The sequence below is a fragment of the Triticum aestivum genome, chromosome 7D (genome assembly GCF_018294505.1).
Source record: "Triticum aestivum cultivar Chinese Spring chromosome 7D, IWGSC CS RefSeq v2.1, whole genome shotgun sequence".
Lineage (NCBI taxonomy): Eukaryota > Viridiplantae > Streptophyta > Magnoliopsida > Poales > Poaceae > Triticum > Triticum aestivum.
The window spans coordinates 447,207,334-447,279,422 of NC_057814.1; positions in this window are offsets into that span (position 1 = coordinate 447,207,334).

Sequence of the window (72,089 nt, forward strand, 5' to 3'; positions counted from 1 at the left end):
AGGAAACTCCGGATCTGTGTTACAGTCGTGGGCGGTACACAATCGAGCACATCCTTTACTTTGCTCGGGTCCACGGCTATGCCTTCGGCGGATAGTACATGCCCGAGAAACCCAACTTGCTTGAGCCAAAATTCGCACTTACTGAACTTGGCGTATAGCTGATGGTTGCGGAGCCGTTGTAGCACTGCCCGGAGGTGATCCTTATGCTCTTCTTGACTCTTGGAGTAAATGAGGATGTCGTTGATAAAGACTACCACAAATTTGTCAAGGAAGTCCATGAACACCTTGTTCATCATATGCATGAAGAAGGCAGGGGCATTGGTGAGACCAAAGGACATCACAGTATATTCGTAAAGACCGTATCGTGTAGTGAATGCGGTCTTAGGAATACCTTCCCTTTTAATCTTGAGCTGACGATACCCGGTCCGTAAATCGATTTTTGAGAATACTTTAGCCCCACTGAGCTGATCGAACAGATCATCAATCCTTGGCAGTGGGTATTTATTTTTGATGGTGACCTCATTCAGCTGGCGATAATCTATGCACATACGGAGACTGCCATCCTTTTTACCCACGAAGATTGCAGGTGACCCCCACGGTGAAGAGCTGGGACGAATATAACCTTTCCGAAGTAATTCGTCAAGCTGTTTCTTTAGTTCCACTAATTCTGATGAGGGCATCCAGTAATACTTCTTGTATAATGGTGCGGTTCCGGGCACAAGATCTATGGCAAATTCCAGTTCCCGATCTGGTGGCATGCCTGGCAGTTCTTCTGGAAACACATCAGGGTACTTACTGACCACAGGAATAAATTCCAATTCGACCACAGCAGTGCACACTAGTTCTGGCTTGGGTATATGCTTGTGAGCATAGAATTTGGTGCCCATTCAGACTGGTTAAATTGACTTCTCGGGTTGCGCAGTTTATACAAACTTGATATTTGGTCAGCCAATTCATTCCCAATATAATATCCAACTGTTCAGACTCAATGATTATCAGAGATGTTGGAAAGTGGACCCCGTTGATATTGATCTCCAGATCACGGCAGACTAGATTGCTCTTGATTATAGATCCCGGGGTTTGTACCAGCATATTTTTGCCCAAAATTGTGCAAGGAAAATTGTTTTGGGCGGAAAAACTCCGAGAAATAAAAGAATGGGAAGCCCCAGAGTCAAATAAAATTACTGCAGGTATGTCATTAACAGAAAACATACCAATGACGACTTCTGGCTTCTCTTGGGATTCATCGGCAGAGATATGATTCATGTGCCCAGTGAAGTTTTGCTGGGTTGGCCCTGACTCCATAAAGTGGACTTGTGGCCTGCTCAGCGCATTCACCTTGTGGTTCTTGGGGCACTGTTTGGCATAATGTCTGGGCTGCCCGCAAGTGAAACAAGAATTATTGGGCTGCCGCTCCTCATGCATTAGATTGGCCCCAACATTCTTGACTTGAGTGGTGGTCTTGTTAACATTCTGCTGCCAATTTGGCCGGTATTCCACCTGAGTCTGCTGCCAGGTACGAGCCTTTTGCATAGGTTGCCCATCCTTCTTTGGCTCAAACTTGCGCTTGTTGTCGTTAACAGGCCTATTATCTGATATAAGCTTGTGTTCCCGTTCAGCAATGAATGCCTTGTCTACCAGAGTTTGGAAATCCGTGAAATCAAACATACTGAGAGCACACCGAAGTTGCGGATTTAAACCTCCAAGAAATCTGTCCATCTTCCTTTCTTCGGTGGCTACGTCATACAGAGAGTAACGGGCCAGATGATTCAATTTTTGCAGATACTCAGCCACAGATTGATTTCCTTGGACAAGCGCGAGAAATTCACGCTGCTTGGCCTTCATAACTCCAGTAGGGATGTGATATTTGCGGAACTTATCCTTCAATTTTTCCCAGGTGACTTCCTCATCAATCGGCCACATAGCTTTTGTATTTTCCCACCATATCGCAGCTGCGCCTTCAAGGTAATGGGTTGCAAATGGGACTTTATCATTTCCTTCAGTATGGGAGATCTCAAGCTTTTTCTTCATGGTGCGCAACCAATCGTCTGCATCCAATGGGTCAACAACCTGACTGAAATTGGGTGGATTGGTCCTCTGAAAATCTGACATCTTTGAGTGATGACCATTCTGATTTCCATTTTTTCCAACTATAGCTTGCACACTTCTCAATATTTCAATCAGATCATTGTTCCTTTTTCTTCAAACATACGCAGAACTTGCTCGGTGGAGGGAGGATCAGGCGGAGGAGGTGGTGGCTGAACGTACGGCTCGGGAGAATATCCTGCCTGTCGTGCGGAACGACGAACATGAGTTCCCTCACGAACGTTGCTACTGCCGCCTCCCCGCGTCATCCTATTGAGTATTTTTCCCAAGGCAACGAAATCGAGATGAGAGACATCCAAGAATAAAATTGGGGAAAAGCCAGCAACAATTCTCAAAAAAGACAAAAGAGCGAAGAGAATACGGCGACTAAAGTCCCATCATAATTATACATAGACTCATACATGAAAATTTAACAACCTGACTGGTTCCACTACTCTCATACATGAAGCATCATGACTCCTACAACTACATCCGTACACCATCTAGACGACTGCGAATACTCAAAGACATTACTGCTCTGCTAGTGCTACGGTGTCCTCCCCTGAAGCGGTCTCAGATCCCGAACTGACGTGGTTAACGGAAACCTCCGGGTTAAAGGTAACACGACGACGCTGCCTCAAGGGCTCTCCCTCAGGGGTAGGGGTAGGATGAAGCATCGGGGCTGCAGGAGTAGCAAGAAGTGAGACCCACTCGGCAGGAGTACTGAGAGGGTTCACGGCCGGAACGCCTGTGCTACTAGGGGGAGTAACCGGCGAAATAGGGGAGCTAGAGCTAACTGGGACATAAGGGGTAAATCCCAGTGAGGATGGAGTAGTGGTGGATCTAGTAGTGACCAAGGTAGCGGCTAAAGCAGTACGGGCACGAGTCAGCTCTCGAGCCAGCTCGTGGATCATCAGATAGCTAGCAGTGATATAGCGAGCAAGATGGCTAGCAACACTATGAGACTCCGGGTTAACGAGAGGAAAACGGACACGACCGTTGTCGTGTAGAGATGGGTAGTAATAGAATCCTGGGTGATGCTGCATTTGAACCTCGATATAACGAAGCTCGACAAGGACCTCAAATGCGGCAAACTGGACAGCCTGAGAAGCGGTGGAGGCGTAACTGCTCCGAGAAGTGCGAGTGTAAGAGCCGGAATCGGAACTGGTGCGCAGAGTAACCACTGCGTGATACTCATACACTGAGTCTGCTAGACGCTCCCGGTACACACGGTAGACTGGTTCGTCTCCGTGAGGGTACAGCCGACGCCACACGTTGCGGAGAAGGTGCGGTGACGTGTACGGCATCAACTGCAACTGGCACGGATATGGCACCGGAGCCATCTACACTCACAACCATTAACAGGTTAGCATAAAGATAATAATCAAATGACTACAATGCAACAACCAGCTATAACTGCTACCGACACTCACATTTACTCATGTCTAGTGTCCAGTTAACACGTCGTACTCTAGCGTGTCCTACAGTCAGCGCGGCTCTGATACCAACCGCTGTGGCACCCCGGCTCAGAGCGACCTGTTTACCCTGCATTGCCAGCCCAGAGATCATGTCTTCTGGCAACACACAACATATTGGTACAGAAAACAACCGCTTTATTGATGCTAGCGGAACAGAGTTCATATTACAACAGTGGTCGAGGCCAAGCGGCACACTCGGTGCGGCAGAACAATATGTACATTATTTAGTGAACATAAAGGGGCCTCGACTCGAACAACTACGTGGCAGCGGAATAACGTCGTAGCAGAAACTCCATATCACAGGGACACTAATGTGGACACGTTCTAGACTCGAACAACGCTCCTTTCCAACGAGACTTTCCTGAAATCTGGCATGACACGCCAGGTCAGTACATTGAATGTACTTGCAAGCTCACAACAAGCATAATCATAATGACAAACAATATCATGATATTTAACCAATTATTAATAAGGCAACATTATATGTCAACATGTTGTGATCAAGCCCGAACGTCCCTCAGGACAACTTACCAACTGTGATCATCTCTGGACCACAAACACACAACCATAGTGGTCTTTCTCAAGAACAACTCATGATCCTTACGGCGATCACAACCACGACCATCATTTGGTCCCAAATACCTCAATGGCCTTTCTGCCATCCATTGACAATGCAAAGTTCATAGCTTAGTGTGCAATTTTTATTAAACGTTGCCTCATGGTGGGACCTAGTACGAGGTGTCCGTGACCGTGGACTCGGCTATCGATAGATTATACACTCTGCAGAGGTAGCACACTGTACCCACACCACAGAACCCATGGCCTCGCATTCCCATTCGGGTGGACCAACGACATTCCGACAAAACCCCTCCATTGCCACAGCACTCTCCCGGCCACTCCGACCCAAATCCCCAACGGGCTGGTCCTGGGTGGCCCCGTGTCTACCAAAGACACCCCGACCACCGTCGTGGTCAAAACACTCCCACTCGGGGACTCGGTACCATAATCTCATCAACGAGCACACAAGATTATGTGTGCTTACCGGGCCAGGGCAAACACGACATAATCTTCCCTAGATGGAGGCACCGACCAGAGGCCGTGTCAATGGACCGAATCAAGGCCTTCCCACAAGGCAAATGTGGTTGCACTGGAAAGAAACTCGATTCAGCGACACCAGGACCCAGTCAATGGTATATTCAAGTTGAGTTATATGCAGGATTAACTTTAAACTAAAAATGACCGGTGTCATAGCATGCCATGAAATGCAAAACAACACATGCATCACATATTGATAAAAATGACCGACGTCATCCATATGCACACCAAGCATAAACGTCAACCACTCATATTACTCTACTTGCTCAAAATGACTCACAACTTAACCAAAATATTTTGCAACAAGTTTTATTAATTTCCTACGGAAGAAAGTAACTCCGATAAATTTTTCATATGCTTGACCAAAAGATATCACTATCAAAAACTCTTAATTTCTTTATCACTAAGTTGGGTTCAAACATTCTGTAAGACAAGTAATATGATTAAACAAGTATTTAACAGAATATTTTCTAACAAATTTTTATCAATTTAAGAATGCAAACACAACGCTTTAAATAATTACTAACATGCATAACAAAATTATTTCTAACATCACCTCAAATAAATTTTTAACCTGCTTTACCCACTTAAACTAGTTTCAACTATTATGTAAATCAAGCATAACAACTGACCAATACTTAACAGAATACAAATAATTCAATAATTATTTAAATGCATGGGTTAATCATTTCATTTAAGTGAGAAAATCACAAATATTGAAATGGCATCATAAAAATGTTGTTGTGGCTTGCCTTAGTGCAGATGAGGTTCACAAGCCTCCTGGTGATCCTCAAGACAAGCCTCACCTTCTGAAAATAATTTTAAACACAAAAACAAAATATCAAGAACACTTCTCAAATTCACCAGAAATTCTAAACAGCTCAGAAAAATCTCATCTTTGGTGAGCTGTTATATTTCCTTTCAAAGAACACAATGCAAAAAGAATCATCTCATTTGGACTTATGGTTAAAAAGTTAAAAAAATTTGAAGCTCTCTGGAATATAAATGAATTTGAATAAAAAGAAACAGCTGGGGGTGACGTCGAAGGCGTAAAGCCCAGGGGCGCCACCACTCGTACCGCTTCGCGCGTGTACTGAGTGGCTGACTAGCGAGCCCCGCTAGTCAGGTGGGGGAAGAGGGAGAGAGAAACAGAGAGGGCCGCGGCTTCGCCGGAGCTCTCGCTGGCGACGAGGGCTCCTTGTCCCAAACGAGAGGGAGGGATTGAGAGAGGGGACGATGGCGCACCTGCCCGTACCCGTAGCGTGGCTAGGGGTGGTCAGACAGCGTCGGAAACTAGCTCGCAAGCGGAGGCAGAACATGGAGGTCACTGGAGTTGAGGAAGACGGCGAGCAGAGGTCACTCCAGAGGCTCCAAGTGGGCGAGATGGCCTCACCGGAGAGAGGCGGATGCCTTGGAGGGGTCGCCCAGGCCTGGGAGGGGCTAGAGCTACCGCGGCGACCAGAGGGGATCGCCGGCGAGCTCGAGCTCGGGGACGGCGGCCCGAGGCCTGCCCGGCCGGGCTACGGCTTCCTACTCGATCGTGGGGTGTGTGTGAGTGCTGGATGGTGCTCGAGGAGGCTGGGGTGGCTCTATTTATAGGCGAGCGGCGAGGGTGCTTCGGGCTCCGCCAGTGGACACCTGTCCACGGTGACCGGTGACGAGCGGCGTCAGTGAGAGGGGGAGAAGGCGATGGAGGTCACGCGGCCACTGTGGGCGAGCGGAGACGAGCACAGGATCAAGGGGATGGCGACGAGCACAGTGCGTTCCGCACTGTTGGGCTGGCCGGACCTTGCCCGTGCTCGCTGCGGCGAGCTCTGGCGTCGGCGAGTGCCAGGGAGGAGTTAAGGACGTCGAGACGATGATGGTGGCGGGGTTTGGCATGGTTGGGCAGGCGGGGGAAGCGAGCACGCTCGAACAGAGCGCTCGGCGTCACCCAGAGCGCGTCGACACGCATGCCTGGCATCGTGGACACGCGTGGTCACCGCGCGAACTCTCTCCTCATGCCAGCCTTCGTCCAAAAATCATGTCTGGCATGTTGTTCGTGGTAGTTTTGAAGTTTACCACGGTTTGGTTTGGATCCAGGTGCAGTAGAGAAGATTTTACAAACCAGGTAAGTTTCTGGTCAGTAATTTTGTGATGTTACTGTGGTCAAATGGCTGGGAGTTTGGGGCTGTGCTTTGGAGGCTAGTTATAAGTTACTAAGGTAAAGATGCACAAGAAAGTTCAGGTCAAATGGAGTAAGTAAAATGGTAGTTGCTGTAGAAACCACCATTTCTGTTCAGAACAGAAAAGATTTTCTGTAGCAAAAATATTCCAAAAAGTGATGAAATATTTTTGCTCGGGGAGGTGCCCTAGGGTCCCTAGAATATTTGTGAATTATCTTAGAATTTTCTGAGCCATAAAAATTAGGGTTGCCTTGAAACAAACAGATCTGGCTTAGGGTTTTTGAGAGAAAATGAATATTTTTCAGTTAAGAAAAATATTCCAAAGGTTATTTTGTGGTGGATCAGAAGTGAAGTGATGGTTTGGGAGAGAAGTGAACACTTGGGGTGAAAGCCAAGGATGCCCAAGTGTTTAAGTCCAAATGAAAAGATTCAGAAACTCCAAGTTTCAAAAACTTTCAAATGAAATTCCAAGCAAATAAGAAAGGGCAAAAACTAGGCTATCACATAATATTAGCTAATGAACTGCCTAAGCCTAAGAACTGCCTATGGTTTCAGATCATTTTGGTTGTGGTGTGGGGTGCTGTTATGGCCCTGATCTGTAATGCTCTAAGATGATGTTATCTTTAATGCCCTGATGCTAAGTTAAGAACCTTATTATCTAAGCCTGTTGCAGTTTCTATCTGTCTTTTTATCCTACCTGCAATATGGTCGTGAGAAGTTTGTTGTAACATTTCACAGATTGCACAAACTTGGTAACACTGAACAAAGGTAGGTAGTTCACATAGGAGGCACCATAGGTAGCATTACATAGATAGCACAATACTTGCGAAAACTGAAGATTACTGACACTGACGAAACTGACATAGGTAGTTCAACTACTGACGAAACTTAATCTGAAACTTATAGTTTCATATTCACTTAGTTGTCTGTCCTGCTAAGCGTCCGGATCGTCGTACCTCTTACTTCAGTTGGGTGGGATTTGGCTGCACCTCCACCTCCTCTTCCTCTTCGTCTTCATCGATGATGATGATGGGAGGAGGACGGCGGCGAGCCTGCACAGCTGGCTGTGCGACGATCTGTAGGTCGTCGTCGTCTTCGTGCATCTCTGCTGTGTTTGCATTTGATGTAGCTTGTGCTGGAGCGACATAGCGGTGGTCTGCCCACCGCTGCCTCTGCCCAGCATCGCCGGAGTCGGCCTCCTTCATTGCCCATAGGAGAATGTCGATGGGCATGACCACCTTACCTGGGTTTCCATAGCGCTGCTCCATGCGCTGCTTCTCCTCGCTAGTCGCCTTCTTCCTCACTTCCTCTGCTGCATCTACCAACCCAATAGTGCTGGTGTACCTCATGGCGACCTTCATGTAGTCGAGGAAGAGTTCTTGGTCGCCGCGTGCTGAACCAAGAAGCATGGCAACCCATCCCTTGCCAGTTGGGAATGGGTTTAGCCATGGGTCTGGGGAAGGGGAAGAGGAAGAACCAGCCATGGTTGGAGCTAGGGAGAGGAGGGGTAGTTGTGGGTGCGGCAGAAGTGAGGTGGATAGGTGTTGGAGTAGTAGTTATGTGGAGGAGTTAAGTGGGGGGAGGTGTTGTGTGGCAGTGGAGTAGTAATAGTGAGGAGATTTTACTAGTCTTTATAGGTGGTAGATGTGCTGTATTTAATGTTCACAGTTTCAGTGTGTTGAAACTTGTGATAATTTGCTGCCATTTCTCATCGGGAAAGTGAAAGTTAGGTTGGAATGTAACCAAACGCAAAAAAGATTTCTCAAGTATTTACAGACATTCATGAACATAAACCTGATTCATAAACTTAAACCAAATTTAGAAACATTCAGCAATGCTTAGATAGCATGATCCTTAACCAGATTCAGACATAGACAGATACGAAACATTCAGTACCACGCATTAAAACGCATAAAACATAGATAGTTCGAGCTGATTTAAGCAAACATAGTACTAATACAGACGACGAAGATGACGATAATTTGCTGCTGCATCTCCATTGTTGCATGCTCTCTCACTCTGCAGACGACAAAGATGACGCCGCTCTGAACATTCAGAAGTAACATCAATAAGTGCACGCAAATGCAGTATAAAGGAAGAAATAATTTTAGAGACATACATAAACAAAAAACACATAGCATGCAGAGAACATGCAGAGAACTAATCCTCTCTTCCTTCGAACGCATCCAACATCCTAGTCCACCGAGTCCTTGTTACATGGAATCGATGGAAGCTTGCCCTGTCTCTTGCCCACCGGATGACAAGGTCATCCGTGACGTGCGTTCCTTCTGGGAACGCCTCATTGAACTGCTTGACATCGTTGGCGTTCCGTTCTGCCATAATCCTGGCAGCCAGCCTCCGCCGTCGCTCCAGCGCGTGCGCTCTGCGATTGGCCCTCGCAGCAGCCCTATCAACCTCCTCATGGTCATCCACTAGCTCTCCTAATGCTAGATCCATCTCTGGCTGAACTAGGGTCCATGTGCTTCCGCGGCGGCTAGGTTTAGGGTTAGGGGAAAGAGGTTGTACGATCGCTGCGTCTTTTGTAGACAGAATGACAGGCTTGGGAGGGGGGCAGAGAGATCCAATAACCGAGCCCAGTACCAAGCCCAAATTAATAATGCATAACAGGGCAGCAGGCCCATCTTAGACAAGTTCAGTTTCAGACAAGTTCAGTTTCAGACAAGTTCAGACCAGTGCAGAAACTAAGTGCAGAAACTAAGTTCAGAAACTAAGTTCAGAAACTAAGTTCAGAAAAGTTCAGAAACTAAGTTCAGACTTACCATTAGTTACCACTTGCATAGAAGTAGCCCTTCAATTTGGAGCTTGGATACCTCTTCCTTTTGGTCCCTGCCAAACCTTGTGCAGAAGTTGTGGCAGATCTTGGTGCACTGAAACCAGAATTTCTCCCTCTACCTGCAGGCCTACCCCTTCTGGATGTACCAACAGGGGCTGGAGCTGATGCAGAAGGTCCTCGAGCAGAATGTGATGCTCTATTTGCTGTTGCAGCAGGGACTGATATGGTAGGATTGGCTCTTCTTCCATTCGTAGCATGGCCTTGAGCTGGTGCAGCTGGTGTATCTGCATAAACTGCCCTGTTTTCCTGCATTCAAGAACCAGGCCACATTTAGTGAGGTAAATACCATGGAAAAAGGAAACTTGTAAGTCATGTAATTACCTGATGTTTGTTTTTCCTCATCTGAAGCTTAGGCCTCAGAGCCTTCTGGCAACTTGTATACTTGTGTCCTTCTAGCCCACAGTTACTATATGTTATAGTCCCCATCCTACTACTATCTCTTGGACCTGGAACTTCAAACTGCCCTTTCCTCCTTGCAGTTTGTTTTTTCCCTGCCTTTTCTTTAAAAATAGGAGGCTCAATGTCTGGTGTGTTTGATTGAGGCCAGCAATCTGGACCAGGGACAGGGTATATAATTTCTTTGTATGTCTCAAAATATAATGTCTTCTTGAAAAATTCACTAACATAGTCCTCAGGATGCAGTTTTTGCTTTATCATTGCAGATATGCCATGACTGCAAGGTACTTCTGACATGTTCCATCTTTTGAAATCACAGGTATATTTTTCCATGTCAACAGAATATTGTTTTTCTTTGCTGGTAACTTGCCATATTGTTTCACCTGCTCTATCAGCCTGGCAATACTTGGCATATTTCTTGTTCTCTTCTAAAATCTCTGCATAGTTGGGTGTGATTGTCCACCTACTAATCTGTAACTTCTCTCTGGTCTGCTGCCTCTTGATCATCTGCTTGGTCCTAATCCCTTCAAACATTGTCCTTATAGGCTTAGCCCTAACATCCAGTATCATCTTGTTGAACACTTCACTCAGGTTGTTCACCACTAGATCTATTTTGCATGTATGATCCATAGCAAACCTAGCCCAAGCAGAAGCATCAATCTTTTTTAGCCATTTCCAAGCATCCTCACACTGTGCTTTCAAATCTGCCATCCCTAATTCATGACCATGTTTTGTGTAAGAGTAGCTAGCCTGGTCCACACATTTCTTTAGTTCCTGCCCCCTAAATCCAGCTGCTTGGAAATTTGCATATATGTGCCTAAGACAGTACCTTTGAGGTAAATTAGGGAATACCTCATTTATTGCCTTAAGCAAGCCATGTGCATTAACCAATTAGTAATGCACATGATCAAACTTAAATAATTCCAATAGGTACTAAAACCACATTGATCAAACATATTTGTGCATAAGACACTAACCTTTTGCCTGTCAGATATGATGGTGTATGTTCCAAACTTGTTGCCACTACCAATGCAACATCTCAACTGAGTTAAAAACCAAGTCCAACTCTCTCCATCTTCCTTGTCAACCACACGAAAAGCTATGGGGTAGATGTTGTTGTTGCCATCCCTTCCTGTGGCTACAAGTATTTGTTGTCCAGTGGTTAACTTGATGAAGCATCCATCAAGACCTGGATTAAGTGACAAATTAGCTACAACATAGAACTACTAGGAAACCACTAATTAATAACAGTTAAATCTTCAAAAATTACCTATAAATGGTCTGCAACCATTAAGGAAACCTTCCTTTGAAGCTGCTAACAGTAGAAAAGATACTTGAATCTAGGAGTAGGTGCTGGGTTTTCTGGATCTTCAAATGTTGTCACTATACACCTGCTCCCAGGGTTTGTATCAAGAACAGCTTGAAGATAATCTCTTAACCTCAAATACTGCTGCTTGTGATCACCTTGCACCACATCAACAGCCTTCCTCCTTGCCCTATATGCCACACTCCTTGACACATCCACTGAAAACTTGGTCTTTGTCTTTTTAATTAATGCATCCACATGAGATCTAATGTCTTCTCTCAATGCTTCCTGTACTGATCTGGACAACCACTTTGTAGTAACCTTTGTGGACTATGCACATGCTCCACAAGTGTGCACAATATCACACTTCTTGATGCAGAAAGTTCTCTCATGAGCTATTTTAGAGGCAGTGATATAAAAAATCACATCCTTGTGCTCTCTTTGAGCACCAAACAATAATCCTATCTGGGGCATTTCTATGGTATTGAAAGTTCCTCAATGTCCTAATGTGAAAATCCATAAGTGCATCTCTGTACTCATAAACACTGGTGAAGCACAATCCCTTACAAAACTGTTCTTCTGGGTTTGGTAGTTTGGGATTGAACCATACCCTTTCCTTCAACTTCATATTCCTTCTCTTCCTACCACTTGGTAGTTTATAGGATCCTTCAGGCTCATCTTCTTCATCACTAATGCCATAATCACCAGGAAAACATTTTTCATCAGCTTCAGGCAACCAATCTGGTTTTTCCATTTTCTCGGCCTCATTGTGTGATCTAATTGTTGGACCAGGATTTCTCACTGGCTTTAGTTTCTGTGCCATTGGTCTATCTTCATCATCAGATGAAGAAACTACTTGCAGTTCCACACAGTTGCCATCTGAATCAGACAGAAATTCTGATACATCAGTGTCACCTTCAAAATGATTGAGGTCAGCTTCTCTCTGAAAAATACTTTTCTTAAGCTCTTCCTTTCTGTCCATGCTTGTATCCATCAACTTATTGCAACTTTGTTGGGTGTTAATGCAATGATCAACAAAATAATAATCTCTGTTTTCATCTGCATTACACAGCTCATTTGCTCTCACAATGCTTATGTTCACACTCTTTTCATTTAGAGAGTGGAGCAACATCTGCTGCACATCATCTTCAGAAGATATTTTCTCTAAGCCTTCTATCCCTTTATGAACATCACTAACATAGTACATATAATCATCAGAGCAGCAACCCTCACTCCTAATAAGAGATATCAGAGTCCCAAATGATATGTCTGACTGGTACATGTTTCTAACAACAGAATCTCTGCCTTCTAAATGGAACAAAATTCCCCATTTTGGGTCATCAATACTGGACACAAATGGAATGAATTATTATAAAGAATGCACACTGCTAAAGTTTCTAACAATTTGCAATTACTCTGTTATCATACATTAGGGGAAATTGACCTAAAATACATCCTGTCAATAAAACTGAAAAAGAAGAAGATATGTTGTACCTGCCACCTCCCGCACGAGGAAGCTTGCGCCGGCCACGAGGTGCACTTCCTGTCGTCGTCGGTGGTGGAGCTGCCGCCAACTCCTGGGATGGCTCGTCGGTGGTCGAGCCGCCGCCGCCGCCAACTCCAGATTCAGGCTGTTGCGCCGCAAAGCTAGAGCTGCCTAGCCACGTATCGACCTCCGAAAGGTCGACGCGGCCCCCAACTACGTCAGGAGGTTGGCTGCCGAACAAATCGCCGTCGGGGTTTGGATCCACCGCCGCCATTACCACCACCGCCTAGGGATACAGAGGAGAGAGCTAGGGGAGAGAGATGTGGTTCGGTCGGTCGGCCGGCCGGTCGGTCGTTTTGACCTGGCCCCTGGCTGGTTCCGACCGAGCCGGGCCACTAACGGCCGCAAGCGGGCGTCCGTTAGCCGTTAGGGCCGCCGTCGGCCTGCCATGTGGGCCATCCCTATCAGTTAAGCGGTTAAAACGACTAAATGGACGATCAACACGACTTGGTAGTTTTTTGCCACAAAATTTGAAATTTTTGGTAGTTATTAGTCACTTTTTTGAAAGTGGTAGTTCTGTGGGACGGATACCCCTAATGTGGTAGTTTTTTGTCAAATACTCGCCAAATCCAAAGGGCGCAAGTTCAGGCTTAAAGGTCTGATCGATCCTGCTAACTTGAAAGGAAAGCTGGGTGCTTGTAGGCTAGAAGCTCTTGTTCGAGATAGAAACAACAAGCACATACTTCTGGGTAACAATGCGGGAAATCTCAACAGGCATGGTTACATCGCCACCTCCTATCTGGGCAAGATCATGCACGTTTGTAAAACCGGGGTACTTGTGCTGGATCAAGGTCATAAGTGGTTTGCCGACAATAATCCTTGCAGCTTTATCAAAGCACATGAATTCTGCTTCAGCTGTTCCATCACTTCCAAAAGTGCACACACAGTATCTAAATTTGATGAGTCAGACGGACTTTGAAGGAACTTAGCAAATATATTGAAATACATAATGGAGGTTACATAAAACGGATGCCATTACCAATTATCATCATTGACTATCAGCAAGGATTCCAAATTGTCTATTTAAAACTAACATTCTCATGGTGAGTGGAAACAGGCATTATGACATAAATAATGGAGGTTACATACACCACTATGTTCGACCGAGGGCATGTTTCTGTAGGTTACATACGTCTGAACAATTTTAATGTTATGTTCTGCTGACCCTAATTCAATATTTGGTCTTGATGGTGCTATTAAACAAAGCCAGGCTCGTTTGCACCAGTATGTTTTGACTTTTGAGTGATACAAGCTTATTCAATGACACAAAGAGTGATATAAGCTCATTCAGTGACAAGCCTGTATTTAACTCCAGGTTGAGGAAACCAAATGCATATAACTATATAAGAATACTGGATGCCGACATGACCAAGTAAGATGTAAAACATGAATGCAGAAATAGAGAGAATGCATTTGCATGTCCTGTGGTGTAGTTGTTACCTACCAAGCCTCTACGGTTGGAAACTGCAACATAAGGCAAGATTTTGGTAACATCCACATGATCTGAAATGAATGTGAGCTCACCACCTAAATAAGGAATTCCTCCCCAGTGCTTAATGCCAGACTGTAAAGCCAGCTCCTTCTTGTACACCATGTCAATTTCTTCCATGCCTCGATATGTTTTCTGACATAACTGAAGAAAGAAATAAAGGATTACTATAAAATTAAAATAGATTACAAGGAGTACAATGCGTATAGCTAATCTGACATGAAATTAATTTCTAATTACACTTGTTAAGCGAGGAAATTAAATTTCATCGCGACCTAAATCAAAGATATGGTTGTAACTGCATACATCTAAACTAAATCACGACATGAGTTTTTGAACAAAGCACAAACAAAAAATATATTAGCGTATCATATCACAAAAGCTCAAATTTATTCTCTACAGCAAGTGACTATGTGAACATGTTGCCGTCCTGGTTAAAATGGAATTGCAAAATAAGGGAGGCAAGTACCTAATAAATAAGGGATTCCAACAAAAAGGGGAAATAAACAAAAGAATTACCAGATTGTTGATATATCATATAAGCATAGCACTTAGCGGCATGACAACTATACAGCAGTTACATTTGAATATAATGGGGTGAACATGATGTTCGGCTGCTGCAGTTTTTCAAAATGACACACATAAAAGCCAGCAAAACCGTAATGATATTCTAGAGGACAAAATGTAATGGGCAGAATGTCCATGCCGTGGTGGAAAGAAAAAGACATATCACTTACAACCAGGTGTACATTGATACGTCTCCAACGTATCTATAATTTTTGATTATTCCATGCTATTATATTATCTGTTTTGGATGTTTATGGGCTTTATTATACACTTTTGTATTATCTTTGGGACTAACCTATTAACCCAGAGCCCAGTTCCAGTTTCTGTTTTTTCCCTTGTTTCAGTGTTTCGTAGAAAAGGAATATCAAACGGAGTCCAAACGGAATGAAACCTTCGGGAGCGTGATTTTGGAACGAACGTGATCCAGGAGACTTGGAGTTGAAGTCAAGGAAGCTTCGAGGTGGCCACGAGGCAGGGAGGCGCACCTGCCCCCTGGGCGCGCCCCTACCCTCGTGGACCCCTCGTGGCTCCCCTGACCGACTTCTTTCGCCTATATATATCCATATACCCTAAAAACATCGAAAAATAGAATAGATCGGGACTTCCGCCGCCGCAAGCCTCTGTAGCCACCAAAAACCAATCGGGACCCTGTTCCGGCACCCTGTCGGAGGGGGGATCCCTCACTGGTGGCCATCTTCATCATCCCGGTGCTCTCCATGATGAGGAGGGAGTAGTTCACCCTCGGGGCTGAGGGTATGTACCAGTAGCTATGTGTTTGATCTCTCTCTCTCTTGTGTTCTTGATTTGGCACGATCTTGATGTATCGCGAGCTTTGCTATTATAGTTGGATCTTATGATGTTTCTCCCCCTCTACTCTCTTGCAATGGATTGAGTTTTCCCTTTGAAGTTATCTTATCAGATTGAGTCTTTAAGGATTTGAGAACACTTGATGTATGTCTTGTCGTGCTTATCTGTGGTGACAATGGGATATCACGTGATACACTTGATGTATGTTTTGGTGATCAACATGCGTGTTCCGCCCATGAACCTATGCATAGGGGTTGGCACACGTTTTTGTCTTGACTCTCCGATAGAAACTTTGGGGCACTCTTTGAAGTACTTTGTGTTGGTTTGAATAGATGAATCTTAGATTCTGTGATGCATATCGTATAATCATACCCACGGATACTTGAGGTGACATTGGAGTATCTAGGTGACATTAGGGTTTTGGTTGATTTGTGTCTTAAGGTGTTATTCCAGTACGAACTCTATGATAGATCAAACTGAAAGAATAGCTTCGTGTTATTTTACTACGGACTCTTGAATAGATTGATCAGAAAGAATAACTTTGAGGTGGTTTCGTACCCTACCATAATCTCTTCGTTTGTTCTCCGCTATTAGTGACTTTGGAGTGACTCTTTGTTGCATGTTGAGGGATAGTTATATGATCCAATTATGTTATTATTGTTGAGAGAACTTGCACTAGTGAAAGTATGAACCCTAGGCCTTGTTTCAACGCATTGCAATACTGTTTGTGCTCACTTTTATCACTTGCTACCTTGCTGTTTTTATATTTTCAGATTACAAAAACCTTTATCTACCATCCATATTGCACTTGTATCACCATCTCTTCACCGAACTAGTGCACCTATACAATTTACCATTGTATTGGGTGTGTTGGGGACACAAGAGACTCTTTATTATTTGGTTGCAGAGCTGTTTGAGAGAGACCATCTTCAACCTACGCCTCCCACGGATTGATAAACCTTAGTTCATCCACTTGAGGGAAATTTGCTACTGTCCTACAAACCTCTACACTTGGAGGCCCAACAACGTCTATAAGAAGAAGGTTGTGTAGTAGACATCATACATAAATATTCTCCTAAAAAGCATGAATAATCAACCAGGTGTACATAAATATTCTCCTAAAAAGCATGAATAAACAAAGCAAGAAGACCGATCCATCGAGCACAACATATCTAAACATAACATTCATCTATTGTATCAAGCAAATTGTCACCAAAAATATGTAGGAAGAAGGCAGGTAAATCATTTAAGAAAAGAGTGTATGATCTCACCTCCAATAATAGAAAATCTAGATCAAGGAGGACATACAGGTTCTGTAGCAACACAATCATGCAGATCGGTCATAAATACTATTGAGATCAAAGTTTGTTAGCAAATAATTTTAACCCAGTGAAACCTAAACAACCGTAAAAATAGGCTACCTTAGATTAGATTGGCTCAGAACCATCTATGCCTCCACTATCGACTTGGGACTGTTGATTTTTGGATTAGAAGCCATGGTTCATTTGAAAGAAATTAGCAGCAACAAAATTACAATAATTATGCCTATATTTTTCATTCTGGACCAAAAGTCATTCAATGGTGTACCACATCTCAACATAGTTGTCATTCCTATCAACGGTTCTTAAGACGATACATAAGAGCTGATAATGCACCTCCTTCTGTAAATGGAAGTTAGAGAGATAAATGAGAATCCATGAGCTAAACATGAATTAGAAAATCAGCTAACACAATCTTCAACGTCTGCCATTCTTCTCCGCATGAATGGGCCGCTGCAACAGAAACATGTACGACCAGAATCTATGTAGCTGACCAGGTTCTGAACGGAAGGCCATTCCTTCATATCTTTGAAGTGCCCCCTGAAAATAGAGAATGAGGGTCAATATAAATCAAAATATTATCAATTCATTACTCACTAATCGGCAACATATGCTTGTCAAATTTGAGGCTCTAAAGCCAAAAAAAGGAGGGAGAAAATCCTGAACACACATGAAAAGAGGAACAAAAATGACAGGAAAAGCAGCCAAAGTATACCTTCAACTTCAATCCAATGGTCCGATTGAGTTCGCGGCCAAATCCTCCGTACATCCTCATCTGCAGCTATCTAAGGCAGTGAGTGGAGAACAAAGATTTAAATAAACAAATCATTGCGGACCTAGAACAGGAGAGAAATGGTGGAGCACATGACAAGAGGCGCAACTACAAATTACTGTGAATAATGACAAAAGCATGGTAACAAAAGAAAAGTTGGAGGAGATGGGGATTATACCACACGCACCATCCAGGAACAACAGACCTTTTGAGACCTTGCATACAACGCCAATGAAACAAATGAGAACATTAACTACCCTTTACAAATGCTCTGCATCCAAAAACATTATCACAAGATGGACAAACTAGAAGTTGGTGGCATCGACCCCAGTGAAGCACGACAGGAAACAATGGCTATATCAACATGTCTAGTTAAAAGCACCAGACTTAATTATGCACATTATTTCTTGAAGCATCATATCCTTACAATTAATCTTCATATAGAGTTATTTTTTGTAGTCAGCCAGTTCTCAAATCTGCACCTCTCTTTTTGCATCTGTATCTACTACCTCTTGATCAACCATCAACCAAAATAGGTAAAGAGGTAGACCGAGCACATTGCACACCAAGAAACATAAACTAAAGCATGCATTGAGTAGAAAAATCAAAGAACAAGCGGGAAGACTTGCCTGCTTACTGGGAGTTTTCCTCGATAGCAGTTGAGTACCACACCGTCTTAAAGATCCATAATAAAATCCCACCATTTTAAACAAAAGAAAGATGCACACACATCGGCATCTTCCCTGAGCAGTCTTTCCCCTCGGACATTTACACAAAAAGATATTGTGCACTTTCATAACCTCTCGATCTGGAACAAAAAAATGTTGCAGATCAGGGGCGCTGGTAGGAATAGATCATCCACATGGACGGTGGTGACGGGATCTGGTAGCACGTCGAGCAATAAGATGCCTGCTGCTGCTGAAGTGAAGCTGGGTCAGGAGATGGGCACTTACCTCGTCGTCCTCATAGTCCTTGTAGGCGGCGAGGTATGGAGCCGCGGTGTTGATCTTGTAGGCAGGGGCGGGGTGGCTGGATCGCTTGCAACCGAGGGGGCGATGGTGTGCTCCCACCATGACTCTCTTCGTGGCCGGATCTCGGGGAGGATGCGCCGGTAGAGCAGCTAGTGGGCGCCGGCTAGGGTGGAGGGGCCGGCGAGGCTCTGGCCCGGGTCGGAGAGGCAAGCAGGGGAGCCGGCATCGAGGGAAGAGGAGAGGAGGAGACGAGCGGGGAGAGGGGAGGGGCGGCGCGGGAGGAGAGGAGGAAGCGAGTGAGGAGATGAGGCGGCTGCGCTTCTTTTTTCCTTTTACCCCTCGTCCATCTAGGGTTTGATGCTTTTGTTACCCAGAATTGGATGAAAGCCACGCTATTCTTTTGACCCCACACATAACGAGGCCCACTCGTCATCCACTCTCAAAGCAGCCATGAACGTGAAATAAAAACTGACGGCTGACCAACTGCCAGCAGTAAAAAAAAAAGCACAGTAAAAAGATCGCATGGCCCAACCAGCGTCGCGCGCGCGGAGGCCTCAGGTTGGCGGGTAGTGTAGGAGCGTTTATATGTTCAATGGGACAATGGTCTAATAACGAAGATCATCACACTTTTATTTACTTACAACTCAAGAATTACAACTCGATACTTAGAACAAAATATGACTCTAAATGAATTCCTCCGGTAGTGTACCGGGATGTGCAATAAATCAAGAGTGACATGTATGAAATAATTATGAATGGTGGCTTTGCCACAAATACGATGTCAACTACATGATCGTGCAAAGCAATATGCCAATGATGGAGCGTGTCATAGTAAACGGAACGGTGGAAAGTTGCATGGCAATATATCTCGGAATGACTATGGAAATGCCATAATAGGTAGGTATGGTGGCTCTTTTGAGGAAGGTTATAGGTGGGTTTATAGTACTGGCAAAAGTTGTGTGGCACTAGAGAGGCTAGCAATGGTGGAAGGGTGAGAGTGCATATAATCCATGGACTCAACATTAGTCATAAAGAACTCACATACTTATTGCAAAAATCTATTAGTTACCGAAACGACGTACTACGCGCATGCTCCTAGGGGGATACATTGGTACGAAAAGACCATCGCTCACCCCTGACCGCCACTCATAAGGAAGACAATCAATAAATAAATCATGCTCCGACTTCATCACATAACGGTTCGCCATACGTGCATGCTACGGGAATCAAAAACTTTAACACAAGTATTTCTGAAATTTACAATTACTCACTAGCATGACTCTAATATCACCATCTTCATATCTCAAAACAATCATAAGGAATCAAACTTCTCATATTATTCAATGCACTTTATATGAAAGTTTTTATTATATCTCTCTTGGATGCCTATCATATTGGAACTAAACTTACAACCAAAGAAAATTACCATGCTGTTTAGAGACTCTCAAAATAATATAAGTGAAGTATTAGAGTTCATTAATTTCTATAAAATAAAGCCACTGTCGTGCTCTAAAAAGATATAAGCGAAGCACTAGAGCAAAATTGCCTAGCTCAAAAGATTTAAGTGAAGCACATAGAGCATTCTAATAAATCACGATTCATGTGCGTCTCTCTCAAAAGGTGTGTACAACAAGGATGATTTTGGAAAACTAAAAAGCAAAGACTCAAATCATACAAGACGCTCCAAGCAAAACACATATCATGTGGTGAATAAAAAATATAGCCTCAAGTAAAGTTACCGATAGACGAAGACGAAAGAGGGGATGCCTTCCAGGGCATCCCCAAGCTTAGGCTCTTGGTTATCCTTGAATATTACCTTGGGGTGCCTTGGGCATCCCCAAGCTTAGGCTCTTGCCACTCCTTATTCCATAGTCCATCAAATCCTTACCCAAAACTTGAAAACTTCACAACACAAAACTCAACAGAAAATCTCATAAGCTCCGTTAGTATAAGAAAATAAATCACCACTTTTGGTACTGTTGTGAACTTATTCTTTATTTATATTGGTGTAATATCTACTGTATTGCAACTTTTCCATGGTTCATACCCCCCGATACTAGCCATAGATTCATCAAAATAAGCAAACAACACATAGAAAACAGAATCTGTCAAAGACAGAACAGCCTGTAGCAATCTGGATATTTCGAATACTTCTGTAACTCCAAAATTCTGAAAATTTAGGACAACCTAAGCAATTTTTTTATTAATCTTCTGCAAAAAAATCAGTATTTTATCACGCTTCTGTGATTTTAAACAATTTTGTGACTGGGCGCAAAAGTTTCTGTTTTTCAGCAAGATCAAATCAACTATCATCGTAAGCTATCCCAAAGGTCTTACTTGGCACAAACACTAATTAAAACATAAAACCACATCTAACCAGAGGCTAGATGAAAAATTTATTGCAAAACAGAACGGAAAAAGCAATAACAAAAATAAAATTGGGTTGCCTCCCAACAAGCGCTTTTGTTTAACGCCCCTAGCTAGGCATAAAACACGAATAGATCTAGGTATTGTCATCTTTGGCATGCAATCCATAAGTAGCTCTCATAATAGATTCATAAGGCAATTTAATTTTCTTTCTTGGAAAGTGTTCCATGCCCTCCTTTAACGGAAATTGAAATCTAGTGTTTCCTTCTTTCATATCAATAATTGCACCAATCGTTCTAAGGAATGGTCTACCAAGAATAATAGGACATGTAGGATTGCAATCTATATCAAGAACAAATGAAATCTACGGGCACATAATTCCTATTTGCAACATTAAGAACATCGTTAATCCTTCCCATAGGTTTCTTAATGGTGGAATCCGCAAGATGCAATTTTAAGGAACAATCATCAAATTCACGGAAACCTAACACATCACACAAAGTTTTTGGAATCGTGGAAATGCTAGCACCCAAATCACACAAAGCATGGCACTCATAATATTTAATCTTAATATTAATAGTAGGTTCCCACTCATCATAAAGTTTTCTAGGGATAGAAACTTCCAATTCAAGCTTTTCTTCAAAAGATTGCATCATAGCATCAACGATATGTTTAGTAAAAGCTTTGTTTTGATTATAAGCATGACGAGATTTCAACATGGATTGCAACAAGGAAATACAATCTATTAAATAACAATTATCATAATTAAATGCCTTGAAATACAAAATAGTGGGTACATTGCTACTTAAATTTTTCGCCTCTCCAACCCACTTTTATCAATTTTTGCATCAAGATCTAAACAATCTGAATCATTGGGATGCCTTTTAACTAAAGTTGACTCATCTCCAGTCCCATCTTTATCAAGATTTATATTGGAAAAAAAGATTCAATAGGAGTCACATCAATCACTTTAAGATCTTCATCAGTATTTTCGCGAAAACTAGAAGAACACGTCTTTACAAACCAATCTTTCTAGCACACATCTTAGCGATTCTTTCTTTGCACTCATCAATGGAAATTCTCATAGCTTTGAGAGACTCATTGATATCATGCTTGGGTGGAATAGATCTAAGTTTCAAAGAATCAACATCAAGAGAAATTATGTCCACGTTCCTAGCCAAATCATCAATCTTAAGCAAATTTTCTTCAATCAAAGCATTGAAATTCTTTTGCGAACTCTTAAATTCTTTAACACTATTCACAAAATCAGAGGGCATCTTATTATAATTTCCATAAGTATTGCTGTAGTAATTACCATAATTATTAGAGGAATTACTAGGGAACGGCCTAGGATTAAAATTACCTCTATACGTGTTATTACGAAAATTGGTCCTACCAACAAAATTCACATCCATAGATTCATTATTATTCTCAATCCAAGTAGACAAAGGGAAATCATTAGGATCAATAGGCGCACTCTTGCTAGCAAATAATTTCATAAGATCATCAATCTTTCCACTCAAAACATTAATCTCTTCAATCACATGCACTTTTTTACTAGTGGTAGATCTTTCGGTCTGCCATTGAGAATAATTAACCATAATATTATCTAGGAGTTTAATAGCTTTTCCTAAACTAATTTCCATAAAAGTGGCCCCCGCGTCCAAATCTAAAAGATTTTTAGACGCAAAATTCAATCTAGCATAATTTTTTTGTATAATCATCCACAAATTCAAACCATGAGTAGGACAATTTCTTATCATCAATTTCATCCTCTCCCAAGATTGTGCAACATGTTCATGCTCAAGTTGCTTAAAATTCATAATATCGTTCCTAAGGGAGATGATCTTAGCGGGAGGAAAATACTTGGAAATAAAAGCATCTTTACACTTATTCCATGAATCAATACTATTTTTAGGCAAAGATGAAAACCAAGTATTAGCACGATCTCGAAGCGAGAACGGAAATAGTTTCAATTTAACAATATCATTATCCACATATTTTTTTCTTTTGCATATCACACAAATCAACGAAATTGTTTAGATGTGATGCGGCATCTTCACTAGGAAGGCCGCAAAATTGATCTTTCATAACAAGATTCAACAAAGCGGCATTAATTTCACAAGATTCCGCATTAGTAGCGGGAGCAATCGGTGTACTAATAAAACCATTATTATTGGTGTTGGAAAAGTCACACAATTTGGTATTCTCTTGAGCCATCGTGACAAAGCAAGCAGTCTAACACACAAGCACACAAAAAGCAAACGAAGAAGACGAACGGAAGAGGGGCGAAGAAAAGGCAACTCTTTTCAAAAATAATTTTAGAAGTGCGGGAGAGTAAAACGAGAGGCGAATGGTGAATAATGTAATGCAAGAGATGAGAGTTTATGATGGGTACTTGGTATGTCTTGACTTGGCGTAGATTCCCCGGCAACGGCGCTAGAAATTCTTCCTGCTACTTCTTCAGCTTGCGTTGGTTTTTCCCTTGAAGAGGAAAGGGTGATGCAGCAAAGTAGAGTAAGTATTTCCCTCAGTTTGAGAACCAATGTATCAATCCAGTGGGAGACAACGCACAAGTCACCGAATACCTGCACAAACAATCAAACAACCTGCACCCAACGCGATAAAGAGGTTGTCAATCCCTTCACGGTTACTTGCAAAGGTGAGATCTGATAGAGATAGATAAATAGTAATGTAAATATTTTTGGTATTTTTGGTTTATAGATCGAAAAGTAAAAGATTGCAAAGAAAGTAAATAGGAAACTAATATTATAGATCGGAAACTTATATGATGGAAAATAGAAACTTATATGATGGAAAATAGACCCCGGGGCCATAGGTTTCACTAGAGAATTCTCTCAAGATAGAAAATATTACGGTGGGTTAACAAATTGCTGCTGAGCAATTGATAGAAGAGCGCATAATTATGACGATATCTAAGGCAATGATCATGAATATAGGCATCACTTCCGTGTCAAGTAGACCAAAACGATTCTGTATCTACTACTATTACTCCACACATCGACCGCTATCCAGGATGCATCTAGAGTATTAAGTTCATAAAGAACGGAGTAACGCATTAAGCAAGATGACATGATGTAGAGGAATTAACTCAAGCAATATGAAGAAAACCCCATCTTTTTATCCTCGATGGCAACAATACAATACGTGCCTTGCTGCCCCTAGTGTCACTGGGAAAGGACACCACAAGATTGAACCCAAAGCTAATCACTTCTCCCATTGCAAGAAAAAACAATCTAGTTGGCCAAACCAAACCGATAGTTCGAAGAGAATTACAAAGATATCAAATCACGCATATAAGAATTCAGAGGAGATTCAAATAATATTCATAGATAAGCTCATCATAAATCCACAATTCATCGGATCTCAGCAAACACACCGCAAAGAAAGTATTACGTCGAATATATCTCCAAGAACATTGAGGAGAACATGGTATTGAGAATCAAAGAGAGAGAAGAAGCCATCTAGCTACTAGCTATGGACCCGTAGGTCTGTGGTAAACTACTCACGCTTCATCGGAAGGGCAATAGGGTTGATGCAGAAGCCCTCCGTGATCGAATCCCCCTCCGGCAGGATGCCGGAAAAGGCCCCTAGATGGGATCTCACGGGTACAGAAGGTTGCTGTGGTGGAAGAGTGTTTTCGTGGCTCTCCTGGTTGGTTTTGGGATATATGGGAATATATAGGCGGAAGAAATAGGTCGGTGGAGTCACGAGGGGCCCACAAGGGTGGGGGGCACGCCCTACCCCCTAGGCGCGCCCTCCGTCCTTGTGGCCACCTCGTGGCTTCCCTGACTTGCACTCCAAGTCCTCTGGATGTCTTCTGGTCCAAGAAAAATCATCGCGAAAGTTTTATTCCGTTTGGACTCTGTTTGGTATTCCTTTTCTACGAAACTCAAAAACAAGGAAAAACAAGAAGTGGCACTGAGCTCTAGGTTAATAGGTTAGTCCCAAAAATAATATAAAATAGCATATTCATGCATATAAAACATCCAAAACAGATACTATAATAGCATGGAACAATAAAAAATTATAGATACGTTGGAGACGTGTCAGCGTGCTGCATGCTACCAGCAAGCCCTGCGTCACTATCACAGCTGCAGGGTTCATGCCCGGTGTTTTTAGGAAGGCGACCTTGTCCTTAGGCGCGTTCAGTCCGCCAACGGTACAAACAAGTTGACGCCGAAGTGGGAAGGCCCTTATCGGGTAGTACGAGTCACCAGACCTGGCGCAGTTCATCTGGAGACCGGAGATGGCATGAATTGCAAAACTCATGGAATATTGAGCATCTCCGCAAGTTCTACCCGTAAGGCGCAAGTTCCACCCTTTTGTACAGGCCTTGCCTCAGTTGCACGTAACCCCTTGTACAAAGCCAAGCGCAGACCCTGAGCAACAGAGAAATAAATGAAGCGCCGAGGGCCCCTGACAAGTTGCATGCATGCATAATCATTTCATGAGCATCACATGTTCATGTAGATAAGATCGCATCTGGCATCATTTTCATCTGCATAAACTGCAGGCCCTTGTCGAGGACTTGGCCTCCAAGAGGAGATCGAAAGATGAGCCAACACTGCGATCTCCGGCAAGCCAAACAAATAAGTTATATCTCTTATCCATACGTGTTATGTAAGTAAAGACTTGTGCATAAGAAAACCTCGCCATTTTCTGAAACTTTGGTTCTCCCATCCATTGACTCGAACGTTGCTTCTGTCAGGATGGTCGCAATGGCCTTTGATAAAAAAGATTGGCGGGGGGCTGGTCCCTCGTCACAGTTTGTGCCCGGTAGGCCTAACTCCTCGGCAAAAAATAGAGGGTACCGGTAGGATAGCCTGCCGGGGGAAACTCGTTTATTTAAAAATATAGAGGCATTCCACCTCTGTGTGGACATATACATGCACGAGTCCCCGACAAGGTTTATCTTTTTCATTAATATGCTGATCAAGCAAGTACAGACCTTACATGACACAAATATGGATTCAAGAGACTACATTATTTGAACTAAAATTTGGCAAGTGCCTACAGATTTAAGATTAAAAAGAGATAAAATGCCCGTGATGCCTTCACCTTTTCCTCTCCTTCTTCGAAACTACAGGAAGAGACGAAGAAGGTGAAGGGAAGGCCTGGCTGGGATTCGGCGCCTCCCCATGATCAAGATGGCGCCATCCCCTAGCAAGGAGGAAGAAGCCGGAGGGCAGGTGCGTGTGGTGACGCTGCCGGAGGCCCAGATAGGAGCGGCGGAGTCACCGGCAAACATGACTCGTCGAAACGGTCATCCCCGTTTTTGACGCGTCGTGGGTTGCCGCCACCTTCCGTACCACTACTGTCTGAAGACCCCACCATAACAACCGTCTCGGGCACCATGCTCTCTAGGAAATCCCACAAAGAGCATGGTCGTCCCTGACGGCCCTGGTATCAGAAACCACCGCACGTTCAGGAAACATGTGTAGAAACAAAGAGCCCTCCTATGCGACAAGCGGACCATGCCCGAAAGAGGTCAGGTCCGCCCTTTTCAGCAGCAAACCCATTCTGCGACCTCTCTCCGACAAGGCGAGAGAAGGAGGAATGGGCCACGGTCGACTACCGCACCCTGCGTCCATTACGGACCTTGGTGTGGTGTCGCTTGCGTCGACTCCCACTAAAATTGAAGCCTTGAGCGGCCCGGCGACGAGCACACCGGAGTCGCCACCCCTGGTGTTACCGCCGCGCCGCCCGTGCACCCTCTCGAGGCTTGCAGGGAGTTGGAGAAGGAACCTTGCCCCAACAAAGGCATAGCCACTCCTCTTATGAGCCTGGACCAGACTCACTCCCCAATCTTCAGCACAAGCACCTGGCTTCGTCAACTTGAAGCCAAGGCCCGGGGCCTGGTCCCAGGCTATTCCTTTCAGCATAACCAGCAGAAAGCAGAGGATGGAGGATAAGGGATGTGAGGATGGATGCCTCCACTCCTCCCCTACCCCTCCTTTTATAGGTGGATCGGGGAAGAGAGCCGATCCTTGTATGGGTAACCACTGTCCTCCTCCGCCAATTCAAGAAGACCGGGCCCCCGCCTTGATGCTCTCCCGCACCACGCGCCTCCGTTACCTACCCCTCTTGATGCATGCAACATACGTGGTTGAGGATAGGGGCGTGGTGGGAAGAGTGAATTGGCAGTTACTCGCCCGTGCGTTAAAGTGATTCACGGGCCATTACAAGAAGTGGCCCCACCACAATTGGCTTTACATGACGTGTGGGAAAGCCGAAAACTGGCCAGACTCGAGTTAATGAAGAAGCGAAGAAGATCTCAAAGGGCCAGCCACTTCGACGCCCTTGCCTATGCACTGGTTAGGGCCTACTCCGATGATGCCCAGCAGCGCGTTCGGGCCAGGCCCGGGGGCTCCCGTCGGTTAACAAACCCTGGGTCCGTTGCCCAGACTGTGCACAGGTACAAGAACAAGATCACAGCACCAAGATCAGATTAGAGCATAAGGGATCAGTTCTTCGAAGGACCAACGTGCAGATCAAGAGGACAAGACTAGCCCGAGAGGCAAGATATCGCTAAGGGAAAAAACCTCCCTTGCCGGGCAGGCGAGCCTGGCAAAGATGGAGTTACCCCCGGAAGCTAGCCTTTGGATTGTCCCGGCAGGCCTGACGGGGCTTACGGAGGCAAGCCGCTCCACTGCACCACCTCGTCACGACGCACGTCGTCGATCTGTGCGGTGTCAAGCTCCAAAGTGACTAAATGGCTACCATTTGCCACATGGCAGCCACTTCCTACAGAAGATACCTCCAGGCGACACCCGTCCTGAGACGTGTCAAGCAAGCAGGTGCGAAGCTAGCAAAACAGCCCGACAGGGCCTGCTGGGCAAGCTGTGATGTGAGGTTGAGCGGCGCATTTAATGCGCTCTGTCAGCCTGCAGAGTTAGGTATGATTGTTTGCCATCTAATCAGTGCGTAATGAATGATTTACCACTGTGGAGACCCCTTTATCTATAAAAGGAGGCCCAAGGCAACCGTAGAAAGGGTTGGCTAATCCACACCCTCACACACTCGTACGTGCATAACCGTTCTCGCCCCGAGGCAACCTTGCTGGGCAAATGTGCTGCGCTCACCACCATATTTTCCACCATCAATCCACCAAAGCAGGAGTAGGGTTTTATGCCTCGCGGCGGGCCGAACCTGGGTAAATACTACCTGTGTGATCTCTGCCGTGTTGTTCCATGCTCTTCCGCTCTTTGTGCAATGTGCCATCCGCCCACCGAAACATAAAGGGGCTCTTGGTCCCATAGGTGGTCGTGGTTTCCCACGACAATATTCTTCCTAAAGTTTGAGGTAAGCAACCATTTTATCACCGAACAGTAACTACAACAACATTTTTCGGCTCCATTATCTTCGTATCCTCTAGCGTGTCCTCCATTCAAGGTATATTAGCATCATCAGTTTCCTACCTACTCCCTCCGTTTGTAAATACGTGTACTTAGCTTCTACATTTTGTCCTAAGTCAAAATTTCAAAATTTTGACCAACTCTATAGAAAAAATAGTAGCATATATGAAATCAAAGTGGTATATTATGAAAGTACATTTCAAAACTAATCCAATGATACCAATTTAGTGCCATAAATGCCGTTACTTTTTCCAATAAAGTTGGTATAAAGTTATAAAACTTTGACTTAAGCCAAAAACTAGATGTACACTTATTCACGGACAGAGGGAGTATAATATTAAGTGTAAAGTGCACTTTTCGTCCCTCAGCTTATCGTGAAGAGTGGTTTTCATTCCTCTAACATTTTATTGGTCCAAGATTCGTCCCTCAATTCTTAATACCTTTTTTGTGTGTTTTACTTCTGCTTTTCCATCCCTCAACATTTTATTGGTGCAACATTTTTTGTGTATTTTTCTTCTGCTTTTCTTTCTTTTTGTTCTTTTATCTGTTTGTAATTGATACAATGTACCTTTTGAAAAAAATCAAGAAAATGAAGTAGAGTCCTGTTGTTTCCCTAAAAAAATCTTAATACCGGGTTGATTTAGTTCAGTATTCCTTGGTCAAACCCGTTTAGCTCATGGTCAAAGCGACCACGAGCTAAACCGGGTTTTGCCAAGGAATACCACTATGAGGGACTAAATCTACCTGGTATTAGGAGTTGAGGGACGAAGATTGCACCGAAAAAAATTTTGTGACGAAAGTCACACTTCAAGATAAGTTGAGGGACACAAAAACATGCTTTACTCTAAGACTAATTGGCAACTTTTGTATAATATGTTGTACATAAAGGGGTTTCCTGGTAAATATATTAGCTGGAAAAAACAAATAGTCCATCCATAAAGAAGTATAAGAGCGTTTAGAACACTAAAGCAGTGATCTAAACACTCTTATATTTCTTTACAGAGAGAGCAGTTCAGAGTGAGAGCGTGGGTGTTAAAGTTAATAATCAATTGGGTCCTTATTTTATCATTAAAAAGAATTAAGGCAGGGGGTGCACGTTCTCCCTTTTTGTTTTAATATTGTTATGGGTGTGTTACAAGAAATTATTTGTAGAGCTAAAACACTTAAACACAAGGTACCATTAATTGGGTTATTCTTGATCTGGTTGAAGGGGGGTTAATTATGTTTGTAAGATTAACTTCGATGAAAATTATAGTTGTTTTTTAGGATATTGACGAGATATTGATTATATCCTAAGAAAAAGACAATTTTTATTTGTATAAAAAATATTACTTGTACTGCTTGGACTTTGCCAACGAAATATCTCGGAACCCTAACCATACTTATAAGTTAAGGAATAGTGACAGGAGTAAAGTTGAGAATAAGATTGGGTACTTGCAAGGTAGATTATCAGATTATGGAGGAAAAATGATTCTTATTAAATCATGCCTAAACAATATTCCTTACTGTATGGTGTCAGTGTTCACTATTCGACTAAAGGAACTTTGCGTAAAATAGAGTAATCGCTAGAAATTGTTCTGGTAGCAAGCTGATAAATCTAATAAAAATAATTTAGTAAGGTAGTCTCAAGTTTGTCAACCTTTGGATCAAGGTTGGCTAGGTATAGTTGATTTACAGGTTATAAATGTTTGTGTTATGAATAAGTTATTAGGGAAGTTCGAGAATCATAATGATTTATGGCCTAATGTAATCAGAAAAGAAAACAATGTAGTAAGAACCTTTTAGTAAGTAATAATTACAAACCTAGTCGATATCATTTTATCCATGATTTGTTTAACTATAGAGATGTGTCTTACATATTTTGTAGGAAAAGACACTAGTTTTTTTTTCTGAAACGGAGCAAAAGATTTGCCTCGCCCATTAATTAAGCTAAGGAGGGTCGCCTGGTTAATGAATGGATAACCGATGAAAACCATCACAATCCGCCGAGTGATGTCTACTACGCAACCTTCTTCTTGTAAACTCGTGTTGGGCCTCCAAGCGCAAAGTTTTGTAGGACAATAGCAATTTTCCCTCAAGTGGATGACCTAAGGTTTATCAATCCATGGGAGGCTTAGGATGAAGATGGTCCCTCTCAAACAACCCTGCAACCAAATAACAAAGAGTCTCTTGTGTCCCCAACACACCCAATACAATGGTAAACTGTATAGGTGCACTAGTTCGGCGAAGAGATGGTGATACACATGTAATATGAATAGTAGATATATGTTTTTGTAATCTAAAAATTATAAAAACAGCAAGGTAGCAAGTAACAAAAGTGAGCAAAAACGGTATTGCAATGCTTGGAAACAAGGCCTAGGGTTCATACTTTCACTAGTGCAAAGTCTCTCAACAATGATAACGTAATTAAATCATATGGCAATCCCTCAACGTGTGACAAAGAGTCACTCCAAAGTTCCTATCACGGAGAAATAAGATGAAATTGCTTGTAGGGTACGAAACCACCTCAAAGTTATCCTTTCTGATCAATCTTTTGAGCTATTCCTATAAGTGTCACAAACAACCCTAGAGTTCGTACTAAAATAACACCATATGATACACATCAATCAACCCTAATGTCACCTAGATACTCCAGTGTCACCAACGTATTTATAATTGTTGCTTGTTCCATGCTGTTATATTATCATTCTTGGATGTTTTACAATCATTTTATAACAACTTTATATCATTTTTTGGGACTAACCTATTGACATAGTGCCCAGTGCCAGTTGCTGTTTTTGCTTGTTTTTTACTTCGCAGAATATTAGTACTAAACGGAGTCCAAACATAGCGAAAACTTTTTGGAGATTTTTTCTGGACCAGAAGACACCTAGTGGGCCAAAGATGTACTAGAGGGGAGGCCTGTCAGTGTCAAAACCGGCGGATCTCGGGTAGGGGGTCCCGAACTGACAGGAGACGGGGGACACGATGTTTACCCAGATTCGGGCCCTCTCTATGGAGGTAATACCCTACTTCCTGCTTGATTGATCTTGATGAATATGAGTGTTACAAGAGTTGATCTACCACAAGATCGTAATGGCTAAACCCTAGAAGCCTAGCCTGTATGACTATGGTAATGAATATCCCCTTTCCGGACTAACCCCTCCGATTTATATAGACACCGAGGGGGAATCTAGGGTTACATAGAGTCGGTTACATAAGAAGGAATCTTCATAGTCGGTCGCCAAGCTTGCCTTCCATGCCAAGTAGAGTCCAATCCGGACACGGGTACAATCTTTGGCCTTCATGTCTTCACAGCCCATCAGTCCCGCCCAATGGATAACAGACCGGATGCCCGCGGACCCCTTAGTCCAGGACTCCCTCAGTAGCCCCCAAACCAGTCTTCAATAGCAAGGTGGTCGGCACACAAATTGTCTTCGGCATTGCAAGGCTGGTTCCTCCTTTAATGATCTCCAAGTGATGTATTCGGCCATCGGTTCAATGTCGCTCCCCTCGGCTTCTGCGCGTTAAATAACTCCGCCTTCCACGTGTCGAGAGAAGGTAGAAGGTCAGGGTATTTTTGCAGATAACACCCCGTCCATGCAAGGAAGAGTGCCTATTAAAGAGATTGGATCCTAGATCCATTCGGCACCCCGCAGAGGAAATCCCCAGAAACTGCTTAGGAGAAACCATTCCAGCATGGCTAGTGCCCCTAGCTCCTCCACCCGTTCCGGCCCAGAGAAAGGCGAGTGGGAGAGGTGTTCAGTGTCCCACAGTCAATTGACGAAGTTGTAGACGCAGGGATTTCTTCCCCCCGCAGATCTAGTTCCTGTTCGAGCGGGGCTAGATTCCTTCAACGGTGAGATTCAGGCAGAGGAGTTTCCCAATCCATCCGGGGAGAGTGAGTATGTTTCGTCCCCTACCTGCTAAGGGGCGTTGGATTTCCCATTCATCCGTTCCTCCGAGGGCTTCTGGAATACTATGGCATCCAGCTGCACAACTTCACCCTTGCCTCCATTCTGCACATCGCGGGTTACGTTGCTTTATGCGAATTATTCCTAGGTATCGAGGCTCATTTCGAGCTGTGGAGGAAGTTGTTCTGTCTTGTCCCGCGTAATCACGAGGGGTCAATATTTGAAGTGGGCGGAGCCGAAGTATGGCGTATCGCCGATACTGGATATCTGTCTGACAGACCAAGGAAGGCATCCGAAGAATGGCCTTCCGAATGGTTCTATATCGAGGACGTCGCGCTTCCTGACCCAGTTCGAAAAGGTCTTCCTGAATTTGCGAGCGTTCCGCTGAAGAAACGCCACAGTTGGCGTCCCTGAAGTCTTGAAGAGAATGAGAGCGCAGAAGTTCGCCAGCTTATGAGCAAGATAAAGATGCTCTCTAAGTCCGTACTCACAATAATCGAGGTAATGGCGACCTCCATAATGCAAGGGGTTCAGCCACTGCAATACAGAGGGCTGCCCATGTGGCACTACAATGGAGAAGATGACGCCTCCCGCTATGGATGGCCGCTCTGGCCAAAATATTGGCCGAGCTTTTTAAAGGGGAGGAAGACGAGTTTCTTCGCATTAAGCGCAAAGACGGGTATTCTATGTATGATCCTCCTAGTTGGGTAAGCCTCAACCCCTCCATTCCACTCATTCCACTTCCAGATTATTTTTGATAAATTTCAAGTCTGTTTGTTATGACAGCACTGGTGGAAGGTCACCGAAGGACTTCATAGTCCTGCCTCACAGCCGGAGATCCACAACCGGGAGCTAGATCCTGGGTTTGAAGAGGATCCGGATATATTCGTGGTGCTTGCGGAGGGAGTGTTTTACCAGGCAAGCTATGACGGCACTGAAGTGGCCATCACCGCCGACTACCCTAGCCTTCTTCCTGCTTCACATGTAAACAATTAAGAAACACCCTCTCTAAAAGAGTGCTCTTATTCTGCCTCACCCACCGCACTATATCGTGCTTCACAGGGGAGACGTTTGGTGATTTCAAAGAGATCGGCTCCCGCGCCGGGCAAGCCTTCGAAGAGGAAGGCGGGTGAAGACACAGCCAGCCCTTCATCGAGGAGGTACGGATAAACATGCTTTTCAGCGGCCACATCCGACTGTGACTCATGTGTTTGTTTGGTTGCAGGAAGAGGGTTCGCCAAATTGTGTCTGGGGACCCGGTCGGTGATGTTCCCAACAACCGGGATTTAGATCCAATAGGGGAGACTGGGGCCGGTGCAGGAACAGCGCCGGACTGCCCTTCGGCCGAGTGTTCGAAAAATATGTCCGTCACCAACTCGGAGGTAGAGAGTGCCATGAAGCATCGACGCTGCAGTGCTGTCTTGCGAGACCCCAAGTTCTAGGAGTCTTTTAATGCCTTTAGCTCGGGCGACGCATACATCCGAGCTGCTCGAGATGGGCTTAGAAGAGCCACGAAGCAATATCTGACAGATGTGCAGGTAAGTTTTCTTTGTCAAAAAAGGATAACCATATGCCCGTAGCCCCCGAGACTGAAAGTAGTTGGCACAACTGATTTAAGGATCGTTGTACGACCAGGTCCTTACAGAGAAGAATTGCTTCCTAGCCCAGGAGCTGGAGCAGTGCCGGGCGCAGCTAAATGCTGCTACTGCCGAACTAGAAAACGTCAAGAAGCTGTCTTCTGGTAATGTTCCCCTCCACCGAGGAACAGTAATTGTATACCAACTGTGCTAATTCTGCTGCTGATCGCATAATAGGGTCGTCTGATCGACTTGAAGAGAAGTTGAAAATCGCCCAAGAGGGAGAAAAAGAGGTGAAAAGGCAACACGCCGCAGGCGAGTGTGTGCTGATCCGCGTCAGAGACGAGAAAAACAAGCTACAGGATTCCAACAATACATTGGGTGAAGAATTGAAAGATGTTCGAGCCCAGCTAGCCAATTCCGTGAAGGAGAACAAGAAGCTGCGGGGCGGCATATTCGGTATGTGTCCGAGCTATTTTTAAAGTAGTTCAGAGATAAATGGGACTGATATAGTCATGTTTGCAGGTATATTGACAGGCCGTCCTGAAGAGGAGGTGTCCGGATCATCGAGTGATCTGCTGCAAAGACTGTCGCAAGTGCACGAGCATGCCCGGCTGGCCATGCGGAGCGTTGCCAAGGCCTTATGGCCATCCGCCTCCCCTCCAGGAAGTATGGAGGAGCTTGTAGAGCTGTTCAAGGGAGCGCGGCGGCGTATCCGACTATGGAAGATATCGGCCTGCCGAGAGGGCGCGCGAGAGGCCTGGGCCATGGTGAAAACACGATATACCAAGCTGGATGCAAATCACATGGCCCGGGTTGGACCGTTAGGGTCAAATGGGGAAGAAATTCCCGTTAGTTTAGTATATGACCAAGTAGAGGTGGCCGCCAAATATTCCCAACAGGATTGTAAGTTAGACTGCCTGTTGGAAGGTGTAGAGGAGGAGGTGTTCGAGTCCAAGTGACTGTGTCATTTCCTCGTTATGTGGAACTCTAGCTGAATTGTATATCATTTGTCATGACAGACCTTTTCGCTTCAACCTCCGGACCCAAAGGTGCGGAGTGTTTCCGAATACCGTCGCGGCCGAATAGGCCGGGGTATGCCTGGAAAACTAGGCGTAGGGGTCATAGTTGCTTGAACAGACAAGTTGTATCCGGCTAGCTATGTTATATTACATTGATATCATAAGAAACGACTTCCAGAGAGAATAGTTCCATTAAGGGTTCCTTTCCCTGGGTGTGCATGCATTTAATGTAAATGTCCAAAGTGTGATGTGAGCACCACAGTTTGTATAACTTCTGGGGGTGCACAATGAAGTGAGTTTAAAAAACATCTTTAATTCACCGACCGAATATTCCCTTAAGAACGCTAGCTTTCGGCTTCACCCAGTCTGAGGTACACATCTGGATGACCCGGCAGTAACAATCGCAGATGTGCTCTCTTTATGCCCTAGTGTCGGTGTACAAAAGAGGGGGCGCACCTTTGTACCCCTTTACCTGTTCACGGACAGTCGGAGCCATGCCCGTGACCACACCAAGCAGAACAGGGGAGGTGAACCAAGGTAAAACCGAAGCCCAAGACAGCCAAGGCAACGCCAAGGCCAAGAACACAAAGAAGCAGAGAGGCGAAGCAGGTTCCCCCGGCAAGATCCTTGCCGGGGGCAGCCTCAGCGGCCCCGGCAAGACCCTTGCCGGGGCGGCTCGCCCACACCAGCGGAGTGAGCCACCCTTGAGCCCATGGGTTCCAACTCAGCCAACCACGTTGGAACTAGGGCTCGGGAGGCACCTCCATGGTGGCATGCAGATCTTTGTCAAGACCAAGGAATGTTAAGATTAGATGAGGATTAAAAGACAACGGTCCTCGGCAAGATCCTTGCCGAGGAGAGCCACAAGACCCCGGGCAAGATCCTTGCCGGGGACGACAGCGCGCCACGGCAAGACCCTTGCCAGGCCACCCAGCAAGGCCCTCACCGAGGACGCCAGCAGGGCCACTGCCAGGCCCGCACCAACCAAGTCTCCACCGCCGTTCGCATGCAGCTGCCAGCTCAACCAGCTGAGCAGGCACCTGCGTGGCAACATGCAGCTCCCAGGCCAACTCAGCACACGCCTGCGTGGCAGCATGCAGATCTTCGTGAAGGCTCCGCCACTGCGCCACCTCAGCTGCCTGCCTGCCTACATGGCGCCGCATGCAACGCTGGCCAAGGCGCGCATCGAAGCGAGGAGGAGCGGCAACGGACAGGACGAGCCTCGCTCCCGCCCTCGATAAAGCTAGGGGACACCTCAGCGGCGCATTAAATGCGTCTTGTTCTCTAATATGAGCGATAAGCTCGCAGTACTGTACGCCTTTCCACCTCCTGTGTGCCACTGTGGCAGCCCCTTTCGACTATAAAAGGAGGCCCATGGCATACTGGAGAGGGATTCGGCTCTTTGGAACCGCGCGGCCACCGCAGCTACTTCAGGAGCTCAAGAACACTCAATACAGCCACCAAAGCAGGACTAGGGTTTTACGCATCCTCGCGGCCTGAACCTGGGTAAACGATCCTTGTGCTGATTACTAATCCTGCTCTTCTCGCAACCCTGCGCCCCGGCAACCGTAGTAGGGATTCTTGTGATCCCATAGGTGTCGTTCCACACCGACATCTTTGGCGCGCCAGGTAGGGGGCGCAATTGTGAGAATTTGGTCTAGTAGTTAGCCCAGCGTTTCTTCATCGTCATGGCTCCCGAGAAGAAAACGGCCACGGCGATCGGCTCGTTGGGAGCCGAATGGCCCGTCCCAGTGCGGACGAGTAGCGGGCCGGTCGCGGATAGAACCCGGGCCGCGGCCCGCAAGCACCAGCATCGCCCTGGCAGTCAGAGCCTGGCGAGCGGCGCCGTTCGCGCGCCAGACGACCGGCCGCACGTCGCCAGATCCAAAGACTGAGTTGGGCCCCCCGCAGGCGGCGCGGGGCCCTCCAGGAGTGTCGTTGTGCCACCCCCGGGCGGCGCAACAACCTCCAGGACGCCCACGCCGGCGTCCATAGCGCGCTCTTCCCCGGGTGCGTGCAACGAGCAGCGTCACCATGCTGAAGACCCCGGACACCGCAGTGGGAAGAGCCCTATGCGTTGTCCGCGGGACGAAGGAGTCCAGCATGCCCGCCGAAGCGCTGACGAAAATGGCGCGCAGCCGCTAGGTCGTGGTAGAGCTCCTTCTAACGTGGTTAGAAGTCAAAGCGCGCCACGGTCCACGCAGCTGTCGCCGCCACCCACGCCAGCAGAAGCTTTGGCCCGCGCGCAACTGCTCCTCGACTTTCCTCCTGCTGCGGAGAAGCTCGACTAGTGGAGGGCCACCATCCGGAGTCTCGTCTCCGTCGCCAACAAAGATGATCCGTGACCGGCGGGACCCTCAGGCCGGCGCCCCACCGAGCCACCACATGCCAGCGCTGGGAGGACCGGGGGTGCTGCGGTCACGGTGCACTCCCCTCCTCCTCACCAGCCACCGCGGGCGTCGGCTCGTCATGACGACGCTTGTGATAACATCTCCATAGCATCGTCCGACCCGCGGACCCGCCGCGACTAGCGGCAAGTTCTTTGAGAACGAGCTCACGAAGATGCTCGAACCACTATCGAGCGCCGGCGTGATACATGCCACCAGTCGGACAAGCGGGCGGGACCCGCTATGGACCACCCAGCGCCAGGGGGCTCCGGCGGCCTACCTTGCGAGGTGGGCTGCCCAGCCTTTACCCATGAGCTGCGGCAGTTCCAGTGGCCGTCCCACCGCACGTTCAAGCCCGATGTCGGCGAGAAGTACACTGGCAAGACCCATCCATCCGAGTTCCTCAGCATCTACACCATCGCGATGCAGGCTGCCGGAGCTCGCGATGACAATTACTTCCCGTTGGCACTCAAGCCCAATGTTATGTCTTGGTTGATGCACTTGCCGGCGGATTCCATTTCTTCTTGGTCGGATCTATGCCATGAGTTCGTTGGTGCCTTCACTGGAGGCCACCAACCTCATGGCCAGGCCAGTGATCTGCATATCATTCCCCAGAAGGAAGGGAAACCCTGCGCAAGTACATCTAGAGATTCAGCCGGGGGCAGTACAACATCCCCGACATTCATCCCGCCGCTGTGATCAACGCGTTCCATTAGAACATGTGCAACCGCAAGATGCGCGAAGAGATGGCGATGACCAAGGTTAAGGATGTGGCCGAACTCTACATTTTGGCCGACAGGTGCGCCCGGGCTGAAGAGGGAAGGAAGTACCCCGGCGAAGACGCCGGCGCGGAAACCGACTCTACTGATGAAGACATCACCGCCCCGACAAAGAAGGGCCGGGATCGCAACAGGAAATGCAAGGGCAAGGCCGTGCTTGCCATTGAAGGGTCTGACGACACCGGTGCCGCAAAGAAATTCAAGGCAGACGACCCCGGCAAGGAGATTGCCGGGTGCGTCACCTGCCGGGCTTTAGCAGCCGCCGACAAGCCAGGGGACTCCGGCAAGCAGTACTGCAAGATCCACCGCACCAAAGGCCACGACCTCCAGAACTGCCGGCAAGTCGAGCTACTTGCTGAAAAGCAAAAGACTGAATATGAGAGGAGGGACAAGGAGAAGGGCCAGGACGGTGCCGAGGGATCCGACAAGAAGCGTGGCGGCCAAGGCGGCCCCTGCGACAAGGACAGCTAGCAAGAGAGGCCCGCCCAGGGCCGTGATAAGAAGCAAGAAGACGATGATCATGACGAGGACGACGAGTCAGGCGAGCAAGAGTTCCAGAAGGCTACAGAGGCCATGTGCGTCGACGGTGGCGCCTCGCTGCATACTTCTCACCGCCAGCTCAAGCAGTGGGTGCGGGAGATTATAGCAGCGGAGCCGTCGTTCGACTCTCAGAAGCCGCTGAAGTGGTCCAGCACGCCCCTCATCTTTGACGCCGAGGACCACCCTGACCGCACAACCGCAGTCGGGTGTTTTCCGTAGTTGGTCTCGCCAACGATACGCAAGCTCAAGGTGAACAAGATGTTGGTCGACGACGGGGCCGGCCTGAACTTGATCTCGCCCGTCGTGATCAAAAGGCTGCAAATCCCTAATGGAGACCTCGAGGAAATAGGCACGTTTCAAGGGGTCCATCTGGGGAGGAGCCATCCGAAGGGGAAGGTCACGCTGCCCATGACGTTTGGAGGGGAGTTGAACCACAGGACGGAGAGGATCGTCTTCGACGTGGCTGAGATCCCCTTGCCCTAGAACGGGATCCTCGGCCGCCCGGCACCAGCCAAGTTCATGGCAGCGTCGCACTACGCCTACAACATGCTAAAGATGCCCGGGCCGTTGACCATCATCTCTGTCCCCTCCGACAAGAAAGACGTGCTGATTTGCGCCGACCAACTCTACCGGGAAGAAGTCACAGCAGCTGCCACCAAGGCACTTGCTCCTGCCACTGAAGCCCCGGGGGAGAAGAAGAAGCCCGACAAGACCTCTCGCACCCACTCCGGCAAGCGCACCTCCTCGGAGTGTTGTGCTACCGTCGAGGACGTGCCAGAGAGCTCTACCGGCAAGAGCAAGAAATCCAGAGCTGAGCCACCACAGACCAAGAAGGTGTCCGTCAGGGAGGATGGCATGGGAGGGGCTTTCACCATAGGCTCCACCCTCGATAGCAAATAGGAAGGCGCGCTCATCACCTTCCTGCGGGCGAATGTCGACGTGTTTGCATGGCAAGCATCCGACATCCCCGGTCTTCCCAGGGAGGTGATTGAGCACCACCTAGCTGTCTGTCCTCATGCGCGGCCCGTCAAGCAGAAGGTCAGAAAGCAGGCGCTGGAGAGGCAGGAGTTCATCACAGAAGAGATCAGGAAGTTGGAAGCAGCGGGTTTGGTGAGAGGAGTGCTCCATCCGACGTGGTTGGCCAATCCGGTAGTGGTGCGCAAGGCAAATGGGAAGTGGAGGCTGTGTATTGATTACACAGACATCAATAAGGCCTGTCCTAAGGACCCCTTCCCTTTGTCGCGCATTGTCCAAATTGTCGACTCCACGGCCGGGTGCGATCTGCTTTCATTCCTCGATGCCTACTCAGGCTACCACCAAATCTTCATGACAAGAGAAGATGAAGAAAAGACAGCATTCATCACCCCATGTGGTACATATTGCTTTTTACGGATGCCTTTCGGGTTGAAGAGTGCTCGCTCGACGTTTGCAAGAGCAGTCCAAATTGGTTTTGAACCAAAGCTCCATAGAAATATGGAAGCATACATGGATGACATAGTAGTCAAAACCAAGGACGGGGCAACTCTTGTGCAAGATCTGGGAAAGACATTTGCCAACCTACACAAGATCAACCTTAAGCTGAACCCTGAGAAGTGTGTCTTCGGTGTTTCGTCTGGCAAGCTTCTCGGATTCTTTGTGTCGTAGCGTGGGATCGAGGCGAACGCAGACAAAATCAAGGCTATTAAACAGATTGAGGCACCCAAGCGGATCAAGGATGTGCGTCGGCTCACCGGCTGCGTCACTGCCATGAGCCGGTTCATCTCCAAGTCCGCCGAGTGCGCCCTTCCCTTCTTCAAAATCTTGAAGAAGGCAGGATCTGAAGAAGTACCTTTCCTCCACGCCAATACTGGTTGCGGCTAAACCACAAGAACCGTTGCTGCTGTATCTAGAGGCAAAGAATCAAGTGGTTAGCGCCGCACTGGTGGCACAGAGGGAGGTCAACGAGGAGGCAGTGGCGACGGCAGAACCAGCGGATAGCGAGCCAAAGATTCCCCCGGTAGGACCTGGTGCCGGCAAGGCAAGGCCCACGGCGGAGTCCGACGCCATCAGGGCAACGCCCGCGCAGTCAAGCGAAGTGGTGCAGAAGAAGAAGATGATGCAGCACCCGGTTTACTTTGTCAGCTCCCTCTTGCAGGGGCTAGGTCGAGGTACTCCAGTGTGCAGAAATTACTCTTTGGCCTCCTTATGGCCACGAGGAAGCTGCGTCATTACTTCCAAGCCCACGAGATCACCGTCATCACCCGCGTCCCATTACAACGGATACTGCACAACCCAGATGCAACCAGAAGGATTGTGGAATGGGCCTTGGAGTTGTCGAGCTTTGGATTGAAGTTTGAAAGTACCTCAACAATCTAGAGCAGAATCTTGGCAGAGTTCATTGCGGAATGGACCTCAACACCAGACGAAGAAATCCAAGAGACCGCTCTCCCCGGCAAGGAAGCGGACCGCAACTGGATCATGTACTTTGACAGGGCTTTCTCGCTGCAACGCGCCGGTGCCGGTGTGCTGCTTGTCGCACCCACCGGAGAGCACCTCAAGGACGTGATCCAGATGCACTTTCCCAGGGAGATGTCCACAAACAACACTTCTGAGTACGAGGGGCTGCTTGCCGGTCTCAGGATCGCGGCAGACCTCGGGGTGAAGAAGCTCATCGTCAGGGGTGACTCGCAGCCTGTCATCAGACAAGTCAACAAGGATCACCAGAGCCCCTTGATGGAGGCCTACGTAGATGAAGTGAGGAAGCTGGAGGAGCGCTTTGACGGTATCCAAGTGGAGCATGTTCCCCGAGCGGAGAACGACGTCACCGATTACCTGTCGAAGCGTGCTGCATTCAAGCTACCTGTGGAACCAGGTACCTTTTTGCTCCGGTTAACTCAGCCATCCATCGAACCGTCAGCGGGGCAGAACAAGCGAAGGAAATCAGGTCCCGGCAAGTACTTTCCCGCCGAGCCCCCTGGGGCTGCCGGCAAGGATGCTGCCGTGGACGCTGAGCCTGCCGAAGAGCAACTGGCTCCGGCAGGGCGTCAAGCCCTGGCCGTGGAGACAACCGCTCCCATGGCAGAGGAAATGCCTTTGGTCCTTGCCGTTGAGCCCCAGGCTCCGGCATGGGCGCATCATACTGTCCGATTCCTCCAAATAGGGGAACTTCCTAAGGAGCAGGAAGAAGCGGAAAAAGTAGCCCGTCGGTCTGCCATATACCAGTTCGTCGATGACGTCCTGTACAGGAGAAGGCCGAATGGTGTGAAATTGAAGTGCATCCCCTGGGAGGAAGGACTGGAGCTGTTGGCAGAGATACATGGAGGCATATGTGGATCCCACATAGGGTCGAGAGCCCTTGCCAGCAAGGCGTTCCGGCAAGGTTTCTTCTGGCCCACCGCCCTCCAGGATGCGACAATACTAGTAACCAAGTGCGAAGCGTGTCAGTTCCATTCAAAGAAGCTGCATCAACCAGCTCAAGCCCTTTAAACGATCCCTCTCTCCTGGCCCTTCTCGGTCTGGGGGCTCGACATACTAGGCCCTTTCCCCCGTGCTGTCGGGGGCTTTGAGTACTTGTACGTTGCAATCGACAAGTTCACAAAGTGGCCAGAGGTGGAACCAGTGAGGAAGGTCACAGCCCAGTCAGACGTCAAGTTCTTCAAAGGACTAGTCTGCCGTTTTGGTGTGCCAAGCAGAGTCATCACCGACAACGACACGCAGTTCACAAGCCACACCTTCATGCAGTACATTCAAGACCTCGGCAGCAAGGTCTGTTTTGCTTCCGTGGCACACCCCCGGAGCAACCGCCAAGTAGAGAGGGTGAATGCTGAAGTGTTTGCGAGGCCTGAGAACGTAGACCTTTGACAGGCTGCACAAGAGCGGAAGGCGCTGGATTGATGAGTTGCCGACGGTTCTTTGGTCGATCAGGACGACGCCAAATCGAGCCACCGGTCAGACACCCTTTGCCCTAGTATATGGGGCGGAGGCAGTTCTCCCCACGGAACTCATATATGGGTCACCTCGAGTGCTCGCTTATGATGAGCTTGAGCAATAGCAGTTGCGGCAAGATGACGCGACACTCCTTGAGGAAGATCATCTTCGGGCGGCTGTGAGAGCAGCACACTACCAGCAAGCCTTGCGCCGCTACCATAGCCGGAAGGTTCATGCCCGAAGCTTTGAGGAAGGCGACCTTGTTCTTCGGCGCATTCAGTTGGCCAAGAATTCCAACAAGTTGACGCCGAAGTGGGAAGGCCCTTATCGGGTAATACAAGTCACCAGGCCTGGTGCAGTCCGCCTAGAGACCGAAGATGCTGTCCCTGTGAGCAACTCCTGGAACATCGAGCATCTTCGCAAGTTTTACCCATAAGGCGCGGCTTGCCGGGCCTCTCGGCAAGCCACCTTTTGTACAAGCTTTGCCGGCAAGGCATGTAACCCTTTGTACAAAGCCAGGCGCAGACCCTGAGCACAAATAAATGAAGCGCTGGCACCCTAAGTTATAGCATGCATGCTAGGTTGAGTCCCTTCCTCGGTTAGGGTTGATAGTGCTTAGCGGCGACTAACCCCTAGCCTAGAGGTCGGGTGTGCATCTTTTTCTGTTTTCTTTGGTTCACAGGGCTTTTCTGCTGAGCCACTTGGGAAAAGGAGAACGAACTGACGCTCCGACCCCGGCAAGGCAAGCCTGCCGGAGGCTGAAGATGTAAGGATCCAACCACGGCGACCCAAGGTTGCCGGGGGTTGTAGATTCAGATAAGTTTTTCATCCCCCTACTGTATGTTTCCGTATGGAACTGGGACATGTGAAGCCTCGTTTATATCTTAAAACCACCGTACTCCCTTTTTCCCTGTACCCGAGAGTTACTTCCTGGGTCGGAATCTGGTAGTAGTTGCGGTGGCGAAGAGATGAACGAGGAGCCTAACTCTACTTCGCCCCTGGCTCCGCGAAAAGTGCGAGAACGGCCGGTCGAAGAAGAGAAACGGCAAGGCCTGTTGCCGGGCGATAATGTTTATTATGAAAAATAACAAGGATTCATCCATGGCATGGGCCCCGCTCACGCACGAAGACCTTGGCAAACACCCCTTTTCATTAAAAACGTCCCATACAGGTACAGTTCGTACGGAAAGAAAAACAAGAACAAGGGGGATTAAAAGCTTTAAATTTAACAGGGCTCGAAGGCTTACAAATTAGAAAGAGATGAGATGCCCGTAATCCCTTTCTTTTCCCTCTCCTCAAAAGGCAGGTCAAGAAGGCTAAAGGGCAAAAGGGGCGCCTAGGCGAATTACGAGCAGCAGAAAGCACCAAGAGAACACCTCGGTGGCTACCCGAGGGTGGGCCGGTGATGACGGTGCCGGGAAAGGAGCTGGAAGACGAGGCGGCAGGACCGGCAATAGGCGATGAAGGCGTTGGTGCCCGTGTACTCCAAGTTGACGGCCTTGCCGCCCGCCCTCTTCCTCTTCCGCAGCCTCCCGACGCCAGCCACCCAAGGAGACGGCCCCGAGAAGTTCAAGGAGCTGGCCCCTCCCCCGGCAAAACCCCGCCGGAGGAGCGGCCAGGTGCAGATGCTGCTGCTGCCGCACCCGCCCAGGCGCGGGGCATCCGACGCCCCGTCGGACTCGTCTCCGTCATCTGCCCCGCTATCCTCCTCGTCACTTTCGCTCGAGGGAGAGCTTCCATCGTCGGAGTCTCCGTCGGAGGAGCTCTCCATGCAGCACTTCAGGCGAGTTCCAAACTCTCCAAAGACCTTGACGGAGAGCAGGCCGTCCTCCATTAATTTGAAGTAGAGGACGAGCCCCGCCGTTAGGCTGTGGATGCGATCGAACGTCTCCCATCCACGGCGGAGGTACATGACCCGAGGAGCCGGGAAGTCGACGTCAACCTGCGTGCCCCCATTCCCGCAGCCCCTCATTTGCAACCTGAGGGTCTGGGGCGGGTCACGCTCCATCTCCTGAGCAAACGGGGTGGGAAGGCAGAGACGGCGATGCGGAGGCCGGCGCAGCCTGATGAAGAATTCGCGGGGCTGGTCTTCAACATGGCCCTCCGTCGGGAAAGGCATCATTGGCGGGGGCGAGGCCTGTGCGCCGCCCCGTCCTCCTCTTCCCCAAGCACCACGACCTCTGCCACGGCCTCACCCACGGGCTAGCCCCCTCCCCCTTCCCCTCGCGTCCGGCTCCACCATCGCGGGCTCAGGAGGAGGAGGGGCGTGCTGTCGAACGGCGACCCTCACCGCCACCGTCGAGGGACCGGGATTCCCCTTCTCCATGGCGGGTGACAGGAAGAAGGAGAAGCAGGAGGAGATAGACGAAAGAAGAGTGCGGGATGCCATCCCCCCTTCCCTCTCCTTATAAAGGGGCGGGGCCGGTGCTCGGCTGCCCCGTTTGGCCAATCCAGCCACCGGAGGCGCAGACAATCAAGACCGACCCGCTGCCCCAACCAGCGACGGCCCGGTTTCCCGCCTCCACCGCTCGCCACCCCAAGTGCATGGAGGACGCGTGGTGAACGTGCAGAACCGAGGGGACGGGTGAAGAAACCTCTCACCACCCTGTGATCGTGGGGTGTGGACGCCTTGAAGACCGCGACCCGGCCCCGCGCAGTAAATGAGCCGCGCCTCCACGCCTCCCTCTTTTTATGGGGAAGGCGCGAGCCGCCTCTTTACCACGATGTGACGCATGCGTGCGGAAACCTCCCCACGCATGCCGCCCACGTCACGCGCACCCCTCCATGTCGCGCATTCAACGCGGGTCGTGGGAAGCGCAGCGCGCGAAAAGTTTTACCACGGTAAAAACCGCCCCACCTTCCCGTGCACCGTTTTGGGCCTGGCCCAACAACGTGTCGCGCTTATGTGTGGCCCAGGCCCGGGGGCTCCTGTCGGTGTACAAAAGAGGGGGCGCACCTTTGTACCCCTTTACTGTGCACGGACAGTCGGAGCCGCGCCCGCGATCACACCAAGCAGAACAGGGGACGTGAACCAAGGTAAAAATGAAGCCCAAGACAGCCAAGGCAACGCCAAGGCCAAGAACACAAAGAAGCAAAGAGGCGAAGCAGGTTCCCCCGGCAAGATCCTTGCCGGGGGCAGCCTCAGCAGCCCCGGCAAGACCCTTGCCGGGGCGGCTCGCCCACACCAGCGAAGTGAGCCACCCTCGAGCCCACGGGTTCGAACTCAGCCAACCACGTTGGAACTAGGGCTCGGGAGGCACGTCCATCGTGGCATGCAGATCTTTCTCAAGACCAAGGAATGTTCAAGATCAGATGAGGATTAAAAGACAACGGTCCTCGGCAAGATCCTTGCCGAGGAGAGCCACAAGACCCCCGGCAAGATCTTTGCCGGGGACGACAGCGCGCCACGGCAAGACCCTTGCCGGGCCACCCGGCAAGGCCCTCACCGAGGACGCCAGCAGGGCCACTTCTAGGCCCGCACCAACCAAGTCTCCACCGCCGTTCGCATGCAGCTGCCAGCTCAACCAGCTGAGCAGGCACCTGCGTGGCAACATGCAGCTCCCAGGCCAACATGCCTGCGTGGCGGCATGCAGATCTTCGTGAAGGCTCCGCCACCGCGCCACCTCAGCTGCCCGCCTGCCTACATGGCGCTGCACGCATCGCTGGCCAGGGCGCGTGTCGAAGCGAGGAGGAGCGGCGACGGACGGGACGGCCCTCGCTCCCGCCCCCGATAAAGCTAGGGGACACCTCAGCGGCGCATTAAATGTGTCTTGTCCTGTAATACGAGCGATAAGCTCACAGTACTGTATGCCTTTCCACCTCCTGTGTGCCACTGTGGCAGCCCCTTTTGACTATAAAAGGAGACCCATGGCATACTGGAGAGGGATTCCGCTCTTTGGAACCGCGCAGCCACCGCAGCTAGTTCAGGAGCTCAAGAACACTCAATACAGCCACCAAAGCAGGACTAGGGTTTTACGCATCCTCGCGGCCTGAACCTGGGTAAACGATCCTTGTGCTGATTACTAATCCTGCTCTTCTCGCAACCCTTTGCCCCGGCAACCGTAGTAGGGATTCTTGTGATCCCATAGGTGTCGTTCCACACCGACACCTAGCCGAACTAACGGGAACGTAGGGCATAAGCACATGAGCCAGGCAACCCAGCTTGGCCAAAACTTAAGTCATATCGATGCATATAGTGGCAAAGAAAAGGTACATATGGAAAAACTCATATGTGAGGAGCTTGATGCTCAAGGAATGACAATAACCTCTGTCCAAGAAGCCCCCAGGTACAAGTGACGTACATATTTAAAGATGTATGTGTCAATGGTGTGCGGTCTAGCCGTACCATAGCTTTAAAGCGAGAAAGAAGAAAGTAATCGGAAGAGAGAAAAAATAATGGAACTACAGGGGAGGAGACGAACAAGGGGTTTGGCGCTAGGCATAGAATCTTCGGAGTCTGGCCGCGTTCCAGGGGTTCGGCTCGAGGCGATTGTCTGATGCATCGCGAAGACGGTACGCTCCTCCGGTGAGAACTTCGTCAATTATGTAGGGACCCTCCCGTTTGGGCTTGAGTTTGTCCTTTTTCTTCTCCGGCAGGCGTAGAACGAGTTCGCCAACGTTGTAAGTCTTGGCCCGTAGTTCTCTGCTTTGATATCTTCGAGCCTGCTGTTGGTAAAATGTTGAACGGGCTTTTGTGACATCGCGTTCCTCCTCCAGGGCATCTCGGGTGTCCTGCCGATCAAGCTCGGCTTCTCTCTCTTCGTACATACGCACTCGAGGTGAGTCGTGAATAATATCGCAGAGCAATACGACGTCTGTGCCATACACCATGAAGAAAGGTGTGTATCCAGTAGTACGGTTGGGCGTGGTCCGCAGCCCCCAAAGTACGGAGTCGAGCTCCTCAACCCAGTGCTTTTCTAATTCTTTCAAAGACCGCACTAGTCTAGGCTTGATGCCGCTCATAATAAGGCCGTTGGCTCGTTCGACTTGACCGTTGGTTTGTGGGTGGTAGACGGAGGCGTAATCGAGTTTAATACCCAGATCAGTACACCAGGTTTTTACCTCGTTGGCAGTGAAATTAGAGCCGTTGTCAGTGATGATGCTGTGCGGGACACCATAACGGTGCACAACACCTGGTATGAAGTCTATCACCGGGCCGGACTCAGCCGTTTTGACCGGTTTAGCCTCTATCCACTTAGTGAATTTTTCCACCATAACCAGCAGATATTTTTTCTTATGGCTTCCCCCTTTAAGGGGTCCAACCATATCCAGTCCCCAGACCGCGAAAGGCCAAGTAATGGGGATAGTTTGTAAGGCAGTTGGGGGCATGTGGCTTTGGTTGGCGAAGAGTTGGCATCTAACGCAGCGTTGGACGAGGTCCTGTGCGTCTGCTCGGGCTGTCGGCCAATAAAACCCAGTACGGAAGGCCTTGCTAATAAGAGCCCGAGCTGCGGCGTGGTGTCCGCCGAGACCGGCATGAATTTCCGCTAGAAGCTGCCGCCCCTCTTCTTCGGAGATACATCTTTGAAGTACTCCGGTGGTACTTTTATTGTAGAGCTCTCCGTCATGAACCTTGTAGGCCTTCGAGCGCCGGACAATGCGGCGAGCCTCATTCTGGTCTTCGGGGAGCTCCTTCCTATTAATGTAGGCCAAGAAAGGTTCGGTCCATGGAGCAATTACTGCCATAATGAGATGGGCCGACGGTGTTACTTTGGTGGCTGAGCCCCCGATACTATGGTGTGTTCGGGATTTGGAGTTGTATTCGGATCTGGATTATTGTTGCCGCCCTCCCCTTGCCACACCACAGATGGCTTGAAAAGCCTTTCCAGGAAGATGTTGGGTGGGACGGGGTCGCGCCTAGCGCCGATGCGAGCAAGGACGTCCACCGCGTGGTTACTTTCTCGGGCGACATGATGAAATTCAAGCCCCTCGAACCGAGCTGACATTTTTAATACGGCATTACGATAAGCTGCCATATTTGGATCTTTGGCGTCAAAGTCGCCGTTTATTTGAGATATGGCGAGGTTCGAGTCCCCGCACACCTCCAGGCGTTGTATGCCCATGGATACGGCCATCCGAAGACCATGCAGTAGGGCCTCGTATTTGGCTGCGTTGTTAGTGTCTGTGTATAATATCTGGAGTACATACTGGACGATGTCTCCAGTGGGGGATGTTAACACGACTCCGACTCCCAGCCCTGCCAACATTTTGGAGCTGTCAAAATACATAACCCAATTGGAATATGCGCCGTACTCTTTAGGGAGTTCGGCCTCTGTCCATTCGGCGATGAAGTCAGCCAGTACATGGGATTTGATGGCTCGTCGTGGCTTGTATGTTATGTTGAATGGAAGTAGCTCAATGGCCCATTTGGCGATCTATCCCTTAGCATCGCGGTTGTTTATTATGTCATTGAGCAGGACCTCAGAAGCCACCGTGATTGAGCACTCCTGGAAGTAGTGTCGTAGCTTGCGGGATGCCATGAAGACCGCGTATGCTATCTTTTGGTAGTGGGGGTACCGGGATTTGCACGGTGTGAGGACAGTTGATACATAGTATACTGGTTTTTGGAGCGGAAATTTGTGCCCGTCCTGTTCTCGTTCGACGACGAGCATGGCGCTCACCACCTGATGTGTTGCCAATATGTATAACAACATGGGCTCGCCAGTGTTTGGTGCGGCCAGGATTGGGTTGCTCGCTAGGAGGGCCTTTATTTCCTCTGGTCCGGCAGTCGCCGCGTCTGTCCTTCGAAGTTATCAGTGCGCCGTAAGAGGCGATAGAGTGGTAGTGCCTTTTCTCCTAGTCTGGGGATAAAGCGGCTTAGCGCTGCCACGCATCCAACTAGTTTTGGTCTATTGGTGTAGCCAACTATGATAGAGCTCAGATTTTAGCTGGATTTGCTTCGATTCCTCTATTGGAAATGATGAAGCCCAGCAGTTTTCCAGCGGGGACGCCGAAGACACGCTTTTCCGGGTTGAGCATAATTTCATACGCCCGGAGGTTGTCGAATGTAAGATGTAAGTCGTCTATTAGTGTTTCGACGTGCCTAGTTTTGATGACGACGTCATCGACGTAAGCTTCTACCATTTTGAGGATCTGTTGCTCCAGGCATGTTTGAATCATGCGTTGGTATGTGGCGCCGGTGTTCTTGAGCCCAAAGGGCATGGTGTTGAAGCAGAACGACCCATATGGGGTGATAAATGCTGTTGCGGCTTGATCGGACTCCTTCATTTTGATTTGATGGTATCCGGAGTATGCATCGAGGAAACACAGTGAGTCGTGTCCTGCGGTGGCGTCGATGATTTGATCAATCCGGGGGAGGGGGAAGGGATCCTTAGGGAAAGCCTTGTTGAGGTCTTTGAAATCGACACACAGGCGCCAGGATTTGTCCTTCTTCGGTACCATCACCAGGTTTGCCAGCCAGTCCAGATGTTTGATTTCTCTAATGAATCCGGCCTCGATGAGTTTGGCCAGCTCCTCCCCCATGGCTTGTCGCTTGGGTTCGGAAAAGCGCTGTAGTGTTTGCTTAACCGGTTTAAATCCCTTTAATATATTGAGGCTATGTTCGGCCAGCTCGCGTGGGATCCCTGGCATATCTGAAGGGTGCCAGGAGAATATGTCCCAGTTTTCACGCAGGAATTCTCGTAGTGCGATGTCAACTGTTGGGTTCAGTTGAGCTCCGATAGATGTTGTCTTCTTGGGGTCCGTTGGGCGGACCTGGAATTTGACTATTTCTTCTGCTGGTTTGAAGGACGTGGATTTAGGCCGTTTGTCGAGGATCACGTCATCCATGTCCATCGTGGAGCGTAGTGCGGTTAATTCTTCGGCCGCGAGGGCTTCGGACAGCGCCTCCAGGGCCAGGGATGCGGTTGTGTTTTCAGCGCGGAGTGCTATGTCCGGATCACTGACGAGAGTGATTATACCGTTTGGTCCGGGCATTTTGAGCTTCATATACCCGTAATGGGGTATGGCCTGGAAGCGTGTAAAAGCATCTCGGCCCAACAGGGCGTGATATCCGCTGCTGAAAGGGGCCACTTGGAAAGTTATTTCTTCGGACCGATAGTTCTCCGGCGTGCCGAATACTACGTCAAGTGTGATTTTGCCCGCGCACCGCGCCTCCCGACTGGGAATAATTCCTCGGAAGGTTGTGTTACTTTGCTTGATGCGGCTCCTGTCTATTTCCATTTTATGGAGTGTGTCCTCATAAATGAGGTTTTGTCCGCTGCCGCCGTCCATGAGGACCTTGGTAAGTCGAAACCCATCCACGATGGGACTGAGGACTAACGCGGCTGGCGCTCGTACTGTTCTGTACTTTGGTTCGTCACCGGCGTTGAATGTTATAGCCGTGTCATTCCAGGGGTTTATTGCAGCAATTTGGCAGACTTCGGCGAGCTCGTGAAGTGCCCTTTTGCGCTTGTTGTTTGAAGCGAATGTCTCAAAGACCGTCAATACTCTTGAGTTATCGTCTTCTGGGGGAGGCCGTTCTGGGTCGTCCTTGATAAGGATGTCCTCGCCGCTCTTGGCTACCTGTCGTAGTATCCAGCATGCTCTAAGGCTGTGGGTTGCCACGGTATCTGTTGTTGTATGTATTTCGCATGGGCCATCGAGCCACCCCTCCAGAACGATGCCGTGCCGCATAGCGGTTTTGTTTTTCTTGACTGTTGGACTGGGCGTGCCCCGAGGGTGCGCCCTTTTCGCCTGTAGGGGGAGTTGAGTTGGGACTGACGGTTCCCAGTGAGTTGCCTGAGTTTTCCAGGCGCTCTCCATCGCGCTGTACTTTTGTAATATGGTTGCTAAGTCAGCGAATTTCAGTATGCGGTGGCGATTGATGGTGTTGAGGATTCCTTCATCCGCGCAATTGTTGCAGAATGCTGATATTGTGTCCTCGTCACGGCAATCTTTTACCTTGTCCTTGACAAGGAGGAATCCGGCCCAGAAGTGGTGCACCGTTTCCTGAGACTGCTGTTTTATGCTCATGAGAGCGTCTATGTCCGGGTGGGTGGAATTAAATCCGAACCCTGACCTGACTGATTATCCGGAGTCTGACGACCTTCCGGGCTTAACAGTACGGGTTCCGGAGTATCTTTTGATTGTTTAGGACCGCCGTCCGATGCTATGTTCGGAGGGCTGGTCGCATCCTTTCGCGGGTGAGTATCCGGCTCTTCCTGAACGGCGATCTGAACATAGCCCGTCTTTGATATAGAAGAAGACTCGCCGTCCTGCTCCACGACTACCGCAATCTGGTGGGTGACCGGTGGGGCCTTGATTTCTCCTTGATCGGTTTTAGGCCCGATCCGATCATAGTCTGTGGCGATTCCCAAAGCGGCGATGCGATCTAGGAGTTTGTTTAAAGACGAAAACTCTGCCGGATCCATCCGCTTGGAGTGCTCGGAGTTGATGCGAAGGGGGTTTTCGATGGCCCGAGAGGTCATCATCGGCTCAACGGCCGAACGGGCGATAATAGGAAAGCCGCCCAGCCGGAGGGTTTGGCCTGGGGCCAGAGCTCCCCCAGAGGTGATGTTGTCTTTAAGGACAAGGCGAGCCATTGAGCCTTTCGTCGACGGCATAGTGGAACTCTCAATGAAAGCACCAATGTCGGTGTCAAAACCGGTGGATCTCGGGTAGGGGGTCTCGAACTGTGCGTCTAGGATCGATGGTAACAGGAGACGGGGGACACGATGTTTACCCAGGTTCGGGCCCTCTCTATGCAGGTAATACCCTACTTCCTGCTTGATTGATCTTGATGAATATGAGTGTTACAAGAGTTGATCTACCATGAGATCGTAATGGCTAAACCCTAGAAGCCTAGCCTGTATGACTATGGTAATGAATATCCCCTTTCCGGACTAACCCCTCCGGTTTATATAGACACCAAGGGGGAATCTAGGGTTACATAGAGTCGGTTACATAAGAAGGAATCTTCATAGTCGGTCGCCAAGCTTGCCTTCCACGCCAAGTAGAGTCCAATCCGGACACGGGTACAATCTTCGGCCTTCATGTCTTCACAGCCCATTAGTCCGGCCCAATGGATAACAGACCGGACGCCCGCGGACCCCTTAGTCCCGGACTCCCTCAAGGCCCAAGGTGGGCACAACCCACCAGGAGGCCCAGGCGCGCCCAAGGAGGTTGTGCCCCCCTCAGTGACCTCCCGCACCGCCTCTTCGCCCTATAAATTGCCAAATATTCCAGAAACCCTAGAGGAGTCGACGAAAAACAATTGCAGCCGCCGCAAGTTCCAGAACCACGAGATCCAATCTAGACACCATCACAGAGGGGTTCATCATCTTCATTGGTCCCTCTCCGGTGATGCGTGAGTAGTTCATCATAAACCTACGGGTCTGTAGGCAGTAGCTAGACGGCATCCTCTCTCTCTTTTGATTCTCAATACAATGGTCTCTTAGAGATCTATTTGATGTAACTCTTTTTTGCGGTGTGTTTGTTGGGATCTGATGAACTTTGAGTTTATGATCAGATCTATATCCATGAATATTATTTGAATCTTCTTTTGATCTCTTATATGCATGATTATTTATAGCCTTGTATTTCTTCTTCGAATCTTTGGTTTAGTTAGGCCAACTAGATCGATTTTTCTTGCCATGGGAAGAGGTGCTTTGTCATGGGTTCGATCTTGAAGTGTTCTTTCTCAGTCATAGAAGGGACCGCAAGACACGCATGTATCATTGCTATTAAGGATAACAAGATGGGGGCTATTCCTACATGAATAGATCTCGTCTACATCATTTCATCGTTCTTATTGCATCACTCCTTTTCTCCATGAACTTAATACACTAGATGCATGTTGGATAGCGGTCAATGTGTGGAGTAATAGTAGTAGATGCAGGCATGTGTCGGTCTACTAATCTTGGACGTGATGCCTATATATTGATCATCGCCTCGGATATCGTCATAATTATTTGATCTTCTATCAATTGCCCAACAGTAATTTGTTTACCCACCGTGTGTTATTTTCCTGAGAGAAGCCACTAGTGAAATCTACGCCCCCGGGGTCTATTCTTTATCATATTTGCTTTGAGATCTATTTTCATTCGCTTTTATTTTCAGATCTATTATTCCAAAACCCAAAAATGCCTTGCTGCACTTTTTTATTACTTATTTTATTTCGTGTTTTATCGAGAGCTATTGATCCAATCTTCCACAAATTTATCTATCTTTTTATCGTGGAGGGATTGACAACCCCTCTTACGCGTCGGGTTGCAAGTATTTATTCTTTTTGTGTAGGTACCGTTTACATAGTGTTGCTTGGTTCTCGTACTAGATTAATACCTTGGTTTCATACCTGAGGGAAATACCTATAGTAGCTGTCATGCATCATCCCTTCCTCTTTGGGGAAATACCGACGTAGTTCAAGCGACATCAAAGAGCAATATCAGATGTCCATGATGGGGGAGTTGAAATTCTTTCTTGGTCTTCAAATCCGTCAACAAAGCAATGGCATCTTTATTTCACAAGAAAAATATCTCAAAGATTGTCTAAAAATGTTTGTAATGCAAGATTGCAAAGGCTACATGACCCCGATGCCAACCAAAGGTCAATTGGGCTCCGACGACAATGGTAAAGAGTTCGATCAAAAGGTATACCGCTCCATGATTGGTTCTTTATTGTACTTATGTGCATCTAGGCCAGATATAATGCTTAGCGTTTGCATGTGTCCCGATTCCAAGAGGCACCAAAGGAGTTGCATCACCTTGCGGTGAAGCGAATACTTTGATATTTGGCTCACACCCCAACGCTAGGGTTATTGTATCCAAAGGGCTCAGAGTTTGATCTAGTTGGATTCTCAAATGCTAATTATGCTGGTGACAAGGTTGATCGCAAGTCTACATCAGGCACATGCCATTTTATTGGATGATCACTTGTATGTTGTTCTTCAAAGAAGCAGAACTGTGTGTAACTCTTCAGTGTTGAAGCTGAATACATTGCTGCTAGATCTTGTTGCGCTCAGCTTCTCCGGATGAAGCAAACTCCCAAGGACTATAGCATCAACAAGAAGATGGTGCCCCTCTACTGTGACAATGAAAGCACCATCAAGATTGCTCACAATCCTTTTCAGCACTCGAAAACAAAGCACATTCAGATCCGTCATCATTTTCACAGAGATCATGTGTTGAAGGGAGACATTGATATCATTCACGTCAACACTAAAGAGCAATTGGCAGATATATTCACGAAGCCTTTGGATGAAAAGAGTTTTTGCAAGCTGCGGTGTGAGCTAAATGTCTTAGAATCCTCAAATGTCATGTGAATGGACACATATCCTAACGCTTATGCATGTTGATGACTTAGGTGCGCAACACACGAAGTAGAGTATGTCTTCAATTCATGAAGACATACACTCTAAATGTGAATCCATTAATGTGGAAATTGACTTCGGAGCGCCAGGATAATTGTGCGCCGTGTCTGGGTCAAATACTTCCTATACGGTGGGTAACGCCACCACCCATCTTTCTTGAAGACTTTAGTTAGGCGTCACATTGCATTATCTTCATAACTGGTTTGTCTTCAACATTTGGTTTATCTTCATGATTTATTTTCACATCTGCTTTCGATCTCATTGCCTATATATATGTTCTATCCTCTACAATATTTACTTATAGCTATGTGTTCAATTTTCTTTTTCCGCACTAAGTGAATGTGATCGGACCCTTACCCCATCTGTGCTTATCTCTCCTACTCTCTCTAAATCTTCATATGCATTCTACTTGACACATGTCGATTGTCTTCAGTCAGTCGAAGATTTTGTGACAAACTTTTAAAATGCATTTATTTTTCTTATCCTGTAAGTCGGAATCCGGAGAAGTCAGAACGACCGCCCATCATAACAGGTGAACATGGGGTCGTGGCACAGTTTTCAAACTATTGCATGTGTGCCACGCGTCGCCCATATGCGTATCGCCAGCGGCAGCTGAGTTCACGGTGTCGCTTCCTTCCTCATAAATACACACTACTGTAGGATGCTGCTAACGCAACACTACAATCAGAGACCCTTTGACGAAACTGTGTGCGATGCATTAATCACAAACGGTGATGTAAAAAACCATCAAAAAAGATGCAAAATGTTTGCGATGGCGGATACATCAAACACGGTTCAGATTTTAGTTGCGTGTGTGATGCGGGGAATACGATTATGAACTATTTGCGATGAGGTAGAAGAACAGAAACGGGCAGCCTAACGAAGGCGTGTGCGATATACGGCATACAGTTCAATCGGATTAACTGTTTGTGATGAGGTGGAACAACATAAACAGGCAGCCAAATGAAGGTGTGTGTGCGATTGAGGGCATACACTTCAGACGGATGAACTGTTTGCGAGTAGGCAACACAACAGAAACAGTCAGACAGATCAAGGTGTCTGCGATTGATGGAATACACTTCACACGGATGAAATGTTTGCGATTAGCTACAACAAACAGAAACAATTAGACAGATCAACGTGTCTGCGCTGGACAGGCACACATTCCGATTAAAAGAAGTGTGCGCGATAGTAATAACGAGCGCGCACGGTTGTTGGAACAAGACGTGTGCTGACATCATCTATTGCGGTGCACCCTATGGTGCAAACGCCACGTAGGCGGCGGAGAAAGCGTGCCCACGTTACGCCGTCCGGGAATAGTATCACACTTAGAAATTATAGAATCGTCGATAAATTTTGAGCCTGCGTCCCATCACATTCCAAATTACGACCACACTATATTTAATTGCAAACCTATTCACACCGATCGAAACCTAACCGGTTTCCCACTTAGGAGTGTATTAGTACTCAGTTATAAATACTACTACTCCAAGATGACTGCACATTCCTCCTCAACTCCTTGTCCACAAAAACAAACAAGTCATTCATCGTCGTTCCCTTGCGTCTGCCATGGCCAGCGTGAGTCCTGGGTCGAGAGATTACTACCATGGATAGGCGAGCATGGAAGCGGAAGCTTGAGAGATGTCCCGCCTCGCTATGAAAGCAGCCGACATGTCCCGCCACGCGTTCGTAGCAGCACAGAGGTCCCGTTGTGCCACCGAAGCAGCAGAGAGATCCAGCTGCACCATCGATGCAGCAGACTGGTCCGGCTGCGCTGCGGAAGCAGATGAGATGTCCCGCCGCGCCGCCAATGCAGCAGAGATGTCCTCCCACACCGCGCTGGCCTGGGAAAATGTCTCGCGGGCAGGCGAGGACTCTTACAAGCGCATGCGCGCTATGCTCGATGACCTGATGGGTCGAATCTCTGACTGGAGGATGCAGCAGGACGAGATGAATGCCTCGTTTGAAAATGCTACCGGCGTCATCCGAGGACTAGGGGAGGACAAGGCGAAGCTCCGCACCGAGCGCGACCTGCTGAGGGCGAAGATCGTCGGAACGACGAAGCAACACGAGGAGACCACTGCCTTGTTGTAGAGGACCGGCGTCATCATCAAGAAACTTATGGACGAGAATGCCATGCTCCGCATCGAGCGCCAAATGCTGGTGGGGGAATCCGTGGATACTCTCAAGCAGCATGTTGAGGACACGAAAGAGCTCATCGCCGCTCGCCACAGGAACTAGTCTCTGCGGCCTGTAGCAACGCATCGACAAAGTAGAGATCAGCGAGCCAGCTTGTTGTCTACATCTTCCTTCTTCTTTTTCCCTTGTGTATTTTGGGCGTTCCCGCATGTGCCTTTTTTAATTATCTTCCTAAATATATAAGACAATTATTATCCACTGTCATCGTCCTTATATTCATCACTCTTGCTATAAGTCGTAGTCGATGCTATATAGGTCCGTCAGATCTTACATCAAGACCGTGCAAAACCTTCTTTTCAGATGTTAGTTTTTCTCTCTTAAATCTCAATCGAGTGAGACATAGCTCGGGCGCCATTAATGGAGACATTGGGAGAGATGTGGGCGGCGAATAGAGGTCAAAGGGCTCTCCTCCTAATGAGCACGCGCAGGGGTCTGATCGCACGCCTCCCGTACTCAAATAGCTACCCCGCACGGCACCTCCTAGCCAATAAAAAAGGGGACGTGTGGCGGCACATAAATAGTAAGTAGAACGCCCGCGGTTTCAATAATACTTGTGTTTCTGATTTGTAACATGACAACACTTGTTCGAAAATGACTTTTTTTGATTGTACATGTGTGCGCCTTTGCAAATCAGATAAATTTTTTATCAGAACATGTTGGTGCCATGTCATGACACCATGCCAAGTTTCATGATTTTCAGTCGAGTTCTGGATTTACGGGCATTTTAAAACCAAGTTTCTCGATGTTTCCAGCCGAGCCAAGATGCCCAGATGTTTGTATTCCATTCCCATTTCTTTCTTGGGACCTAGAAATTCGCCCAAGTACACATACATGATTGTTTAACTAACTTTGGCACACTGGAGCATGCGCTTGTAGTTCAAATTTGAATTATGTGCATTAAATGCTTGGAAATTCAATTAATGTATTAAAAAGGCCAAACGAACCTGGAATAATTCCAAAATTTAGCATGAAACTCCTATTTGGGTCTAAGGTGCCTGTGTAAAAAAATCAAGGCGGGAGAAGGTAGTGTATGTCGTTTCGCACACGGAGGTGACACGTTCCCTCTCAGAACCACGAGCCTTCTTGAGAGAAGCTCCAGTTTGCAAGAAGCTTATACCAAAGTTTGTCCCAATTTGGCCAACAAATTTACCACGACATGTTGGTGCCCTGCCATGACACCATGCCAAGTTTCATGATTTTCATGCTTGTTTTGGATTTACAAGAATTAAAAAACCAAGTTTCTCAATATTTCCGGTCGAGCCACGACGCCCAGATGTTTGAATTTCATTCCCATTTCTTGCATGGAACCTAGAAATTCACCCAGGACACACATGTGATTTTTTAACCAACTTTGGTGCACTGGAGCATGTGCTTGCAGTTCAAATTTGAATTATGCGCATTAAATCCCCAGAAACTCAATTAATGTATAAAAAGGCCAAACGAACCCTGAATAATTCCAAATTTTAACACGGCACCAGAACTCATGCTGCTTCCGGCCAAACTCAATTAATGTATATCGGGACATGTCGGCTGCTTTCGCAGCGAGGTGGGACATCTCTCGTGATTTCGCTTCCATGCTCGCCTCTTCCTGGTGGTACGACCCAGAACTCACGCTGGCCATGGCAGATGCAAGGGAACAATGATGAATGACTTGTTTGTTTTTGTGGATGAGGAGTTGAGGCGGAATGTGCAGTCATCTTGGAGTAGTAGTATTTATAAGGGAGTACTAATACGCTCCTAAGTGGGAAATCGTTTAGGTTTTGATCGGTGTGAATAGGTTTGCAATTAAATATAGCGCGGTAGTAATTTTGAATGTGACGGGACGCAGGCTCAAAATTTATTGATGGTTCTATAATTTCTAAGTGCCGCACTATTCCCGGATGGCGTAACGTGGGCACGCTTTCTCGGTTGCATACGTGGCGTTCACACCATAGGGTGCACTGCAATAGGCAATGTCAGCACACGTCTTGTTCCAACAACCATGCGTGCTTGTTATTACCATCGTGCACGCTTCTTTTAATTATAATGTGTGCCCGTCTAGCGCACACATGTTGATCTGTTTAACTGTTTCTGTTTGTTGTAGCTAATCGCAAACAGTTCATCCGTGTGAAGTGTAAGCCGTCAATCACAGACATGTTGATCTGGCTGACTGTTTCTGTTGTGTTTCCTAATCGCAAACAGTTAATCCTTCTGAGGCGTTTGCCCTCAATCGCACACACTTTCATCTGGCTGCCCGTTTCTGTTGTTACGCTTCATCACAAACAGTTAATCCGAGTGAACTGTATGCCGTATATCGCACACGCCTTCATCTGGCTACCCGTTTCTGTTCTTCTACCTCATCATAAACAGTTAATTGAACTGAACCGTATGCCCCACATCGCACATGCAACTAAAATCTGAACCTTGTTTTATGAATTCTTCATTGCAAACGTTTTGCATCTTTTTTGATAGTTTTTTACATCACCGTTTGCGATTAATGCATCACACACAGTTTTGTCAAAGGGTCTCTGATTGTAGTGTCGCGTTAGCAGCATCCTGCAATAGTGCGCCGATCTGTTTCCATCGGTGATGTCGAGTTGGCTGTGTCATGGATTATGCATATCGGACAGGCCAGGTTAGTCCATGTTGGTTGTACCGATGAACTTTCTACAAGATATCCTTGTAGTTCGGTGTAGCCGATAGGCTTGGATCGGTGAGTCCGAGTTCAATGCAGAGGAGAAATTTTGCCAACTCCGCTCACTTGGCAAATTAAATCTCACAAGGATTTGCAGGGAATTAACTGAAGGATTTGAAATGAATTAACCAGCAAGGTCATAGAATAAAATCAGAAAAGAGATCTAGCTGAATTTTATTTTGTTATAGAGGGAGACATAAAAACATGAAGAATCATGCAAATGAAAAATTAACTAAGCAAAAGAGCACTAGAGAACTTCATCTACAAAAGGGGCCGGCGACAAAGTCACCTATGTTAGAGTATATTGACACAGGAGTCAAGTGAGATCACTTGATCATAGGTCATACTCATCGTTTAAGCTCAAAATGGGTTACCATTTTTCGTTTAAGCAATTTGATGTATTCACATCTCGCTGAGTTGCTTTTTCTCATGTCTTGGAGCAAAGCTTCTGTAAGATGGAATGACATACCTTGGGTTGTGGTCTTGATGTTGATTATGTAGTTGAACTTGTGTTGAATGCTCAAGGTTAATGTAGTCCATCAAGAGTTGGGAGCACAACTAGGAGTTTGAGTTCATCTTCCTACATGAGTTAGACTTGCAAGGAAGAGCACTTTTGTATCCAAAGTGACAATCATTCAACTTGATACCAAATGAAGTTTGATATATTGAAATTGTCAAAGGATATGTTGAGTGGGTTCATGCTTCCTTGTATTCAACAACCATATCATTGGACCTTGATGATGTTGAGATTGCTCAAAATGCGAGTCACATGCAATCTCATAGATTTGGGCTCACCCAAGTACCTACAAGGCTTAGATAACATGCAAGCGTACAAGTATGGATACAAGACATGTGATGATCATCATAAGAGAAATATCAAGGATTAGTCATAAAAGGCTCATGCCTTGCATGCATCCAAATGGAGCTTCTACTCCAAGTTTTAGGCATCAATGATGTTCAATTCACCTTTCAAACGGCAAAATACTTTCTCATCAAGCGGTTTGGTGAATATATCCGCCAATTGCTTATCGGTACGAACATGCTTAAGATTGATGTCTCCTTTAGTAACATGATCTTGAATGAAATGATGGCGAACTTCGGTATGCTTAGTTCGAGAATGTTGCACAGGATTGTGAGCAATCTTAATAGCACTCTAATTATCACAAAGCAATGGAATATGTTTCACATGTAACCCATAATTCTTAAGGGTTTGGGTCATCCAAAGTAATTGAGCACAACACGAACCAACAACAATGTATTCCACTTCGGCGGTGGATAAGGATATCGAGTTTTGTTTCTTGGAGGACCAAGACACAAGGGATCTACCAACAAATTGACAAGTACCCGAAGTGGACTTTCTATCAACCTTGTCACCGGCATAGTCCGAATCGGAGTAGCCAACTAAAGGAGGACCTCTTAGGATACCAAATGCCAAAGTTTGGTGTATGAATTAAGTATCTCACTATCCTTTTCACAGCCTTAAGATGACATTCTTTAGGGGCCGCTTGATATCGTGCACACATGCACACACTTAGCATAATATTGGGATGGGAGGCACATAGATATAATAATGACCCAATCATAGAGCGGTAAACCTTTTGATCAACCGGTTTGCCATCCTTAGTCAAGTCAAGATGTCCACTAGTAGGCATGGGTATTTTCATACCTTTGCTTTCTTGCATATTGAACTTCTTGAAAAGGTCCTTGGTATACTTTGTTTGAGAAACAAAGGTACCTTCATTAGTTTGCTTGATTTGCAAACCAAGAAAGAATTTGAGTTCACTCATCATAGACATCTCAAACTTCTTCGACATTAGCCTTCCAAACTTTTCACTAAAATGAGGGATAGTCGAACCAAATATGATATCATCCACATACATTTGGCACACAAATAATTCACCATTAACCATTTTAGTAAAATGTGTAGAATCAATCTTCCCAATTTCAAAGCCTTTTTCAATAAGAAACTTGGCCAAGCATTTATACTATGCTCCAGGAGCTTGTTTTAGACCATAAAGTGTTTTGTGAAGTTTGTAGACATGATTAGGTTTCTTGGGATTAACAAAGCCAGGAGGTTGTTTAACATAGACTTCCTCCTCAATTTCTCCATTTAGAAAAGCACTTTTAATGTCCATTTGGTATAAAGTGATATCATGGTGATTGGCATAAGAAAGTAAGATGCATATGGACTCAAGTCTAGCAACGGGGGCATATGTCTCACCATAGTCCATACATTCGACTTGTGTGCAGCCTTGGGCGACGAGACGGGCCTTGTTGCGTACTGATACGTCCATTTTGCATCATAATATTATATTGATATTTATTGCATTATGGGCTGTTATTACACGATATATCACAATACTTATGCCTTTTCTCTCTTATTTTATAAGGTTTACATGAAGAGGGAGAATGCCGGTAGCTGGGATTCTGGACTGGAAAAGGAGCAAATATTAGAGACCTATTCTTCACAACTCCAAAAGTCCTGAAACTTCACGGAGAATATTTTTGGAATATATAAAAAATATTGGGCGAAGAAAGCACCAGAGGGGGGCCACCTGCCATCCACAAGGGTGGAGGGCGTGCCTTACCCCCTAGGCGCGCGCCCCTACCTTGTGGGCCACATGGAAGGCCCCCGATGCCCATCTTCTGCTATATGGTATGTTTTGACCTGGAAGAAATAAGAAGGAAGCTTTCGGGATGAAGCGCCGCCGTCTCGAGGCGGAACTTGGGCAGAACCAATCTAGGGCTCCAGCGGAGCTGTTCTTCCTGGGAAACTTCCCTCCGGGAGGGGGAAATCGAAGCCATCATCATCACCAACGAACCTCTCATCGACAGGGGGTCAATATCCATCAACATCTTCACTAGCACCATCTCCTCTCAAACCCTAGTTCATCTCTTGGATCCGATCTTTGTCTCAAAAACCTCAGATTGGTACTTGTGGGTTGCTAGTAGTGTTGATTACTCCTTGTAGTTGATGCTAGTTGGTTTATTCAGTGGAAGATCATATGTTCAGATCCTTAATGCTATTCAATACTCCTCTGATTATGAACATGAATATGCTTTGTGAGTAGTTATGTTTGTTCCTGAGGACATGGGAGAAGTCTTGTTAAAAATAATCATGTGAATTTGGTATTCGTTCGATATTTTGATGAGATGTATGTTGTCTTTCCTCTAGTGGTGTTATGTGAACGTAGACTACATGAAACTTCACCATTGTTTGGTCCTAGGGGAAGGCATTGGGAAGTAATAAGTAGATGATGGGTTTCTAGAGTGACAGAAGCTTAAACCCTAGTTTATGCGTTGCTTCGTAAGGGGCTGATTTGGATCCATATGTTTCAAGCTATGGTTAGATTTATCTTAATTCTTCTTTCGTAGTTGCGGATGCTTGCGAGAGGGGTTAATCATAAGTGGGAGGCTTGTCCAAGGAAGGACAGAACCCAAGCACCGGTCCACCCACATATCAAATTGTCAAAGTAACGAACGCGAATCATATGAGCATGATGAAAGCTAGCTTGACAACAATTCCCATGTGTCCTCGGGAGCGCTTTGCTTTATATAAGAGTTCATTAGGCTTGTCCTTTGCTACAAGAAGGATTGTGCCACCTTGCTGCACCTTAGTTACTTTTGTTACTTGTTACCTGTTACGAATTATCTTATCACACAACTATCTGTTACCGATAATTTCAGTGCTTGCAGAGAATACCTAGCTGAAAACCACTTGTCATTTCCTTCTGCTCCACGTTGGGTTCTACACTCTTACTTATAGAATGGACTATGATAGATCCCCTATACTTGTGGGTCATCAAGACTCTTTTCTCGCGCCGTTGCCGAGGAGTGAAGCGCCTTTGGTAAGGAAACATTTATATAGTGTGCTGAAATTTACTATCACTTGTTACTATGGAAAATAATCCTTTGAGGGGCTTGTTCGGGGTATCTTCACCTCGACCGGAAGAGCAAAGAGTTGCTCCTTATTGCTACTTCTTGAGCTTGCGTTGGTTTTTCCCTTTAAGAGGAAAGGGTGATGCAGCAAAGTAGAGATAAGTATTTCCCTCAGTTTGAGAACTGAGGTATCAATCTAGTAGGAAACAACGCACAAATCACCGAATACCTGCACAAACAATCAAACAACTTGCACCCAACACGATAGAGGGGTTGCCAATCCCTTCACGGTTACTTGCAAAAGTGAGATCTAATAGAGATAAATAAACGATAAAGTAAATATTTTTGGTATTTTTGGTTTATAGATCGGAAAGTAAAAGATTGCAAAATAGTAGACATACAAGAAAGCTCATATGTGGAAGCAATCTGATGGAACCTGTAAGTGCATCTAGTGCCCCTTAGTTATTTTGGTGTATTGAAGACTTATAGGTTAAGGGACTAATGTGTTTATGAGTGTACACGGGTCTATAAGTCTATGAGGAGTTTGATATTTACAGAGAAAGTCGACCCCTAAAAATGAAGTTCTTCGACTGAAGACTTTGGATTTCTGAAGACTTTCTGAAGACTTTGAAAGTGAAGAAATTGGTGTGACCTTGAAGACTTGGTATTCATTTGAGGAACATGAAGCGTGAAGACTTTTGTTTTCGTAGTTTCATTTTCTCTTTCTTGAGTCATAGGAAACACCGTACTGTTAAAGGGGGTCGAGGAAATACTAAGGAAAATTTTCCAAGTGATGCTCAACTCAAAATCCTACACCTACCAATCCCTTCGAGTGAAGCCATTGGAAATCTCATACAGTTCAGTCAATTTCTTTAGTGACAGAGACGAAGTTCTTCTGGTCGCTGTGGAATTTGTTCTGACTGAGGAGTTAGGAATTCGGCAGTGCAGATTGCCTACACAGTGAGGAACATGATAGCCCTGAGGAATTTGATACTCAAATTTCCGACCGTTGCTGTGCTATGCGCCAGCTATCCCAAAATATCTACCCACCTAACGGTCATATCATTGAAGGGCATTTATGTCTTATCATGTCGGGCTGCTCCCTAGGCTATAAATAGCCGCCCCCCTACAACCACTAGCTGGTTGGCTGCTCCGAGAGAAACTGACACTTGTCATTTGAGAGCATCCCATCCTCTGAGGACTTTGAGCAAAAATCATCGAGTGAGGAAAACCCAAACCCAAACACCTACAAACCCAAAGTGATTGAGCATCACTGAAGAGATTGATCCTGCGTGGATCCGACGCTTGTTACCTTTGAAGACTGTGCTTCTTCCAGATGGTTAGGCGTTATGGTCTAGAGCATCCAAGAGGAATTGTGGATCGCCAACTAACTGAGTTTGTGAAGGTTTGGAAGTCACCTGAAGACTTACCATGAGTGATTGGGTGAGGTCTGTGTGACCTTAACTCAAGGAGATTACGGTGAGGACTGTGTGTCCTCAGGTTTAAATACCTAGCCGCTCCAACCAGATGTACAACTGAGACAGCAGTTGGAACTGGTCTACCAAATCATTGTCTTCACCAAGCTTACTGGTTCTATTTCCTCAACTCTTTCATTTCCTCATAACTGTGTTGTTCACTTGTTCATATATGTGTTTGAAGACTTTGACTAAAGACTTTCTCAATTTCCTCAGTTCAAATTCTTCAGTATGTTAGTCTTCATCCTGTGTTATCATGTGTTTACGCTTTTTGTACTCTGTGCTTGTCTTCATTTCATCATGATGACCATGCTTGTGTTCTGTTATGTTTACTTTTGAGTACTTATTCCGCTGCAAGTAGTTCTTCGCCTAGAAATTTCCTCACCCTGAAATTCCTCAGTGAAGAATTCATAAAAATCGCCTATTCACCCCCCTCTAGTCGACATAACGCACTTTCAGAACCAACAGGTGGCATCAGAACAACACTATTATCATAAATATAGCATGCAAGAAGTAAAATAGTAGGCAGTGATATCTAGGAAGTACAGTAATACTTAGGACAAAACTAAAGCATTATAACTATATGTGCACTGGTTTGTAATTTAGCACATGTAACATGTTCACTGCCAGAAGTATGGCCCTACAGGTGCAAGCAAAATAACGCGTCTCGTGAAAAATTGAATGATGCCCTGAAGAAATTCAGAGGTGTGGTGCTTATGCTAAGAAAGTGAACATAGGCGGCGGCCGTTGGATAATAGTACCTGATTCCTGGCGGCGTATGGGTATCGTTGTCATACTTGATAGCTAAGGATCGTCGATGGTGCTCGTGTTGCGGTTGAGTTTGCGCCGGCTGTCGCCATTGCTGAAGCGGCTCCGGTGCTCCGGTTGCGGCTCCTGTCGACATACAAGAAAGCTCATCTATGGTAAGTGAATAGTCCGGTTGTGCCTGGACTCCTCACGACTCCGTGCCACCGTCCGGGTCTTCTTCAACGACCAGGGATTCGACTTGCGGATAGCCCCTGAGCCCCCCAACCACGTGGGCCGCCCACGCTTCTCCGACGATGGCCCTCTAGGAGGTAACACCGGTGGGGACTACCATGGCCGCCACCACCGCCGCTCCGCCCACTCGGATGATGAGGAGGCCTCGGACGATAGCCACTCCCGATCCCCCTCTCCTGACCCTCACGCACCATCCGCGGGGCACGGGGGTTGGCAGGTCGGGCTCGGCTCCTTGGCTCTAGGGGCACCGGTGGACTCTCCGGCCGGTCCCACCGGCGAGAGCGACACTTCGAGTGTCGGGCTGTTGGTCATCCCCGCATCCTCCCCACACTCCCCGGCCGCCCCTCAGCCGACTCTTGCTGCCTCCGCATTGGTGTCCCCAACTTTCCTGTCGGTATCCCCGGCACACCCGCTCCTTCCACCCTGCGCGGGACCCGTGGCCGTGGCGGCCCCGGCTCCGGCCCTGGCACCGGCGGTGGCCATGCCCGTGGCATCCTCACCCTCCCCTGCCGTGGACCCCGACTGGGAGGTGTTCCCGGCCCCGCCCGAGCTGCCGCTCCTCCACCACCTGCGCCCCCTGCTTCAGTCGCCTCTCCGCCCTCTGTACCACCCGCTCCACTGCTCCTGGGGTGCTCAGCTCTGGAGCCACAGCCGACCTCCTTGTCGGCCCTGGATGCGGGTCGGGAGTCGCGGGTGACCACTCCAGTGGCTGCTCCCCCTCCCCCTCCATGGTCCGCGGCCTACTCTCAGCGTGGCCGGTCGACCTCCTCCCCGGTGATGGCCTCCCACCGTAGAGATCGGCTCGACGCTGCCCGACCGGATGGTAGCCCCGCTCTGCCCATTCTCGAGCGGCCGGAGCTCCGGGCCGCTACCCAGAATGTGGAGCCAGGTACCCCTGTCGTCCCCTCCTCTGCTGCTAGTTGCTCCTTTTCTGCGCTCGAGTCGATTCCTCTTGGCCACTTGGCAAAGGTGGCGACGGACTCCGCGATCGTCTTTAGGGGAAGTTTGCTCCCCCTTAGTCCAGATCGAGGCCATTCAGGCCCACGAGATTCTTGATGGTAGACTAGCGGAAGCCTTTGTGACTATGCTCACGCCTACCACACCCCCGCCCCCTTCGGAGGACGCCACCACGACACAGCCTCGGTGTGCCGGTGGCCTTCTTCCGCTTGCTGCGGCCGGGCTCCGTGGTCGCACGCGCTCTCGTACCGCCGCTTTCCACGCTCAAAGCGCGTCTCGTGTCCTGGGGTCAAGCAGCCCCCTAATGGCTCCTTAATGCGTGCCCTCTTCTGGAACATCCACGGCTTCGGCCATGATGGCCGCCCCCGCCAACTCATCGAGTACATTCGTGATGAACACGTTGACATTGTCGCCATCCAAGAAACCATGCGCACGGACTTCTCTCTTCCGGAGCTCGATCGTGTGAGCTCCCACCTCTTCGCTTGGCATTGGCTCCCTTCTAGCTGGAGCACCGGCCATTCGGGTGGCATCCTTTTAGGTGTGAAGGATGCCACCTTCGAGGTGGGTAGCATGGATCGGGGCCAGTTCTTTGTTAGCATGGAACTCTCCGAACAGGCCCTTAACTTCAAGTGGGAGGTCATCATCGTCTACGGCCCGGCTGACCACAGTAGGTCGGCCTCCTTCCTCGAGGAGCTCCACCAGAATGTTTCGGCGGCCTCTCTTCCGGTGGTGGTTGGAGGTGACTTTAACCTCCTCCGGTTCGCGGATGACAAGAGCAATACGAATGTCAACTTTGTGCGGATGAATGTTTAATGACTGCATTGCTGACCTTGGTCTCCGCGAGATAGATAGGATTGGTGCCAGATATACCTGGACCAATCGTCAGGCTTCCCCGACCCAGTCCGTCCTGGATAGGGTCCTAGTCTCCCTAGAATGGGACCTCCACTGCTCCGTAGCTTCCCTCCGGAGCATCACCCGGATTGGGTCCGACCACGTGCCCCTCCTCCTATCCTCCGTCAATGAGTGGTCGCCGATCCCCCCCCCCCGGTTCCGGTTTGAGACTTTCTGGCTATCCCAAACTGGTTTCGTGGAGGCGGTTGGCGCTCGCTGGGTGGAGGCTCATGCTCACCCCCATCCCCGCCCCCTTCGGCCATTGACTCATGGCAATTCTGTGCCAAGCGTGGCTGACAGTTCATGAAGGGATGGGGCGCCAACCTGGGGCATGACCTCCGCGAACGCAAGAAGGCCCTGTTGACTGCCATCCACGCCCTGGACCTACGCGTCGACGCGACCGGCCTCTCTCCTGACGAGTGGCTCTACCGTTACGACTTGGAAGACCAACTCTCCGTCATCTTCTCCGATGAGGAGGCCTATTGGCGCCTTCGTGGCACCCAGAAATGGGTATTGATGGGCGACGCGAACACGGCCTACTTTCAGGCCATTGCGAATGGCCGCCGTAGACGCAACACCATCCCCCTCCTTTGGGATGGCCCGGCTCTCCTGCAGTCCCCCTGTGACATCTGGGCCCATGTTGATGGGTACTATAGGTCCCTGTTCTCCGCCGCTCCTTGGAGCGGCCTTTCCCTAGCCCGTGATTGCTGGACCGGCCTCCAGCTGGTTTCTGACACGGAGAACGCGGCCCTTACGGACCCCTTCTCTGAGGGCGAGGTCTGGACTGCCATTAGAGGCATGAATCCTACCTCGGCACCGGGGCTAGATGGCCTCCCGGTTTAATTCTTCCAGTCATTCTGGAACGTGATTAAACTGAGATCATGGCCATCTTCGACGAGTTCTATGCTGGGTCCATCAACCTCGGGTGCCTCAACTATGGGATCATTTCGCTCATCCCCAAGTTGCCTGGAGCTTCTGACATCTATCGGTTTCGCCCGATCACGGTCATCAATGTGATTTTCCGGATCCGGGCGAAAGGGTACGCCAATAGGGTGACCCTGCTTGCCGACCACATTACCCACCCCAACCAGTCCGCCTTCATTCAAGGGCGGTATATCCTGGATGGGGTGCTAGTTCTCCACGAAGTCCTCCATGAGGTCCGGTCTAAGCACCTCAAGGCGGTTTTCCTGAAGATCGTTTTCCATAAGGCGTACGACACTGTTAGTTGGCCCTTCCTTCGGGAAGTTCTTCTCCGGAAAGGCTTTGACGACCGATGGATTTCCAGAGTGATCCAGATGGTTTCCTGCGGTCGCACTGCTGTGAACATCAATGGAGAGATCGGCCCTTACTTCCCCACCCTCTGTGGGGTTAGACAAGGCGATCCGTTCTCCCCATTCTTGTTCAATATGGTGGTGGACGCGCTTGCCGCCATCTTGGACAAGGCTAAGGCTGCTGGCCATATTCGTGGGATCACCCCCACCTGGCCGGCGGCTCTGGGATCTCCCTCCTCCAGTACGCCGATGACACCATCAACATGGTCGAAGGCTCGGATGCGGACATCTCTAACCTTAAGTTCCTCCTCCTCTGCTTCCAACAAATGTCTGGCCTCAAGATCAACTTTGACAAGAGTGATGTGATGGTGATGGGCTACTCTCCTGCGGAGTCCCTGTACATTGCCAACCGGCTCAACTTCTGCTTGGGCTCCTTCCCCACGACCTACTTGGGAACGCCCATTAGTTACTCTCGGCTTACCGTCGCTGACTTACGTCCGACCATGGCCAAGTTGCAAACGCACATCGAGCCATGGCAGGGTAGGTGGTTGTCAAAGGCGGCTCAGATGATCCTCATGAACTCCTCCCTCTCCAGCGTCCTCGCATTCCTCATGAGCTTCTACAGCCTTCACGAGACTCTACACCATGAGATCGCCAAATTCCAGTCTCGCTTCTATTGGGTTGGCGACAACAATATGCAGAAATACCATATGGTCAGCTGGCCGGACATTTGCAAGCCTCGGGAACAAGGTGGCCTTGGTATCATGTGCTCTAAGCGCATGAATATTGCCTTCCTATCCCGCTGGCTCTGGTTCATCTCGCAAGGTCACGTGGCCTCTGGTTAGACATCATCCGGAACAAGTACCAGCATGGGCAACCCCAAGACTTCTATCAGCGCATTGGCAGTTCCTAGTTCTGGCAGTCGGTCATCCAACTTCTCCCAATCCTCCGCATTAGGACCTCCATCTCGGTTGGATCTGGGGCTACAACTTTGTTCGGGTTTGACCGGTGGGCCGGCAACACCCGCTTCACGGCGCGCTTCCCCGACCTCTTCTCCATCGCTGCTGACCCTTTGATCTTGGTAGAGAGGGCCCTTATTGACTTAGGGCGCCTCGCATTCCGGAGGCCATTTGGGCCTCCGGATTCCGCCGCTTGGCGTGAGTTGCTTGATTGCGTTGCTCTCCATGAGCCGGTAGTGGATGCTGGCCCGGATCAGGTGAGGAGGCGCCTTGAGCCGTCTGGCCAATTCTCCACAAAGTCCCTATACCAGGCCATCGCCCCCTCCACCGCGCCTCCCCCTTATGACGGTGTGGTCCATCTGCCTTCCACTGAAAATTCGGATCTTCATGTGGCAATGGATTCGCGGACGAACCCCGTCTGGTGTCGAGGTCCACAAACGCAATGGCCCGGGCTCTGGCCTATGCCCGCTATGCGGTGTTCCCGAAGACTCGAATCACATCTTCTTCTCGTGTGTGCCCGCTCAATTTCTTTGGAGCTGCTTTAGGGAGGTGGTGGGTGGGAATTGGTGCCACACAAACTTCCCCTACCTATTTGCCAAACTCCAGAACTCCCCCTTGCCTCTTGCCACATTAGGTGGCTTGAGATTGGGGCTATCGCGTGGACTCTCTGGACGATCCGCAACAAGCTTGTGATCCAGCGCACTCCTCTTCGACGGGCTACTGACGCTCTTTTCAAATTGTCTGGTTACTTGCAGCTTTGGCGGTCGCTTAGCCGTCCTCAGGACCGGGACGCCATCTCCACCTTCATCACCGACCTTCGCTCGATGGCCGTCCATCTGTCGTCGCCGCCCCTTCCGCCTCCTCCGGAGCCAGACTAGACGCCTGCTGTGCGCTCCAGCGCCCTTTTTTCCTTTTGTTTGGGCTTGTTGAGCTGTGCCCTCAGCAGAACCTTTTGTATCCTCTTGTGAGACTTGTGTGTGTGTGTGTGTGTGTGAACTAGTCCTTTTTGTATGCTCTCGGGCGGTTTGCTTTATTTATAAAGTGGGGCGAAAGCCTCTTTCGGTAAGTGCACAGTTCCACGATAAAGAAGAGAAAAACCAAAGCAGTACAAATCGAAATAACCTGATGAGGCTGCGGCGTCAGTAAAGCAGGGTTGGTGGAGTTGAATATGGCGTCCGTGTAGCGGGTCCGGTGCAGTGGACGAAGGCGTCGGCGAAGCACATCCAGCGTGGTGTACGGTGCTTTCGATGAGGCGGATCTGTTGCGGTAGACGAGGGCTTGTATGAAGGGCCAGCGATGGGGCGGACAAGGGAGTCAGTGAAGGGCCTACATTGTGGTGGACGAGGGTGCCGGTTATGCAGATCCGTTGCAGCGGACGATGATGGCGGTCAAGGAGATCTGGAGCGGTGGACAAGCCAGTTGCTGAAGCCGCTCCGGTGAAGTGGTGAGTTGGCAGTTGGGGGTTCCAAGGTGCGGAAGGTAGATCCGGCGGGGTGTGAGGTCCACCGCTGCGGCGGAGGCTAGATTCGATGGCTTGGCGTGGTTGGGGGTCGGGGAGGGGAAGGGGAGGGTGTCGGTGTAAAAACCGGCCGATCTCGGGTAGGGGGTCCCGAACTGTGCGTCTGAAGATCGAAGGTAACAGGAGACAGGTGACACAATGTTTTACAGGTTTGGACCCTCTTAATGGAGGTAATACCCTACTTCCTGCTTGATTAACTTTGATGAATATAGGGGTTACAAGAGTCGATCTACCTCGAGATCGTAATGGCTAAACCCTA